Source organism: Gobius niger (assembly GCF_951799975.1).
Source record: "Gobius niger genome assembly, chromosome: 6".
Lineage (NCBI taxonomy): Eukaryota > Metazoa > Chordata > Actinopteri > Gobiiformes > Gobiidae > Gobius > Gobius niger.
In genome coordinates, this window is record NC_136857.1 from 29162276 (window position 1) to 29232840 (window position 70565).

At 42.8% G+C, this 70565-nt stretch overlaps 3 protein-coding genes and 1 pseudogene across 4 annotated transcripts in view; 1 reads left to right on the forward strand and 3 right to left on the reverse strand.

Moving 5' to 3' along the window:
• Positions 1 to 1524: 1524 nt before the first annotated feature.
• On the reverse strand, positions 1525 to 11418 carry ndufa4l2a (NDUFA4 mitochondrial complex associated like 2a). Its single transcript, XM_079558123.1, has 4 exons — positions 11239 to 11418; positions 3980 to 4065; positions 1899 to 1959; positions 1525 to 1760 (listed from the first exon to the last, which is right to left on the reverse strand). The coding sequence occupies exons 1-4, from the start codon at positions 11281 to 11283 to the stop codon at positions 1704 to 1706; spliced, it is 249 nt and encodes an 82-aa protein (XP_079414249.1). The 5' UTR covers positions 11284 to 11418; the 3' UTR covers positions 1525 to 1703.
• An 11144-nt stretch (positions 11419 to 22562) lies between these two features.
• actr5 (actin related protein 5) lies at positions 22563 to 33607 on the reverse strand. Its single transcript, XM_079558768.1, has 9 exons — positions 33187 to 33607; positions 30874 to 31112; positions 30582 to 30751; positions 30178 to 30395; positions 28447 to 28581; positions 24874 to 24978; positions 24033 to 24172; positions 23757 to 23889; positions 22563 to 22927 (listed from the first exon to the last, which is right to left on the reverse strand). The coding sequence occupies exons 1-9, from the start codon at positions 33601 to 33603 to the stop codon at positions 22634 to 22636; spliced, it is 1851 nt and encodes a 616-aa protein (XP_079414894.1). The 5' UTR covers positions 33604 to 33607; the 3' UTR covers positions 22563 to 22633.
• A 12243-nt stretch (positions 33608 to 45850) lies between these two features.
• LOC306964087 (vesicular inhibitory amino acid transporter-like) lies at positions 45851 to 53078 on the forward strand. Its single transcript, XM_079557948.1, has 2 exons — positions 45851 to 46637; positions 51191 to 53078. The coding sequence occupies exons 1-2, from the start codon at positions 46251 to 46253 to the stop codon at positions 52376 to 52378; spliced, it is 1575 nt and encodes a 524-aa protein (XP_079414074.1). The 5' UTR covers positions 45851 to 46250; the 3' UTR covers positions 52379 to 53078.
• Positions 53079 to 61878: 8800 nt separating this feature from the next.
• The window catches only part of LOC306964860 (myosin heavy chain, fast skeletal muscle-like), a 9634-nt pseudogene continuing 947 nt past the window's right edge, over positions 61879 to 70565 (reverse strand). The window contains exons 5-39 of the transcript XR_013794286.1: positions 70535 to 70565; positions 70364 to 70456; positions 70226 to 70289; positions 69895 to 69993; positions 69701 to 69804; positions 69057 to 69195; positions 68835 to 68953; positions 68604 to 68753; positions 68355 to 68525; positions 67988 to 68291; positions 67831 to 67910; positions 67671 to 67758; positions 67468 to 67585; positions 67263 to 67386; positions 67052 to 67188; positions 66727 to 66982; positions 66397 to 66639; positions 65969 to 66145; positions 65734 to 65879; positions 65571 to 65661; positions 65092 to 65481; positions 64882 to 65008; positions 64692 to 64810; positions 64413 to 64609; positions 64147 to 64330; positions 63902 to 64067; positions 63689 to 63813; positions 63289 to 63597; positions 63011 to 63214; positions 62800 to 62925; positions 62559 to 62729; positions 62386 to 62490; positions 62166 to 62261; positions 61950 to 62081; positions 61879 to 61883 (exon numbers count right to left, since the gene is read on the reverse strand). The exon at positions 70535 to 70565 is cut by the window's right edge and continues 90 nt beyond it. The product of XR_013794286.1 is annotated as a myosin heavy chain, fast skeletal muscle-like (transcript). The remainder of the gene's footprint in view (positions 61884 to 61949; positions 62082 to 62165; positions 62262 to 62385; positions 62491 to 62558; positions 62730 to 62799; positions 62926 to 63010; positions 63215 to 63288; positions 63598 to 63688; positions 63814 to 63901; positions 64068 to 64146; positions 64331 to 64412; positions 64610 to 64691; positions 64811 to 64881; positions 65009 to 65091; positions 65482 to 65570; positions 65662 to 65733; positions 65880 to 65968; positions 66146 to 66396; positions 66640 to 66726; positions 66983 to 67051; positions 67189 to 67262; positions 67387 to 67467; positions 67586 to 67670; positions 67759 to 67830; positions 67911 to 67987; positions 68292 to 68354; positions 68526 to 68603; positions 68754 to 68834; positions 68954 to 69056; positions 69196 to 69700; positions 69805 to 69894; positions 69994 to 70225; positions 70290 to 70363; positions 70457 to 70534) is intronic.

Consider the following 70565-nt stretch of genomic DNA (forward strand, 5'->3'; position numbering starts at 1 on the left):
TTGTCACTTTTATAAAGTTTGGTTTGTGCAGAATCTTAATCCATATTTTTTTATTGAATGTGCGCCTGTCAATCAACAGTGGTTGCGCATGAATCACTGGAGGGTGGGGGTGAGGGGGGTGGGGGGATTGGCGGTGCGGTGGTTTATGGCACATAGCTCCTAATCACTGGTTAGTTAGCACCAGCGGTCCCTATGCTAAAGTGGCAATGGCTAAGTGGCTAAGTTAGCATTGAGGCTCCTTTCCCTAACTCCTTCCTAACTGACAGCCCAATTCGGAGGCTTCTTATCATGGCGGACGCTGAGGCACGGCTGGTTTGGTGTCAGACCTCTTACCAATCTGCTCGTTTCGGAAGGGGCCTTTGCTCCTGACCCAATGTTTTTCATCAGTAACTCACTGGTTGCCATGGAATCTTGTGCTATATATTTACTTGGACAAAACCCTTCCACTAACTCACAGGGAAATAAGGAGACAGGAAGAGCACCGCCTAAATTCAGTCAGAGTCACGTGTCGCTCGCATGAATAGCCTATCCACATGACTTTGTTTACAATGAATCTGCTCAGAGAAGAGGAAACCCTAGCTTATGTTGATCCATTCAATGAAGAACATTCAGGTTCTTATAAGAATAATAAGGAATTTAAAGAATTTTATTAGCTGATAGCAGGTTTGTGTAGAACAATACAAAAACAACAAAAACAACACAGTGTAGTCCTTCTCTAGTTCTCTTATTTACAGATAACCTGGCCAGCCGTATGCCTTTCCCAATCCATTCTGCACTGAGAAAATCAGTCTGTGTACGCTCCTGTAGGCTTCATATCCTCCGGCACATTAAGGCCAGACCAATCACAACGCAGCCAGAGTGGGATTTTGGAATATATTCAAGATGGTGGTAGCACCAGACCAATAATTTGCTTCTATTTGACCAATGGTAAGTAAATAATATCAGTATGACTGGGCAATTAATCACATTTTAATCTAATCTCGATTTTAATAAAGGTTGATCTCAATAATGACATGGCGCGTTTTAATAGACATGATAATAAGCCAATCCGGTCATTCTGGAAAAAAATTCCGGATGTCGCAATGCTGCAGCGCCTGCAAGTCAAGCCCAGGGAAGACTGGGCAAACAGACATTAAGGCATGCGTCATGGGAAGAGGATCTGCCAATCTGGTGTAAAACAGCTGTAAACTCGTGCTAACTCGTCTAATGGATAAAACAGAATCACACAAGGAGCCATCAGAGGACCAGGATACTACATGCAGACAAAAAGTTTACTTACAAAGTTTGAAGAAGAAAAATATTGCTGTAATGTATTTTTGTTTTGTTTTTTTGAGCATTTTTTTTTTCCAAAAAATCGCCCAGCCCTAACCAGTTGTTTCCTCGATTCAGGGTTTTTTCTAAAAGGGTTTTATTGACGCCTCATATTTTTTGTGTAACAGCAGATTGAGAAAGGATTTGACTGCAGTGTCTTCCTGGAGACTATTTCTGTGTAAACAGCCCCTCATTTTAATTAAAGTTTAGTTTGGCTACCGGTACTGTAAGCCAAGTACTACTAAAGTACCGGAGCCAAAAAAAAGAAGGGCATCCATCCCTTGACTGCTTCTCCAAACAAACTGGCTGGTCAGGCTAATCTCTGCTTCAGTTCCGTCACCATCAGGACGTCCCAGAGACAGGACAGATTTACATGTGGACAGTGGACACGTTTAGAAGTCTGGTCCGTCTTTCTTCAGGTTCTTGTAGTCTGTGGTGATGGCGAAAAACTGCACACAATACAGGGGACACCACAAACGTTTAATAGCACATTTCGGAAAGAGATAAATCCAGTTGATAAGTCCCAGTTCACGGTTTGGGCATTTAAATATATTGTATTTCGGTGGGTCTTTTTAATCTTTTCTTACCTTGTACTGATATGTGGGGTCCAACTTATTCCACGGCTCAGGATTCTGAGTTTTGTTCCACCTAAACACAAAACACTTTTGATCTTTCAAGGAGATACATGTAGTAGCTGCAAGTTCACTCTCAGTAAATAATAAGAATAATAAAAAAGGCTTTATAATGAAGAATATATACAGCACAGGTATTTAATACTTTGGACACAATGCTTGAGTATCTGGAAACATTTGGACGTGAATTGATTTAAAATGGGTATATCTCTAAGGGGATGGGTAATTGTGGCTTATAATCCCACTTTTGGGCAGCTCCACTTTATATCTACGTTACAACTTATAACTCTTTCTGTATATTGAAAAGGCAGATGGACTCCTACATATTATCATTACAAATATCAACTTTTTTCACATGAAAAGTTGCATAATGCCCCTTTACAGATGTATTATGCAACTTTTTATGCCAGAAATAAAAAATGTTAAAGTTTGTGTTTGACAATTCAGTGACCCAGTGGATGTATGAGTGGTCAGCATGGCGCCTTTACTTTCCATCCTAGTGGCCTCTAGGACTTAGTTACTGGTAGGTTTAACATACTTGTAATAACACCAGAAACCCTAAAAGCGATTCGTCCTGGAGTGTCCTTGACTAAAATAAAGGTGCCATGCTGACCACTCATAGAGCCATTTGGTCACTAGGCCAAATACGTGTCACAGTTTAAATAGTGCAATCACTGAAACAGATAAAAATTAAAGGGAATTAAACAATTTATTAAAGGCCTATAAGATAAGAAAAAAAATGGGGAATTGAATTAATTCTCTTATGGTGTTCTCTTGCTTCGTTCTCTTGCGCCGCTATCTTGCATCGTTCTCTTGATTCGTTCTCTTGCTGCATTCTCTTACGCTGTTCTCTTGCACTGTTCTCTTGCTGCGTTCTCTTACGCTGTTCTCTTGCTGCGTTCTCTGACGCTGTTCTCTTGCACTGTTCTCTTGCGCTGTTCTCTTGCGTCGTTCTCTTGCGTCGTTCCCTTGCTTCGTTTTCTTGCTTCGTTCTCTTGCTTTGTTCTCTTGCTGCGTTCTCTTGCATTGTTCTCTTGCGTCGTTCCCCTGCTTCGTTCTCTTGCGTCTTTCCCTTGCTTCGTTCTCTTGCGTCGTTCTCTTCCTTCGTTCCCTTGCGTCGTTCTCTTGCTTCGTTCTCTTGCTTTGTTCTCTTGCTTCGTTCCCTTGCGTCGTTTTCTTGCTTTGTTCTTTTACGTCGTTCTCTTGCTTCGTTCTCTTGCGTCGTTCTCTTCTTTCGTTCCCTTGCTTCGTTCTCTTGCTTCGTTCTCTTGCGTCGTTCTCTTCCTTTGTTCCCTTGCGTCGTTCTCTTGCTTCGTTCCCTTGCGTCGTTTTCTTGCTTTGTTCTTTTACGTCGTTTTCTTGCTTTGTTCCCTTGCATCGTTCCATTTCGTTGTTCCCTTGCTTCGTTCTCTTGCTTCGTTCTCTTGCGTCGTTCTCTTCCTTCGTTCCCTTGCGTCGTTCTCTTGCTTCGTTCTCTTGCTTTGTTCTCTTGCTTCGTTCCCTTGCGTCGTTCTCTTGCTTCGTTCTCTTCGTTCTCTAAAACCATGCATAATAGATCCTACTAAAAACAAACTTCAAACCATATGTTTTACATAATTATGTCTCCTTTCATCAAAATAAATGTCCCGTTTTTCCCTTGAAACGTCATGAAGGATAGCGTCTCTTTTTGCGCATCATTTCAAAAGTCTTCCACCAATTACTGATAACTTGTTGTGCTTTTTCATCTTTTTATCTCATTAAAACTCATGTTGTCGCAAAGAGGATGGAAGTGTTTGAATTAATCTGAAGTGAACCAGCTCATGAGGCGTTTCAGTGGGAGGTCCATCCTGTGCTCTGTGAACAACACCATCATTTAAATAAAGTGGACAAACGTCAAGCAGATGTCCTGACCGCCCGGGAGCTCGTCTACCTGTGTATTTAGCCCTGATCTGGGCATGAAATGAGTGTTTCTTTGATAATTCATTGTTTTATTGTATTTGAATATAAATGAATAAATAAATACATGAAATTGTAAGAAGTAACGGCGGAGTCCTTACGTCACGTACGGTGCTTTGGCCAATCGGAGCAGGTAGACAAAGGCCCCGCCCATCCCCAGACAGATGAAAAAGACCTGCGGCATCAGCTGCAAACAAGAGGAGCAGAAGATTAACTGTGGGACAATGAAAAGATTTAATTGATTTCCTGTCAGGAAAACAGCAGTGGGAGGGAGGACCAGCATATTTACCTAGGTATTAGATTAAAAGTATAAAGCATAATTGTGCCAAAATAAAGGCCTTAGTTCTGCTTAATTCTATATTCTGTCCACAGCTTTTCATTTGTTGATGAACATTTTGCAAAACCTTATTTGGTTTATCATGACGAAGAAGCGAACTGGGTTGTGGCACAATGTACAAGATCCAAAATATCCAGGATACTGTAGTTGCTCATGTAAACAGGGAAATGAGTGTCCTGCGTCTGGATGCTTGTAAATATTATATCCAAAATATTGTCATAACCAGAATATGTCTAATAACTTGGTTGCTCTTGTGCATGTAAACACACTCAATGCTTTGGAACTTTTTTTCGCAGTAATTGTTTAGCACTGCACTTACGGTTTCACACCGAACACTTTGATCATGTGTATGGCGCCCTCTGGCTTTTGTCCGACACATGAAGCCAATAGAGAGGGAAAGCAATTTGAGCGTTGAGACAATAATCAGATGTAACTTTTGAAAACGCATTTGTCTTGTTTTAGTTCATGAACCCAATGTTGAGAACCTCTTGGCTGCAGACCTCACCTGCACTTTCTTAACAGTTCTCAAAGTTTTTCCCGTGTTGCATCATTTGAAGTGAAGATCTTAAATTTCATCATGCCACCTCACGTATATATGCAGATGAGGAAGTGAGAGGGAGACAGCGGCGCCTGACAAACGGATAATTGGGCATTTCGTCATAAATACTCAGGATGCCAGGTCAAACATGTCACAACAATGCTACTTTTAAGTGATTTGAAATAATAATAGGCGAAGAATTTCAAACCTTTGGCAATGAGGAGTCTATTCGGGTAAGTTCAAGTTTGGTTTGGTTCTTGGTTAAGGCCCCTCATCTGGGACTCCTGCACTATAGCTATTGGTATGGCCTTAGTTCATTCCTCGTCTTGGTTGAGTCATACCCCACAACTGTAGTATATCCAGAACTGTATGTACAATATAGGTTCAGCGGCTTTGGTACTTCGCCTTGGAGGTGACAATCGGTTTATTGAAACTGACGTATCACTATCACAACTGATCCCCATGGTAACGCAGGACAGGCAGCGACATATTGGAGGATAACAGATGGACACAGACAGCAGTGTCTCTTTCCCCACACCCCCTCGTATGCAAGGGGGCGTGGCCTAGCTGAGGAAGTATGTTTTTGGAATTCACCATTTTTATTGATTTTCTGGCAGACTAAACAAAATAAGCCGAATGCCCATCTCGACAGCGCATGCGTGGGTCAATCAGGCTCCTAATTTCGGCTACGAAACAAACCACTCCGCCATTGAAATGTGTGAGCGAGTCCAGCGGAGCGTGAACACTGAAGTATTTTGATCCATAACCATGAATTATAAGGCTTACGGGCATTTGTTTAAAGACTATATGTCTCAAGTGACATTTCTTGCAAATATTTATGTTGTCAATATCTTGAAAGCGAGGGAAAAGTCAGGACGGCGGCTCCGTAGGCAGGAGCGGACCATAGCGGACAGGGGGACGACCTGGGATATGACCGATACAGACACCGCCACTTTTTTAATATAGTGGGTACATTTCCGTCTGTCAAATTAGCGATCGATTATCCATGCTGTTCACCATCAGATCACTCGTAAAAAATACAAATAAAGTGAATTCAGATGGCCTAGCCTGTATGTGTACATGGATCTCTCTGGTCACAATAATAATAAAAAAAAGATTTCCTTTACCGTCCACCTCCTTATTGACAAAAAAAAAAAAAGAACTCTACGTGTTTATTTCTCATTACATTTTAAATGTCCTGAATATCGGCGACATGAGGCCGCAGTTTCAGACCCTGCACTTTGTCCAACAGTTGCTTTCGAGGGTCAGAAATGTTTTACTCACATAGTTATTCCAACTATGTGAACAAGGACTGGTCGTCACTTTGACAGCAGTTCTACATATGAACGGCCGTTCAGTTCTTTCAGTTTCTGTCTATCTCCGTACGCAGCCGAGGTTGTAAAAATAGACTTCATGCTAATATCGTAACAAGCTCCACGGTGACGACAAAAGCACTTTACATCATCAACTTTCCAGCGGTTAAAACGCTCCAAATCAGAGCTTTCTTCGTTGCTTTACGCCAACTACTGTTTGGTAGCCGAAATAAATTCCATTACCCATAATGTAACGGGCGACCCGAGATGGGCATTCGGCTTATTGTGGATGTTTCTTCATGGCAGATTGTCCAACTGAAGCAAAAAACGGCATCGTAGCTAATGTTGGCATGTAGCGTGAAGCTAGCGATAGAGGGATGGCTTTTGTTACCTATTTTGAGGATCCTCTCTTTCCTCCCATCATTCACTGCAAATAACACGCACATAGCACGCAACTTCATAATCATATCACTGGTTTTAAGAACAACCAACCCCTGTACTAGAGCTTTACTCCACCCACATTCAATATTTGAAAAGTGCACCTATGTCATAGATATATTATGAATAGACCGTCATTCCTGACTCCTCCCCATTTACCACAATGACCACGTTCGAGGGGGAAATCATGGCTGATTTACTAGCCGGCTGCATATATGGTTTGACCCCAAAAAAATTGCTACAAAAGGTTTTTTAATGGTTTTCTGTAGTATCAGGTGTGCTTATTAACATACTAAAAGTCTACCAAAATCTGACCACTGGAAAGGTCTAATTTTCAAGATGGCGTCCAAGAGGGTGGCGAGATCCTTAAAATGCCCATTACTCCTTTATTATTCATCCTAGACAAGTCATTTTGGTGTCTAACCCCATGTTTTGGGTGTCTAGCAATCCAATGGGCTTGTTCAAATTGTAGTCACATGATCACATAATTATGATATACAAATCGTGGACAAAGACTCTATATATTAACATTAGCGAGTTGTCATGGCAACGGCACACATTTTCAATGCAACTTTTGCTTCCCAGAGGCTTAGAGGGGCATGGATGGGCTCGTTTTAAAGCCCCAACCCTCCTCTTCCCAACGCAATAAAAGGTACGTCATTTACTCGCGGAGATATTCACTAAAGTCTGCGAGGAAAGCGACCACGTCGGCCCTGCATGGTAGATCTGGAAGGTCAAAACCCTTCCAGGTCCACCATGTCAGGGCCGACGTGGCCTCTCTGTTATCTTAGCATTTTATCAGTTAGCATATTTAAATTATAGTGAAAGGATTACAATTACAAAGTGATTACAAATCTTAATTATTTTTGAAGAAATACCTTTGATGTGCACCAGATTTACAAATAGTCCTTGTCACACTGTTCCTCCCATAAAGGTGGATTATGTGGATTGGCACAATTTTCCACTTGACATGGTCCACAAGCAGGTGTGCATGGTAGTCCATATCCTCTGCAACCACACCGTGGTGTTCGGCAGGTAGTTGTGCATAAATATCCCTGACATGGTGGACCTGGAAGGGTTTTAACCTTCCAGATCTACCATGTCAGGGCCGACGTGGTCGCTCACCTCGCAGACTTTAGTGAATATCTCTGCGAGTAAATGACGTACCTTTTATTGCGTTGGGAAGAGGAGGGTTGGGGCTTTAAAACGAGCCCATCCATGCCCCTCTAAGCCTCTGGGAAGCAAAAGTTGCATTGAAAATGTGTGCCGTTGCCATGACAACTCGCTAATGTTAATATATAGAGTCTTTGTCCACGATTTGTATATCATAATTATGTGATCATGTGACTACAATTTGAACAAGCCCATTGGATTCCTAGACACCCAAAACATGGGGTTAGACACCAAAATGACTTGTCTAGCATGAATAATAAAGGAGTAATGGGCATTTTAAGGATCTCGCCACCCTCTTGGACGCCATCTTGAAAATTAGACCTTTCCAGTGGTCAGATTTTGGTAGACTTTTAGTATGTTAATAAGCACACTTGATACTACAGAAAACCATTGAAAAACCTTTTGTAGCAATTTTTTTGGGGTTAGGTGTTTTTTTTTCATATATGCAGCCGCCTATACAGACTCCACCCGAGGTCTGACGAAGCATGTTCCTAAAAAGGGCATAAGGGCGGGATCTTCACTGTAGACTCCGCCCTTGTGTGACGTGTAGCTCGCGCAGCTCCAATGCTGACAGTCCGAACCTCATTAAGTACGAGATTTCTAAAAAAAAATCTTCCTCTATCGCATTATCACGGGAGGAATATCTAGCTGTAGAAAGTTTAAGAAAATTAGAAACCAGGCTTTAAAGTTGTTTTTAACGTGTCTAAAGTGCAATGCTTTCCAATGGGAGACTAGTGGCTTTATGGTCAAAATAATGACCATGACATTTATGCAGTTTATCAGCTCAAGGAGAGAATCACTCCTGCACCGCCAAGTCAAGAGCTGATCAGATCAATATCTCACAGTTCTTCATCCTACAAGAATCTCCAGAGCCAAATAGAACTAAAAATTAAACTAAAATCACTCATCGATTAATTGTCTACTGTCTGTGTATGATCATGATTCTACAACAGATTTGATTTTTGTAAGAGAGAAACATGAATCCACATTATCCAATATGTCGGCAGGTGGCGTTTTTGCCACTTGACTCGCAAAAAAAAAAAAAAAAAAAAAGTTTTCCATTCAGATTCTCACAGGACTAGACTGTTTGTTATTTTATGTCTGTTCCCAGTCCTCATCCTTGATTATGTTAATTTCCAGTTCCCCTTTTCCCCTGGTGTATTCTCTACCTTCCTCGTGTAGCTTGTTTTGTTATCACTTAACTGTTCTTTTGATGACTAAAATGACAAATGGTGGAGCCTGTAAATAGATCAACTAATGATGTTTATTCAAGTACTGACGCAATAGTAGATGAGGGTATTTATAGTAAATCATATTTTAGTTGGAGCTGCTGAAAGGATACAGACTCCACATTAACGTTGATGTGACCCTGTTTGTGCTTTGGGTGACACGTAGGGATTTAGCTTTGCCCTGAATCAGACGTACAGTACTTTAGCCCTGCTTTCTTGCCTCATTTAATGACTAAACTTTTATCATTGTGTTCTTTGCCAATTAACTGCACAATATGTTTCGTGAAGACTGAATATGCATCGCTCATCCATCTGCGTGTGTCCATCTGCTTCGTTAAAAGTTTGGTTTGCCTGATAACTTTACACTTACGTTTTTTCAGACTTACTTTTATTTAAAGTACATATGACACGTTGGGCACGATTTTCACTAAAACATCGTTAACATGATAATATTCATTAAGATTAAGATTTATCTTACTTATTGGACACTGACAGGAAGTGACATAGATAGAGGCAAACAATTTTAAACTGTTGCCGTGCCGACTATGTTATGTCAATGGAAAATGAGACAAACTGCTCTGTCACACCCTGTCATTAGCTTAAAAATTCAAATAAAAACATTTCTTCATTAAAATTGCTACTTCACAGAAACAAAATTATAATTATTACTGCGTAATGTTGTTCATCTAAATAAGTCATATTTTCAAAAGCTTTAAACCCTGTCAAAGGCACTTCAACCAGAATGAAAGTCCCTCCTTCACGGATCTCAGCAACTAATCAGAGTCTAGTAATCCTCCAGCATTGACCAATGAGACGAGCTTTTCCTGTGAACCAGCCTGTCAGGTCCAATCAGGAGGAGGGGGCGGGGCTTGATTTTATACTTTTGAAAATTCTGTTCCTGCTCTCCTCATTTTGCAAACTGAGAAGGGGGTTTCTGTTTTAAGAGGGGAGGGATTTTTGTTTACTTTCACTCTACTTCACTCTTGCAAACTTACAGACTATCACTTTAAAGCTACTATACAGAGTTTAAAAATGTTAAAATTATGCATTTTCCTCCCCCTACATGTTCCAGCCATGTCTTAATCTGTAGAATAAGCTCAGACCTGTTCACCACAACTGCCCCTAAATTCCAGCACTGTTGTTCAAAAAGGTGTTACTTTGGGTCCGAAGTGCCGTCATGCACGAGCTTAATAAAGAAACTGCAGTTACGTGTAAGACCTGAGGTGGCAGTAGTGAGTATAAAATGACCAACTTGCATCTAGCCCCTTTAAGTATTCAAAGTCGTTTGAATAAGTGTGTTAAGTGTTGACTAACTGAAGCTTCAAAAACACCATAAGCTCCTCCCACACCGCTGTTCTTGCTCCCCTTCACTGCGCAGCTGTTTCAATAAAGAGAATGGAAACAATCTGTGTTTTTTCTTTCTGAAAGGATTAAAGGAACAGGCCACAGTTTTTCCATACTGAGGTATGTTCTTGCCTGAGCTTAGATGAGTTGTGCGCTCAGTTACACATAAAGACCAAAGATGTTGTTAGCATTTAGCCTCTCCCAATGTATTCCTATAGCTCCAAACGGGGTGAAGTTAGAAGTGACCAAGCTCTTCCACAGGCACAAAGACCAGACAGGTACGTATCCACTCGTCTAAGCTCAGGTAAGAACATATCTCAGTATGGAAGAACGTCCTGCTCCTTTAAGTTTAGCAACAAGAAATAGAGGTGTTTACAAAGTGAAGATACTTTTCAAATTGTCCAAATCATATATTTTGCATTGTGTTGTGAAAAAACGTACCTATACTATTTATATATATCACAAAAAAAATCATGATTATTATTCTAGGCACTCATAAGCTCACTCCTATAGAGCAGAATGTATATAGCTCAAATCAATAAATAAACAACATTCTCTTCTATAATCCAGCGGCCCTATTGTAACATGGCATTATGCAAAAAGATGATTTAGCACAATACCCTTTGCACCCTATTTTTATTCAGTTTTGGAACAAAGTTTGTCTTTTCTCCCTCGAGTATATATTGCAAACTCAGACTCTAATTTGTGTGGTAAATTCATGAACTTGCAGGCTAGTTATTGTCAGTATATCTGTGACCGTGACCCTGAAAGCTGTGAAACGTGCGTCACTTTCTCACTCCCTCTTAAATTATTCGTAAACAAACAAACAAACAAACAAACAAAAAAAACAGGTCATGGGTCTTTAAAAGAGGAGTTTTGTGAGCTAAGTTCTAATAAAGAGATCAGTGTGCAATGTTAAAGCAAACTCGTCCTATCAAATGGGAAAAGCTATAGTAGATCTTGGTGATATGAAATGTGGTTTACTCACACCCGGGTGCTTCTTGGCTTTCTCCACGGCGCTCCTGAAAAGCATGGTTCCTCTGTGTGCGTGGTCTTTGTTGTGGGTCTGTCCGATATTTGCCGAGCTCTGGTTGTTGTGATGAGGGTGACACTAGAGCCTTTGGATGTGCAGACCACTGAGCAGACCTGTTGAACACTGGGGATAGAGCGGAGGGGAGGGGCTACAAAACAAATCCACCACAGTCCAAGTCTGGAAGGGGGGGGCAGAATCTATGTCGAGAAAAAACATAAATATACCGACGTTCTGATCTGATTTTGATCTGAACAGCTTTTAAGAACCAAACAGAATCAAAACATGAACATTTAATGAGGAAGAAAAATCATCATTGAGGTCCCAGGGAGAGGTCCAGGGCTGCTGCATGTTTAGTTTAACTCCGTCGAGACCAAACAGGGAAGTGGAAACACAAACACTCTGTCCACAACGAACAGCACTGCAAATGATTGTCACAGCATCGTCAAGAGCGTTGCCTGAGGTACTTCAAAAAAGATATACCATGATGTGTGGAAGATCTGGGGATTCATGTTTGATACGTCAGGGGTAGGTTTTACATAAGTTCTGTGAACTTCAACCTACTCCTTTTGAGTGCGCAAATGCTCTCCTTTATCCAAACATCTGTTGTACAATAATCATATCATGCAATACAAGGACAATCTCTCCTCTGCCAAATCCGCCTACTACTCTGGTTTAATTTACTCCAATCAACATAACTCTAAAACTCTCTTCTCTCTCCTCACCAATATCACAAAACCCCCTGACTCTCTCCCCCACTACATGCAATCCACTGACTTCTGTAACTCACTCATGTCCTTCTTTGTCTCCAAGATCTCCAATATCCATCAACGCCTGATCTCATGTGGAGCTGCAGTCTCTGGAGTGGACTCCTCAGCCCCCTACTCTTCTCTTACATCTACATTTTCCAGCTTCATCCTCCCCTCCGTTCAAGCCATTTCCGATCCTCAAATCCAAACCCTCAACCTGCCCGCTTGACCCCCTCCCAACAGCTCTTGTTAAATCTTGCCTCCCTTCACTTGCCCCCTTTATCACCAATATCATCCATTTCAAACCTTCCCTTCATCTCTAAAATACTTGAAAAATCTGTTGCCGCTCAACTCCATAACCATCTCATCACTAACAATATCTACGAGAAGTTTCAATCCGGTTTCCGTCCCCGACACAGCACTGAAACAGCGCTTCTCCAAATCACTAACGACCTCCTCATAGCTTCTGACTCCGGTTTCCTCTCCATCCTTATCCTCCTTGACCTCACTGCAGCTTTTGACACCATTTCTCATTCCACCCTCCTTGACAGACTCTCTTCCATTGGCATAACCCACACTCCCCTTGCTTGGTTCACTTCCTATCTCTCTGGCCGCACACAGTTCATTCAACTCAAGTCCCACAGGTCCTACACTTTCCCTGTCTCTGCTGGTGTGCCCCAGGGCTCTGTCCTGGGGCCCCTCCTCTTCATTATCTACATTCTCCCACTTGATCACATCTTTCGTAAACACAACATCCATTTCCACTGCTATGCGTAGGACACCCAGCTCTACCTCTCTACCAAACCATCTTCATCTCTTCCTCCATCCTCCCTTGCCCTCTGTCTACAAGAAATGCATTCGTGGTTCTCCTCCAACTTCCTCAAACTGAACAGCTCCAAAACAGAAGTCCTTCTCGTAGGCACCTCCTCCACTCTCTCCAAATCTAACAGTTTTCCTATTCCCTTCAACAACTCATCTGTCCTACCCTCCGCTCAGGTTAAGAGTCTGGGTGTCATCCTCGACAGTACACTCTCCTTCCAGTCTCACATCAATAACATCACTCGGTCTGCATATTTCCACCTACGCAACATCTCTCGTCTCTGCCCCTCTCTCACCCCCCACACCACCGTCATCCTCGTCCACAGCCTCATCAACTCCCACATTGATTACTGCAACTCTCTTCTGTTCGGTCTTCCCATCAAATCCCTCCAGTCCCACCGGCCAAACTCATCACCATGGGGCACAGAGCATTCAGACACTCTGCTCCCCAGCTCTTGAACTCTCTCCCCTCTGACCTCCGTACCATAGACTCTCTGCCACTCTTCAAATCCAAACTCAAAACTCACCTGTTCAGACAGTCCTACACCACCTAGCTACGCGCTCACCTTCTCAATCATCTGTATTCTGTTTTATTTTGTTGCTCTTGTGCGTGTCCATTGTACAGTGTCCTTGGGTGTTCTGAAAGGCGCTTTTAAATAAAATGTATTATTATGTTGGCTTTACCTTGTTTGCTGCTCAAATAAACTAATGAACAAACTAACTAACTACAGGCATGAACTGTGTACGGATCATAGATATAATATAATAAAGATGAGCGGGTCCCATTCAGCTCCATTCATTGAAAAAGGTTCCCGAGTCCTGTGTGAATCTTAATGGCCGCTCTATCTCCTCCTACGCAGTATGTTCCTTTAAAGGGCAAAAAGGTGGGAAGCCCTGCACTCACGGGGTGGGCGGAGCCTCCACAGAGCTCCAGAGCTTGATTGACAGGTTCTGGAGCCAGTCAATGCACTGAAAATGCTTCCAAATTTCTGGCTGATGAACAAAAACTAGCGTGATTAAAATTATTTCACCTACCCCAGTGTGGTCACATGGGTCAAAGCAATTTTTAGAAAAAGAACAACTCTTTGTCTTTGTCATTTGTACGGAGAAAAGCTCAGCTTCATTTGCTATGTAAACAGTCTGTCAGAAACTGCACCCGGTTTTCAACAAAAAGAACGTCTGTAAAGGAGATCTGTGCATTGAATTGGTAATAATAAACATACAACATACTGAACTTGATCTAGATTAATTGTGTAGCTTTCCTCAACCACAGCGGCGAGTTTGTTGATTAACATTGGAAGGACCGATGCTGCCAAAAGCTAGACGTGTTGTTTGGGAGGCGAGGTCTTCATCGTGGTTTTCCTCTTTGGCTTCACCACCAGTGCTGTGTTGTCCTTTTCACCGATGAAGCGAACCACCACTGGATGTATTATGCAAAATCATCTTTACATTGTTCCTTTGTCAACTGACCATGACATTTATCTTGACCTTGACCTTTTTTTTTTACTTTTCATGGTTGGAAAAGATTTGTCCACAGGTTTTGGCTATTTTCTTTGTAAATTATAGGCTAGCTATTTTACATGTGTCTGATATGGGGGAAACCTGTTTTTAGGTTTTTCACTGCTGATTGAACCGTCTCCATAGTTACACATTCATTCCATCCAGAAAACATATCAGTATTTTTTTTATCATGAGACATCATAGGGGCATGTGTCAGCATAGGGGGCCAAAAAAGTGAATTTCTGTTCACACACATAAATTTTAAGTTTGAAAATGTGAAATATCAACGCTGTGGTGCCCAAAATGCAGTATTAGAAGCCCACAATTCTGTTCACTTCAAGTACGTTGTCAGGTGGTCCACTACAAACACTTCAAATGACTTTTTCTTCCCCCCAAACCTTAAATAAACCACTAATCCCTCTGCACAAATACCTCTCTGGGATCGAAAACGTCCCTGTAATCATGAGTTTGAGGGCAGCGCTCCAAAAGCACAATAATTGTCCCTGTTTTCCGTCAGTTAATCACTGACCGCTGGCTGCTGTCCACGAAGCAGACTTTATCTCCGCACAATCGCCGCCTGTGTGCAGGGACTGGGCCGCTCACAGGATCAACAAAGGGACAGGAATTGGTAATAAGTGTGGCCTGTATTACTGTTATTCTCGATTGACAGGACACTAAATCACTGACTGAACTTCTCGAAAATAGGATTCTTTTGTCAAAACCTTGAACACAAACTCTGCCCTCTCTTTGTCAGAGCACGGCATGGCGAGCAAGGCATTGATTTTTGTCGTCCTTCGAAACGTTTTCAGATCGAAGAGCACTGGACAAGGTTGCCAGGTATCAGCGACCAAACCCGCTCAAAAGGATCCGAAAATAGATTTTTTTTAAAACAGCAAAAAAGAAAATTTTTTATACTTATTTTACCAGTTTACCATGTCATTGCACCGGATTTGAGGTTCCGTCATTCAAAAAAGTCCCTTCTACTGACGAATAAGCCAAATAGCAAGCAAGGCCACCCTGGTGTACGGGGCTGCGTCAAAAGGGCCTATCTCACCGGAACATCTCCGTAACTCGGACTAATTGCGCACTTACAAAGGGCCATCTCACTGGCCTGGAGACTATTTAGAGACTCGTTGGGGACCCTGGAAATAAGGCGAGCCTCCAGGTACTATAGTCTCGGTGAAAACAAACAGGTTCGATTTCAGCGGAGTCTCCACATGGTCTCCAAGAGGTCTCAAACAGGTGTGGCAACATTGCAAACATTATTAGTTGTGAGACGTTTCTCTGACGTCCCTGCAATGTCTCCAAAGCCTGTCAGAGACTTGAAAACGTCTCAGCTGAAATCAAACCTCTTGGTTTACCCCAATGTAGTGGAGTGGACTGCAGGTTCTACTGGGCAGAGCCCACACTTAAATATTTTACCATTTTTACTTCTCATTACCAACCACATAGTTATGTAAACTTAAATTTAACCTGCAGAAAAAGGCAACACAGATTCGTAAAATTGGCAGGACAGAGGCATTCATTTACAAAAGTAGGATCTTTATTAGTTACATGTTTTGTTAAAATTGTCCATTGTTTCCTTTGTCCAAGGGTTGTCCAATAAGTTAAGGTTATAGTTCATGACGGGCTCTCACGTGAATGAGCACGTTCCTTTCAGTGTCCATATTAAAACAGCACATCACAGTCTACAACATAAAAAAGCGGACGACCCTGGCGATACAGGCGTAGAAGAAGAGGAGGTGTGTAACGCTGACAGGACCCTAAGAATGGGAAATCTACATTTGATCAGATACAGATGTGTGGGCAGATGTAGCTATGAGGCCATTGACCTACCAGGGCGACGATGCATGGCACTCCCCAAACGACCCGTACTGAGACCCGAACATGTTTCTTGTCCAGCTATGCAGTAGCCCTTGGCCGGAGCGCCAGCATGCTAAAAACACAATAGCATCGTGGCATAAGGGCTAGTGAGCCTATAGTCTGCATGAATATAAACTGGTCAACACGCTTACCAGCGAGACAGTTGTGTGTACATCTAGTTGCTGGTTTGACGCCTAAAATCGCCTCCTGAACGACTATAAACAACTCGCAACTTCACCAACTTTCATGCTGTGCCCCACAACAGCAGCAGCGTGTGACGTCAGAGGGAGGAGAGGTCATGCCAGGTGCATAACCCCCCGTATTTATAGTGCGCGCCGCACACGCGATCTTATTGGCTTAACATAAGGGCAATATAGGCTACCCCACCACACCAAGACTATGGAGACTCGCCTTATCTCCAGGGTACGTTTTGGGGACATCTCTGTGACCAGCGGCACTTCAAGTCTGTCACTAGTCTCCAACTAGTCTCCAGGCTGGTGAACCAGCCTGGGAACCAGACTCATCACTGCACCAGCAAGTGAGTCTATTCCATATAAATTCCGTCAATTCCATTTCCCACAGTGGTGGGAAATGGAAACAGGAAGCGGGGTCAACCAATCAGGGAAGGGCGTCTGCCGTCGATGTGGTGTTATTCACACAGGATTATGAATCACAAAACTCAACTACTGTCGATGTGTTTTTGGTCGTTTACCGCCGATTGGAGACTCGCTCTTTCTCTCTCTCATGCCCCGTTCGTAGATTGGTATTGAGGAGACTTCCACGTCCTGTGAGTGACGCTGCTCGCGAACAATACGTGAGGCAAATAAACAAATCTGATTGCACGGGATCGTTTTGACTCCAACGGAGGCGGGGTGTCCAGACTGATCCCCCTCTATATTTTTTCATAGCCTATAGAGAGGAATCATTCTGGAATCATTCTGAAATAGGCCCTAAAGCACCCGTTTCAGCTCCTGCTCTGGGATAAGTACTTTCCGGACACACCAGGAACATGACAGATGAAAGGCAGTACAGGCATCACTACATTTGGCTATTCATAACCAACAATCCATTCCACTCACTCATTTTAAAGCCATTTAGTCTCACCTTTGTAATGTGCTTTATCATGATGGTAAAACAACAATATAACTGGTCATTCAAAAGAAGAAAAGGGCTGAAGAAATTGTACTTCTACATGTAGTCTGAAGACACAATACCTTTGACTTTTAGTTGAGTGATACTGTGCTATTGATGAAGATATAATATATTTCTTCTGAATAAAACTAAATGTCATGTTTCATGAAGTCAGTATCGACATTTCCTGTACCCACAGCGGCCCTGTGACCGGGCCGGCCCTCCGTGTTTGCCTAAAACTAAGAAAAGGCCTGTTGGCTTCATTTCCAAACAAATGGAGTTGTTTTAGGGCTTAAATAAGACGTGCCCTGGAAGACATCTGACATCAGCCCTGAGTTCCCATCGCCGCTGGTCATGTTCCAAAGGCTGTTTGTGGATTTTGGAAAAAGACGCGGATCCCAAAACAGTCGCGAGTCATTTGGTCGTAAAGCAAATGAAGTTAAGAAGCGTTATTCTTGTGCTGGTGAGCTTCGTCTGTCATCACAGCTGACCGGCATTCACGTAGGCAAGGGTCGAACGGATACAATAATAGAGCAGACGGAATTACAAATGTCCACTTCTTTGGTTAAAGCGAACACTAATAATTGCAGCTAAAAATAAATGAGAACATTTTTGTAACTAATATGTTAAAAGAACAAAATCCTACATTTAAAACTGTCTTGATCCATAGTGCGAATTCTCTCTCATCAAATCACTGTGCAGCGTCTCTATTCCCCAAGCCCCCCTTAACCGTCCCATGGAAAACTTGATTTACCTGTAAATGGTCTGTGGTGCATCATCATCACATGACACTTCTGAGGAAGGCGGCAGAAGCAGCCGAAACAAGGTATGTCAAGGTATGAAATAGATCGGTCTGGCTACAAGAGCATATCGTAAAGATCATTGCCCCATGTCCTTTAGCGCACATTTACTACAAATAATAATAGTCACAAGATGATTGTAGGATATTGAAAATGGAAAAGTGTTTAACATAATGATGAATTGGACATAGCAGAGGCTTGTGAATTTTGGTCAAAGTAATGACACTAAACAATCAAATAAAACTATTTCAAATGTTGTTTTTGCTTGATATTCTTTTTGTTATTCGTTTGTTTTTACAATGGAGGTCCGGGTTGTTCGCATGGTCATTTTGGGGGTCCCGACCTGAAAAGTTTGGGAACCATTATCTGTTTTCGTTCTTTAAGATGTTAAATAGTTGCAACGCTCACAAAGGACTAATGTCTGTCTACTGATAGAAAGTCAAAACCTTTTTCATATCTCTACTACAAAGAAATATAATGAGTATAGCACTTTCAAACTTTCGCCTTTCAGTGCACCGCTGTCTTATAACAACAAAGAAATAATAATAATTGTGTGTCCAGCATTGGCCAGTATTTAAATGTTCAGTGAACTGTTTCCCAAAGGCAGAAGGCTTTTGTTAGCGGGACAATAGACTGATTACACAAACAGTCCATTCGCAGGAGTGTGGAAAGAAGCTCGACCAGGTTCAAAGCACAGGTTTAAAAATACCCTCCACTGGCACGGTATAGGACCACTTCACCTGCTCAGTTACTAAAGCAGACATCTCTGTCTCAACGTCCCCTCAGACCATTGCGAGACTGGTCATTTCCTCTGATAGTGTTCAGGGGCGGACTGGCCATTTGTTCATTCTGGAAGATCACAGAAGGGCCACTGGCTCTTGGGCCACCAGTCTAAATTTTCTCCTTAACCTCTTCAACCCCCACCTTAACCGAGCTTTACCCAAGTCTAAGAGTTTAAAAGCAAAGCATCAAAATAGCAACGAGTGAGCCAGAAAAGCAACAAAAATGTGACAAAAAAGTGACAAAGACGTGACGAAAACATGACAACAAAGCAATGAAATAAGCAACGAAAAAACTGACAAAAAACTGACGAAAACACAACAAAAACATGATGCAAAAATGTAACAAAAGGGTACAATCACTTTTGGTGGTCTTAGCTTTCAAATGAGGTGTTATGCTGTTGCTTTCCAGTGGAGAAGCTTACAGATTTGGGTAAAACCGAACTGGAGGAAATGCACTCGGTTCAGACAGGAGGTAAGAGGTTCACATATGTCTTTGTGGAAGTGCTGCATTTACGCTAATTTGGGCCAGGCTGGTCCGAGTCCAGGGCCCTTTTTCAGTCCCAGTCCGTCCCTGATAGTGTTACTAAATAGATCTATAGATTTCAAACATTCACCTAGAGTTTGGCAATATGAGAACTATATATATTTTTATAGGTCAATTAGAATTAAATAAAAATAAAAATCTATTTGCTAAATGCCAGAAGAATGAGAGATAGAATATTCTACATGTTTTTGCTATACTTTTTTACAAAACCAAAAGTTTATAAAAGTTTAAAGTGCTCTCAGGCTTGCAAGATTGACCCTTTTTTCCTCTAAATGTGACCATGCATTATGGCAAAAAAAAATAATACTTTTAACTCCCAAAGTGAAATTTGTTTTTTAATTTGCAAATTCCAAACTGGCTTTTTGATGTTTCTTTTGGAGTAAGGGCTTCTTCCTGGCAGAGTTCCCTCTCAGCCCATGGACTTGTTTCACTCTGGATAATTAGAAACTCTTACCAGGTTCAGCATCTTCACCAGGTCTTTTGCATTTGTTCTTGGGTTGATCTTCACGTTTCAGACACAGCACGTTCATCTCTGGGACACAGAACCCGCCTTCTTTCTGATCTGTATGATGACTGGTCATTTCCATCATTGTTTTAACCAATGAACCTGGACCTTCAAGTGTCTTGAAATTGCACTCAAGGATGAACCAAACTTGAGCGTCCAAGGACATCACATCGTCATCTGGGCTTTAACAAATTGTGCAAAGGTATAGTAATCTTAGCTTATGTAAACATTGTGGAAAAAGTAATAACAAATTGTGTAGATGATTCTATCTCTCAGTCTTCTGGACTTGACAAATAGAAATATTTTTTTTAAATTCTAAATGACCCAAGAAAAATATACGTCAATTCTGGTTTCATGTCGGATAGTGAGAAAAAAACGCAAAGGTGTCATTTTATGTAGGGTATGTAAACATATACACTTACTGTAGATAAATATAATAATTTACAAGATAATATCCAAATTACAGTTTGGAAGATAATTTACAATATTCTCGAATGTCAAGAAATGTGGAAGATATGGGCTAGAAATTAGGAAAAGGGGGGAATAGGGTAATTGGAACAAAAAGGAAATACTGTAAGTGGGCAAAGCACTGGGAAAAAATAGTGATAAAAATGTGGAAAATGGGCAAAAAGTTGAAATAATAGAGAAAAAATTGGGAAAACTGTAAAATTGGGGAAAAGGGGAAATTTGAAAATATGAATCATCAGAGAAGATATAGAAGGGAAAGAATTATGAAAATAAGGCAAAAAAAATTAGAAACATTTGAAAAAATGGCCAAAAACAATGGCTTTTTGGTAGTCTGTTCAGGACGATTATCTTATCCAATTAAGCCAAAAATATGACAACCATGGTAAAAAGTTATTTCCGATTGTCATAACAAGCAGAAAACAATTCAATCTTGGGACCTCCAGCCCAGTGCCTCGACCCCTCCCTTTGATGTGGTGCACATGTGTTTTAAATGGACCCACTCGGTGCCTTGAGTGTGTCTAATTGGACAGTAGCCAGTCACTCTCAGTAATGACCTGGTCTGCTCCTACAGTGTGTCTGCAGAGGCCCCAGCAGCACTGTGGGTTTACTAAATAATGGTGAGCCTCATTGTTCCGAGCAGCAGCCTGACATCTGCGAAGAGGAGGGAATGACGAAGATTGTTTACTCAAAGCCAAAAAGTGTAGGATTCCAGGGTAAAGTAGCGAGGTTAACTATCGATATACAGCATGGAATTAATACTTGTACCACAACAATATTAATTCACTTTTTAAAGAGAAGATCACGTTTTTCTTCATGAATGTGAAGTGAATATACATAGAAATGGACAAATTACAGTGGCTAAAGGATAAATGTTCATTAGAATTAAGCAATTGCACAAAAATGTCATTTTAAACTCAACCTTTGGAGGCCCCCCAGGTGTCCCCCAGACCCCACTTTGGAACCACTGATTTAGGGTAATGTTTGTGGACCATGAAGGGCTCACTCATCATGCACTCATTCCAACACTGTTCACAAAGGATGTGGTTTCAGTGAGTGATAAGCATTTAAAATGTTAGCTGATGGGAATAAAACTCAAACAACTTATCTACAGTCTGAGTGCAGTTTTAAAGTCTAGTTCTCCATGTAAACCCACAGAAAAGCCCTAATCCTGTTACCTCAGGCAACTCCATGGAGAGTGATTATGGTGTGTTGGAGTCATCTAGTGGTGTAACACTGGACTGCAACAGAGCAGTGAAAAAAACTGCTGTTTTACCCCTGTACATGAATGATATCAGAATGTGATCCTGCTGGTTTAAAAGCAGCACTGCACCAAGAAGTCTTAACTGTAAACAGGCGCTTGGAAACAATTAATAATGCTATCACTTATAAGATACTTTTTAAAAACCAAAAGAATATAGGCTTCACTCTCCCATTCCTCCTTACTCAGTGGTGGTATATGAGGCCATGGGAAAGACTGCACTCTCCTCCCCCAGTCTGGCCCAAGTCTGGGACCGGTCTGTAGGAGGTCCCAGATATATCTAAACACCTCACGGCTAACTACATTTTCAATACGCTCTTCAGAGTGTACAACGATTTTCCATGTTCACTTCTTATACTTTCAACATAACAATTTACAGTACAAATACTCTATGTACTTAATCAAATACATAAGGAGTTTATTTCGAACTGGACTTATTTTTATATAAATGATGTGTGGTAAACCATTGGAGGGCCCGCAGGAGTCCACGGACCTCACTTTGGGAACCATTGCTTTAAACAACTGAGCCAGTCGCACCAACATGGTAACAATTGATATTACAATTTATGAAATTGAACGTGTATGCGCATATACCACAACATAACTATTCCACACTGCAACTTTTTAAAGCTACACTGTGGAACATTTCATCCAATAATAAATATAATCTGAAAAAATGTTTCACAGTCAAGCTTAAAGCAGCTACTTTCACCTGTACTTTCATTTGAGTAGAAAGTTGTTTAGTGATTTCCCGCCACCTCTTGTAAATGAACCAATATATTGAAAAGAATAATACAAAAAAAAACAAGCTTTTGTTTCTTCTGTATTTTTATATCAAAACATACAAAAAACATATTTACAGTTCCAAATAGAGCAAGACTTTTAACAGACCATAAAAACATTCAATATGAACGATAGCTCCAGCTCTCAGGGTTCAGGAGGTCACCATGGGGACGTCAGACGGAGGGGTCACCGTGGCGACAGATGTTGGTTGCTGTGGTGCTGTTGGGGCGGAGGGCTCAGAGCTGCGGACAGAGGGGGCGGGTTTGACTATCTTCAGTGGGACAAAGAGGTTGGAGGCGCAGTGCTCGCTCAGGTACTCTCCCCCCTTCTCCTCGTAGTCCTGTCTGCTGACCCACCCCTCCCCTCCCGGGGCGGCAGGGTGCTGCAGCGCCCAGTCCCTCGCCCCGTACCAGGCATCCAGAGAGGGCCGCGCCGCCATGCTCACCTGTGAGAGGACAGGGAAGACATACATGGTGGTTTTATAACGAGAAGACCCTGATTTCACTACATCAGGGTTCCCACTATTCACTTGAAACTATTTCCCTGTTTTTTCCAGGACATTTTAAAGGCAAAAAGCCACTCTGAAGCTTTCGCAAGGGAAACTGGGAAGAGAAAAGTCAAGTGAACGAGTGCAATAAATGCTTAATTGTGTTGCTAGGGGTCCCCCAAGGCAGCATTTTAGGTCCCATTTTATATAATAAGTATTACCAGGGTTTGTGCAAATGCCAATATCCAGCTGTATGTATTTTAAAACTACCCAAGAGCTTTTTTCCTCTTGCACGAGAGGAAAACTTGGCAGAGAAAAGCTACATGAATGAGTGCAATAGATGCTTAATGCTTAATAATAAACACCAACACAGTGTAAGGTAATTGATGACAGATTAAATCTGGATGTTGTTGGTGTTCTTTGTTTTCAATGGGGAAATCATAATTATGTTCTATTTTAAAGGAGGGTATTAAGCAAAAATTGATTTTTTTGAGCTTTTATTACAATGTTGTCATCACAAAAATGCCTGGAGTTGTGTTTCGACCCACTCACGCATCTTTGAGTGATGTTTGACTCTTCTTGAGTTTTCCTCATCTATCCATCTCTTGCAAAGCTTAATATTTATTGTTAAGTATAAACACTTCACTACGTCCACCTTTAATGATACATCTGCGCAGCAAAGGCGGGTATGAGGAGGGCGTGTGCGGGGCTTAGGTGTTTCCGCTGTTATATATGAATGTAGCACTTTCTAACCAACAAAGTGGAGGACGGTGATAAAGAAGAGCACCTTGAAGTGTGACTGGAAGGGTCTGATGGCCAGCAGCTCTCTCTCCACTCGCTGCTTCATTCCAGGGTACAGCATGTTCCCTCCAGTCAGGAACACGTTACTCACCAGCGCCTCCTGCTGCTCAGCACTGTACCTGGAAGATATGGGATTTACTGTTTTGTCTCCAATGATAAAAAAAAGACACATTGCCGTTACATAAAGAAAAAAAAACCTTGACTTGACATTGGTTTCTGCAACAAAGTTCACATTCTGCCAACATTGTGAAGCCGAACAGACCTGTCCAGGACGTACTGCAGCGTCTCCATCAGCCCCATCTGGTCCTCTCCGGTGAGGGAGGGCTGGAACACCACCTCGGGGCAGCGCAGGCGCTCCGTGCCCACAAACAACTGGTGGTACTCGGCCAGGTTAAACACAGGCTGCAAAGCAACACCACATTAGACGGAAACAGGACTCTTCAGATAAAGAGATGCTTTCCCTTTTTAAATAAAGGCTAGATTCATATTAATATAATTTACATTGCTTTTGACTGCAGCAGGTAAAAACTTGAAGCTCACACAACACTCTACACTTTAAAGCTGAGGTAATCAAGTTATTTTCTTGATGCAGAGTAAACTTCTTTTGGCACCATAGATCTACATTGTAAACGCGATAATTGCACCAGAAAAACAGACCCTGTGCGCTGCTGTGTGTCTAAATATAGCACATTTTCCTCCAGCACGAACCAGGAAGTGAGAGGCTAAATCAGCACATTAGCATTAGCGGCCCGCCCTGTTCACGCCTCAACTCTCTCTCACTATGAACAAACTCGTATAATTCAAGGGGTCTGTGAGAGCTAGAAACGAGTTTAGGCAATAGCTTTCACAGCTTGGGACGGTTACAGGAATAGTGCAGCTTTAAAGTGCATGTGATAGACTGGACACATTATTCACCAAGATTTTAAATATTACATGTATATTTTTGTTTTATACTTTGTACAGATATTTCTCTGGTTTGACCTTTTTCTGTTTCTGTTCATGTACATGTATAAGACTTTTCCATGTACGCCTAAACGTTTTAGCTTTGGCCTTTCCGCAGTGCACCAGCCGTTCCGCAGTGGTGGGTGTCCTTATGCTAATACCTGGGCCGCATTAGCAGGTTTCTCTGGCAGCGTCTCCTCAGGGAAGTCAGGATCCATCAGCCCCACGCCGTCTCCCTCGTCTATGGGCTGCTCCAGCTCCAGAACCTGGGGAGAGAGCCAGGAGGATGCCCCCGGGCGCACTGTCAGCTGGTCCTCAGCAGACCCGCGCGCTGCGGTGACATGTGCGCATCATTAACAGCCGGAATTTGAATATGTGTTCGGCTCTGGTGGGATCAGGTTGGGCTTTTGCTGCCGTGACTTTTGTGAGAAATCTCGTTAGTGTCGGAAGTCTGAGGAACTTGATGTAACAGACCTCAGGTAACCTTCAGTGCGTGTAGTGATAGTTTGAGCACCACGGTGTTGTGCAACAAAAATAATGAGAATAGCAACAAGCTCCTTTATGTAGATACTTTTCAAATATTCCAGACAGTAAGGAGGTTGTTAAACTTTTCGACCTGGTGATACTTCTTCAGAACAAAGCAACAGTGGGTTTATTCCCATGCAATGAACAAAATCTAATTCCAGCCTTCGAGGCGGAGCTCACGCCCTGTCCTGGGCCCTGGTACTATGATTAACAGTTATCCACCTGAGCATTTATTGTAAGCTTTATTTTCAGCCGTTTGGGAGCCAGATCTTTTGGAACACGCAACAAAAGAGCATCAGAAGAGTGACAAAAAATGTGACGAAAACATGACAAAAAAAGCCACAAAGGAGCAACAAAAGAGGAAAAAAGTGACCAAAACACAAAATGCGACAAAAACCCATCAAAAAAGCTGTGGGAGAAATGTCCAAAAAGTGACGACAACTATGACTAACCTTGAAATGGAAATGAAAAAGGACTGATTTTCACTTTTTTTTCATTGCCGTAACTTCGCTTATAAAGCAGAGGCAGGAAGTACTACTACTTACATTTACTCAAGCAAATTAGCTTCTGCTATAAACACTATGATACATACATCAGACTTATGTTACACTTAGCCTATGTTTTTGTATCTGTCCCTATCAAATAAATCAAATAACTAAGTACATGTACTCAAGTAACTTTTGGAAGAAATTGTAGATGATAGTTACTTTTTCCATTGTGAGTAAATATTTAAGCGGCAAATGCTTCATTTTGATAGACAAAATAGAAGAGGATCGTCTTTTTCTACCATTTTCTTGGAATTTCTTGGGAAATATAACAATTCCCACATGACTTTATGTTTTGTTTCACACAAAATAAATCTGACTTTCTTGCTCACACACAACATTTTCTTGTGCTCTTAAACTTTTACTTGAGTAATAGTTTAAGCCATTATTTTTTATTTATTTCAAAGCAACGTTACAGTTATTTAAGTAAATATTTTGGTTACTGTTCCCACCTCTGTTTAAAAGCTGGTATTACTTTTTATCCATCGACTCGCCGTTTACTTTTGACTCCACAAACCCAGGGTAAGTCTATCCAACCATAAAACCGAGGCCAATTGTTGCCAAATAAAAAGTGACTAATAGTTTATTTAAAACGATGAGAGCTTTGTGCCGACTTGTTTGTGACCGACCTATGACTAATACACAAACACCATCATCATCAGGCTTATTTTTCCAAAGCCTGTGAACCACAACATTTCTGTAAGTATCAAAATAGATCAGTGCAGTGTTTTTGGTGCCTTGCACTCTATGTCTCAACCAGTGGTGAAAGCAGCAACAGGATCGACAGGATCACAATGCTTTTGGAGAATCTGTACAATAAAATGAACTTGGAAAGTGAACTTTTAAGTACACTGCTCACAAAAACTTAGGGCACACTCAAAAAACACAATGTAACTCCAAGTCAGTCAAATTTCTGGGATATCAGACTGTCCAGTTAGGAAGCCACGCTTATTGTGAATCAATTTCACTTGGTGTTGTGGAAATGAAACAGACAACAGGTGGAAATGAGAGGCAATTAGCAAGATCACTCCAAAAGAGGAATGGTTTTGCAGGTGGTGACCACAGACCATTTCCCTGTCTTCATCCTTTGTACCGTATTTTTGGAACACTTTTGCATTTGTCCAGTGTTCTCACCACTAGAGGTATCATGAGGAGCATCTACAACCCACAGAAGCCGCTCAGGGAGTGATGCTCATCCAAAATGGCACGTCCATTCGTGCTGTGGCAAGAAGGTTTGCTGTGTCTCCCAGCGCAGTGTCCAGAGCATGGAGGAGATACCAGGAGACAGGCCAGTACACCAGGAGACCTGGGGGGGGGGGGCGACCGAGGTCAACAACCCAGCAGCAGGACCGCTATCTGCTCACTTGTGCACGGAGAAACAGAAGAAGCACTGCCCGAGCCCTACAAAATGACCTCCAGAGGGCCACAAATGTGCATGTTGGTCCTCAAACGGTCAGAAACCGACTCCATGAGGGTGGTATGAGGGGGTATGAGGGGGGTATGAGGGGGGTATGAGGGCCCGACATCCACAAGTTGGGCCGGTGCTTACTGCCCAACACCGTGCAGCCCGATTGGCATTTGCCCGAGAACACAGCGATTGGCAGATTGGCCAATGGTGCCCTGTGCTCTTCACGGATGAGAGCAGGTTCACCCTGAGCACATGTGACAGACGTGACAGAGTCTGGAGACGCCCTGGAGAACGTTCTGCTGCTGCAACATCATCCAGCATGACCGGTTTGGTGGTGGGTCAGTGATGGTCTGGGGAGGCATTTCATTGGAGGGCCGCACAGCCCTCCATGTGCGAGCCAGAGGTTCCCTGACTGGCAGTGGGCACCGGGATGAGATCCTCAGACCTATTGTAAGACCATATGCTGGTGCTGTGGGCCCTGGGTTCCTTCTGATGCCTGATAATGCCAGGCCACATGTGGCAAGAGTGTGTCAGCAGGTCCTGCATGATGAAGGTATTGATGTTCTGGACTGGCCTGCCCGTTCCCCAGACTTAAATCCAAGAGAGCACATCTGGGACATCATGTCTCGGTCCATCCATCAACGCCACGTCGCACCACAGACTGTCCAGGAGCTGACTGATGCTCTAATCCAGGTCTGGGAGGAGATCCCTCAGGAGGACATCCGTGGTCTCATCAGGAGCATGCCCAGGCGTCGTAGGGAGTGCTTTCAGGCACGTGGAGGCCACACACACGACTGAGGATGATACAGACTCGTTTGGAGGAATTTCTACAGAATTTGGATCAACCAGTGACCTGATTTGTCACTTTGATTTTGACTATAATTTTGGATCCAGACCTCCAGGGGCTGAGAATTTGATTTCCATGTATCATTCTTATGTTATTTTGTTCCCAACACATTGCCCTACACTATGAATAAATTGACGAATTGATTGACATCTAGGATGTGTTTTTTGAGTGTGCCCTAAGTTTTTGTGAGCAGTGTATATGACAGTTTTGCAAAGTCCTTCTGCATGTATGCGGAAAGTTCAGGGGAAAGATCATATTAGAACCCAAAATACTTTACAATTGCAGCTGTATTAAATGAAATGGTTTGATTTTGACATGTTTAAGCCAAGAGTCTGTTATTTCCGTGTGTCGTACAAGTCAAACTTTAATCCTTGCATATTAACCTGAACATTGTGTATCCATGACTGACCTGCAGCCGCTGCCGGCCCTGCTCCACGCACAGCTGCAGCTTGTGGATGTAGGACTGCAGCTCTTGGGCTGAGTCCATGTTGAGCTCCACCAGACTCTTATGGAACTGCTCCAGCAGCCCGTCCTCCAGCAGCTCCTGAGGACAATACGAGGCAGCGTCAGCATTTTCCATGAAACACTAACAAAAGTGTAAAAGGAAAAATATGCTACAAGATCTCATGAGATTAAAACACCACATGATTTTTTGGTCCAGAGAAGGTTAATATTGTGGATATTTTCTTTATTTTACTGTGCAGCATCCATTATACTCATTGTAAACAGCGTATCGTATTTGTATTACACTATGACACTACCAAAATGGAGATCTGTCAGTCCTTACATGTCAGGTTCTTACCAACGCTACTTTAAAAGTGATCCACTCTTAAGACTGAATATATTTCAGGCATGCAAAATTCTGGAAATATTCAATGTGGGAAATATTCCATGAGAATTAAAAGGAATTTATGGGAATTAACGGGAATTAACAGGAAATTAACGCAACTGAAGGCAGACAGATCTCAATAAAAATAAAGCATAAACATTTCATTTGATGGTTTTACAGTGAAATATTGAGTTACCGAAGTATCAACCATAAATATATTTAATTGAAATTTTATGTGAAAGACACAAACTAAGTGACAGACAATCGTGAAGTGAAATTAAATTTATACATTATTTAGATTTTTTTTTTATGAATAAAATCTGAAAAGTGTGATGTGCATAAATACCAGCCCCCCTTTCCTTTTAGTGCAAACAATTGCCTTCAGAAGTTGCCTGATGATTTCTGAATGATCACATGTTGACTAATGACTAAAGAGTCTACCTGTGTTTAATCTAATGTCAGTTCAAATACAGCTGCTCTGTGATGGTCTCAGAGGTCTGTGAACTATGACTGTGACTATTGTGGAGCAGAAGCATCATGAAGTCCAAGAACACACCAGACAGGTCCGGAATAAAGTTGTGGAGAGGTTTAAAGCTGGATTAGGTTCTAAAAAGATTTCCAAAGCTTTGAACATCTCGAAAAGTACAGTTAAATACACCATTCAGGAATGGAAAGAGTCTGGCATCACTGCAAACCTACCAAGACCCGGCCGTCCTCCTAAACTTACTGACCGAACAAGGACAGCACTGACCACAGCTGTTACCAAGAAGCCTATGATGACCCTGGATGAACTGCAGAGAGCTACAGCTCAGGTGAGGGAAACCACCATGTACCTTCTGGCAAACACCAAACGGGACTTTGTATGGTTTTCTTTAAAAAATGCCGTCATCATTTTTGTAATGTCTGACACCAGGGATAGAAGAGCTTTTGGAAATGGACAAACAGACTCATTCCATATAGTAATATATAGTACATATATTCATCATAGTAATTCAGCTGTGCAATATTAGATGATATTGTTTCAGAAGTCTTTAATTTAGGTCTGTTCTAGTGAAAGCAGCTCAGTGTCAGACAGAGTCCACGCCCACCTTTGTATTTGTCACGATCCGAATTAGCTAGTTATCACAGTATGATAAAACAAAATCATTCTATACATCAGAACTCGCAGAATGTAGGTTCAGGAAAGTTACGTTACGTTTTGACCTGACGATATGGTCCTCACAAGTGGACATCACTCAAATGCATGTTTTATGGATCAAAAACATAACTAATAGAACAGTATATGATAGTAGAGAGACATGAAGGCCACACCTGCACGGCCAGCAGCCGGTCCAGCCTCTCCTGGTCCTGCTGGAGTTTCTCCTCTCTGCGGCGGGCGTTGATCTCCTGCAGTCGTCTGAGCTGCTGGGCCTTCCTCTCCTGCCTCTCCTCCACACTCACCACGCCTCCCGGGACTTTACCAGAGAACGGCAGCTGGATCCGGTGGACCTCGCGCTCGTAGAACTCCGGACTGCGCCACTTCTCCAGCTCTGACAGGACAGATAGAGTCAAAAAACAACTGCATATATTCTGTGTAAAAAGAATCTCTGAGTGGCAGATGGGCCTACATTCTGGGCCAACATTTTGAAGTAACGCGACTAATCATAGCCCTACAGCACGAGGCTTCCTGGACTAAAAAACAGATAAACCTATTCCTCTGCTAAGCTCGTGCCCACCTTCGTGATAGTCCACTGCGGTGTAGCTGTGCTCGTGCAGCAGCTCCTCCATGCGGCTCAGGGTGATGGCCGCCACGTGTCCGGGGTATTTGAGCTGGAGCAGACGCTGGAGGTACGTCGCCGCCTGACTCCCCGCCACGTTCACGCGCTTACAGTTCACCGCATCCAGCCTGACACATGGAGAGAACCAGTCATACAAATACAAAACTTAATAGTGTTATAACAGGAGTAGTGCCTGACTTAAAGGGAAGGCTATGACAACGATAATAATAATGAAAGACTTGCTCCCGACCTGCCGTTGATGACTGGCAGTACGTGAGAGCAGTTGTTTCCAGATGACAGCACGATGCCGGTGTGAGGAGCGGCCGTGTTCCTCTGGAGGTTGTGGTGGTTGAAGCTATACAGGCTGTCGATGCCGTAGGAGACAAAGGGGACCCGGTAGCACTCGAACAGCAGCTCGGACATCATCTGCCGGCAGTGCAGAGGGTTACCGGGCGCCTCGGTCAGCACCATTGGGTGGTCCACGCTGCCCTGAGAGAGAAACGCAACCAGGTTATGGCACATGACTAAGGCTGTGTATGTACCATTAAACAATACCAGTTTGATATCAGAAAGAAAGGTTTAGATGTTGCATTAAAGGGACTAGATGCAAGTTAGCCATTTTATGCTCACTACTGCCACCTCAGGTCATACATGTAACTGCAGCTTCTATATCAAGCTCGTGCATGACAGCAATTCGGACCCTAATTAACAAATTTTTGAGTGACAGTGCAGGATTTTAGAGGCAGTTGTGGTGAACAGGTCTGGGCTCATTCTACACCATTGACATTGTTGAAACATGTAGGGGGAGGAAAACACTTAATTTTAACATTTAACTCCGTATAGTCCCTTTAAAGGAAGTGAATGTTTAAAAAGAATTTCCCATTTCCCCCCATGTTTTCCCTATTTTTGCCCCATTGTTTTTTTACACAAATTGTCCCCCATTTTTCCCCCATTTTCCCCAATTTGCAGATCTTCAACACATTGTTGTTTTATTTTCTGGTTCTAGATGACAAATATTTTAGTATAGGTAAAGGTATCGAAAACCACATATCATTAAAGTACCGAATAAATGTAACTGTACCCAGCTCTACATATGACACACTACTGTAGAGGGTTCACTTTCCTAATTTAGCTAAATGCAATGTTGATTGAATATTGACTGTTCTGAAGATTTAAAAGTTACACTTCAAAAATGTGCTTCTGATGAGGGAAGGTTGTAACATGGTGAAAAGCTCAAATGTTCATTATTTCCTCCTTTAAATAAGGGGGGAAATATGAAATAATAATAACCAAATATAGCTCTAATGTGTGTGCCGAGCTGAAAACATGGCATTGCCGGAACAAACTGGTCTTGTGCGCTTTAGTAGGACTGCACAAAATGAGGAGAAAATGCAGAGATTCAAAAACAGTCTTGAATATTCCTCCCACTCCTTTTCGAGTGTATGTACAGTATCATGTGAAAGTATGTTAAAATGTCATAAAAGTTGCACATGTTAACCTCGTATCCCACGCCTTAACCAAATGCTCAGCTTTACCCAAATCTAAAAGCTAACAGCCTAGACATGCCTATCAGTCATGTGACTTTTGGCGTTATGCCGGTCATTTTGAACACCGATCTAGAATTATGCAGTTGCTAACCAGTAGCATGCTAACGTCTTGAGCAGCTTAAACACTCAGACTGAGACTGTTGACATGACAAACTATACAAATCACAGAGAAAGGTTTTCTGTTTCCTCTTTAATGTGATTATTTAGTCTGAGGACTGGAGTGAAGCAGATCTTTAGTAAATCCTACTGTAGCTCGACATAATCGCGCGTCTCTGGGGCCGTGTTTTAACTGTTAAGTTCTTGAGCAATGATTATGAGAACATAAAAATGCCACAGTCAATCAGTTGTCTTTCAATTTCATCCTGAGTAGAGATATTGTTACATGTTGCAGTGCTGCATAATGCTACTTCGGTATTCAAAATGGCCACCGGAACTATGTGTGATGTCACTGGAAACGCATGTATAGGCCAGTGTAACGCTTCTTTTGAAAGCCAAGACATACAAAACTATTTTAAGGGATCTTTTCCTTGTTTTTTCGTCACATTTTATTATCGCTTTTTTGTCACTTTACTGTTATTATTTGGTTGCTTTTTTCCTCACATTTATGTCACTTTTTTGTTGCGTTTTCATCCTTGTTTTATCTCATTTTTGTCGCTATTATGTTGCTAGTTTCTTCAAGAAGCTTTTCGATTTGGGTAAAGCCAAACTGAGGAAAATGTGCTCAGTTTCAGGTGAGGGTTAAGAGGTTGAGTGGTTAATGCGAATAAAGTCATGTGTATATGTAAAGTACTTGAACTCGGAATAAACCAATCAATATTGCAAAACAATATCACTTAACTATTTCTACACAGAACATGCCGTTCATTTAGATTGAATCAGGTTAAAATGTAACCAAACTAGATAAACTAAAACTCTACTCTACAATTTAGTAATCTCAGTCCAGAAGGAACGCCTCTGTGATTTTTTGCGATATGTGAGGGCTTATTGCAATGGCGATATTGTGCATCCTTGCTGACCTCCGAGGCGATGCCCAGGTGGCTGAACACATAGTCGAAGATGAGCTCCTGGATCTCGAAATTGACCACCACGTTGCGGTCGAACTGGCTCTTGAGCAGCCATCGCAGCGGCTCCAGGCTCGGGATGTCGTTGCCGATCTGGGTCTCGCTGCGGGCGGCCCCTCTGCTCCGAGCCGCCACGGACCTGAAGCACAGGCGAGGAGAGTCCAGCCCTGCGCCCGGCGGAGAGGACGCGGTACCGGAGGGCACTGCCCAGCCGGCCCGGGTCTGGAAAGAGCCGTTATCTATGACGATGGGTACCGGGGACTGGCTCAAGCACGGGCCCGGGAGCTCATAGAAGGGGTCTGGAGAGGTTTTAGGGTCGTTGAACGTGAATATCTGGCACACCGGCGGTTTGGCGTGAGCAGGCGCCGCCATTTTGATAGAGTGTCACAACAAAATAGAGCCGACGGGAGTTTAAACAGGCTCGCTTATGGTTCCGCGTTGAAAATCAAGCACATTTTCTCCTGTGTGTACCTAAAACTAAAAGCTTCTTGGAGAAAAAAAAGCGTCAAAATAGGAACAAGGACGAGAATGAAAACAAAGAAAACGTAAAAAAAATATATTACAAAAGAAAAAGCGACAAAACAGCAACAAAGGCGGGACAAAAAATGCTGAAAAAGTGGCATTAACACGGCAGTGTCACAAGGTAAAATATCAACTTAGGCTATATCGGTTTTGTAGGTCTTGGCTTTCAAATGAGGCGTTACTCTGGCCTCAGGCTGTAAGCTCCAGTCAAGAAGCTTTTTAGATTTAGGTAAAGCCGGACGGGAGAGAATATCCACAGTTAGGCTAAGTCAAGACCTTAAAAAATAAAATGGTCGTAGCCTATCTTTTTTTTTTTTTTTAGTAAATTAAGTATACGTGTAATTTTAGTTGAATAATACCATATTTTGTGATACATTTAATATTGTAGTTTAAGAGGAGACTGATGCACTTTGCTCTATGACGTCTTTTGCAGGAGGTTATCTATTATTACTGACCTTCAATGAGTAGCTACCCTTCATACAGATCTTTATTGGCCTTGGCATTTTGTCTGATTGGAGACAGGCGAAGACTTTTGTGTAAAATGCGTTAGAAGCCACAAGATGGCGCTCTGACTTTTCCGTTCTGATCACTTCTGCTATAGCCCATGTAAACTACAGTACACAATGAGAAACGGGAATGGCTACACTGACAAAATGGTCTAATTTTTTCCCCCAGTATTTGACAATGTATGTAGACTATGCAAAATATGTTTCACAAATAAGCCTATGTGTTGTTCTATCCATACATGGATGTTATACAGATTATAGTAAGTAGCCTATGGTTAAAGGAACAGGCCACCGTTTTTACATATTGCGATATGTCTGTGTAAGCTCTCAGTCGTACCGGAGTTGTCCATCTTCAATGAAGGTGTTTGAGTCGTCTTCTGTACTCAGTGGTTGGAGTCGTGAACGTTTCGCCTCTCATCCAAAAGGCTTTGTCAGCGAACTGAGGTTCCGTTCAGCCGGCAGCCTCGATAAAGACATATTGCGATATGTTCTTACCTTAGCTTAGACGAGTTGATGCGTAACTGTCTGGTATATGTAGGGCGTAAAAACATAGGAGCACAGTAACTTTACTTTACCGTGCGGACGTTGAAGTTTTCCTATGTTATTACGTCTCACAATATAGTTCCTCTTTTTATCCGCTTAGAAAATCAATATGTTTCATTTTGTGTAACTAGACTTGGATCGTGTAAAGGCTAACTTAACTGTATTTAAATTTAAACGTGGAAGAGCTTGGTAGCTTCTAACTTCACCCAGGTTTCGGGCTATACCTTTGCTGGGAGAGGCTAAAGGCTAACAACATTTGGGTGACTGAGCGCACGCATAAAGACCAGACAGGTACACATCAACTCGTCTAAGCTAAGGTAAGAACATATCTCAGTATGGAAAAACGGTGGCCTGTTCCTTTAAGGAATGTATGGGTTCAGGTTTAGTTCATTTAACATATCTAAAGGGGGAAATTCTATCCTGAAGTCTACTTACTTTTTTTTAATAGGCCTTCCTATATATTTTTTTTTTCAAATCCACCCAGGTTTCTGGACTGCATTACCTAAAACTGGGAGTTGCGCATTGTTTGAGCATTGTTTTTAAATCAGATGGTTCAGAGAAGTGAATATGTGATTTACTTTCAAAGGCCAAGTTTACGAAACAACGGACTATTGTACCATACAGACACAATACTAGTTCCGTGACAGTGTGACCACTTAGCAGGCCTTTATGGTGGAGTGCTGCAGAGCTCTGTCAGAGTGACCATCGGGTTCTTGGTCTCCTCCCTAACCAAGGCCCTGTTTGGGCGTGCGGCCAGCTCTAGGAAGAGTCCTGGTGGTTCTGAACTTCTTCCAATTACAAATGATGAAGGTCACTGTGCTCTTCGGGACATTCAATGCTGCAACCATTTTTACTGTACCTTTTCCCAGATCTGCGCCTCGATACAGACCTGTCCGTGAGGTCTACAGACAGTTCCTTTGACTTCAGGGCTTGGTTTCTGCTCTGACATGCATCAGTCAGATGAACTAATAGGTCCTGGGGTTCAATTCCCACCTGGATGGGGCCTTTCGGTGTGGAGTTTGCACTTCCTCCCCGTGTCTTATAGGTTTCCTCCGGGTACTCCAGTTTCCCCTACCACAAAAAAACAGAATGGACAGAATGAATGTGTGAGTGGTTGGTGGTTGAAGGGACTGGTCACCAGTCAGTTTATGTTAATCTCATACATGGCCATGAGCTCCAGGTCATGACCGCAAGGGCAAGATCCCGGATGTACGCAGTCAACACGACTTTCCTGTGGAGTGGAGACCAGATGTGTTTCTCCACTTTGAGAGGTGTCAGCTTGTGTGGCATTTGTTTCAGAGGCTCTTCTGCACTTCACTGAAAGAAGTGTTCACTTTTTTAATTGAAGTCACTGAGGACAAGTCTGAATTTAAGAGATTTTAAGCATTAAGAAGTATTTTTGTTGGGGTTGTATTACTTTTACTCCACTACATTTGAATGATAAATATAATACTTTCTACTCCAATATTCTAAAAAAAAAAAAAGGCTTTGAAATAAAAAGTTTAGTCGGCTGTATGTTTTTCCCAATTATGCACTCTCCAGAACAATAGGGGGCAGTGTGCAGATGTACTGCTAACGTAACTGACTCTCATGACAGAAGGAAGCTTTGTCCCCGTCGTGTTGCTGTACAGGGGCTGAAGCATGATCATAAGGGTCTCTCATCTCTAGTTGGAAACTAGTTGGAGACTCAAGTTGCCGCTGGTCACAAGACGTCTCGTTGAAAACGAACATGTTCGATTTCAGTGGCGATGGTTTCCATGAGAATACTATTTGTTGTCCTCAACCTGTAAGACGTCCCTACAATGTCTCCAAGACCTGTCAGATACTAAGGAGATCTCTGAGAGATTCCATACAACTCTTAGATCCCCTTGGTATCTGACAACTCTCTGAGACATTGCAGGGACGTCATAGAAACGTCTTACAGGTTGAGGACAACATTGCCACAACTGCTTGAGACTGTATAGACCTTTCAGAGACCACGTGGAGACTGAAATTGAATCTGTTTGTTTTCACCGAGACCTCCCCTTATCTCTAGTGGACGTCTTGTGACCAGCGGCAGCTTGAGTCTCCAACGAGTTTCCACTAGGCCGATAAGAGACTCATTGTATGCACGCATTCCAAGTCACGGAGATGCTGTGGAGAGGTTGCAGAGACCTTATAGAGACTGCCAGTAGCAGCAGTCTCCGCAACGTCTCTGCAACTCTATTTCTATTTTCTAAAGCCAACACTTTCAACAGTACTTTCACTCAAGCGAAACATTTTACGGAGACCTATATGAGAGTTTTATTTGAGCAATACTTTTTGACTGTCACTGCTCATCATGTGTACATTGTTCCCTGTAGTGACCTCTCGTGTGTGTGTGTGGGTGGGCACGGGCGCAGAGGGAGGGGTCAGTGAGTGAGTGCTGATGGTGTGTCATGGCCGTCACAGTTCACTGCTCCGGCACAAAGACCGGAGTGACTTCCTCCTCCTCTTGCTCCTGCTGATGATGGTAATAAACAGATCTGGGTCAGCGCTGCCCCTCCGCAAACTCCCTCTCTCTCTCTCTCTCACACACACACACACACACACACACACACTCGCGCACGTTCTTGATGCTTATTGTTGTTTGCTCCCGGGGGTAAGACGTGACACTGTGCCGTTTCCAAGCACAGTGCTTCTCTCTCCTCTCCTCTCCTCCCTCTCCCTTGTGCTTGTGGTGCTTGTCAAACAGTCAGAGATGATGATAGCTAATAGGCTACAAGCGCTTTGGGACTGCCCCCCCCCCCCCCCCCCCCCCCCCCCCCCCCACCACCACCACAACCACCACCACGAAGCAACGCTCAGTCAGACTCCATTTTGTGAACAGACTGCGAGACCTAGAAAGAGGAGAGGAGAATGTACAAGGGCTGCACAATGTAGCGGCAAACTGTGGAGACCAGAGCAAAGGCGTCTTCCATCTGACTGACACTTTGTCCCTCCCGCAGACTATACTATAACAAAAACATATAACTTTGGAATTTGGACGGTCAATAATGAATCCTGCAAAGACAGGAGAGAGTGGCTCTGTTAATGCTGCCAAACACAATTGAAATATTTCTATAATGCAGATCACGTTTGATGCATCACCCGAACTCAGATGCAGACAAAAGCAAGCGAACTACTCAAAGGCTGGTGGATGGTGTTTATCAGCATTGGTGGTGATTTGTGTCACAAAGCAATGTTTTTAATGTTTTTAAGTCTATCAGATTGAGTAACATTTTGGTTTAATTTGGTTGTCTGTGAAAGGCGCTTATAACTTTTGGGAATCCACTTGAGCTTTTCCCCCTGTTCTGTCTGGGCAGAGTGTGACTTTACAAGGTTTATTGTTTATTAATGGATCCCCGTTAGTCTTTACCTGAGTGGACTCTTCTTCCTGGGATCCATGAAAATGCTACATTTAAAATATGACAACAGTTCATCATTACAAACTCAAGTAGATCAAATTTGAATTCCATTCCTGAGCACCATAAGGACATGTTAATACAATGCTTCAATACACCTGAACTGAATTATTTCTACATTTTATCCCATGATTTAGGGGGAACAGCTTCTGAACACCACTGCTGTTAAAGAATAAGGGAGCTTATTCCACACCTCTGTACAGAACAGTTCTCTTCAGAACATTTGTCCTTGGCAGTGGAGGTGTAAAATGACACCGTGAGGCCTGTCGAGTGTTTAAACTAAGTGCAAACATTTTTTGCAGAACAATATAAGACTGCAGGCCGCTCTTTCCTCTGCTTTAAACCAGGACAGCCTATCATGCATGGCCCTGATACTGGACCATGGGCATCGCAGTGCTACACGAACTACTCTGTTCTGGATTTTACAAGGTCCTTTTTAGAAGCACTTGACCAGATAACGGAGCAATAATCAAGATGTGAAAGTGCAAGTGACTGAAGAACCAACTTGGTAACTGGAATAGATCAAAAATATGCACATCTTCTTATATTAGAGATGGCTCTACTCATTTTGCAACAGTGTTTTTAATATGTGGAGACCAAGATAAGGTTGAATCAACAGTGACTCCCAATAATGTGGCTTCAGTGACCTGCTGAATATCAGTGCCATGTATGGTGAGACTTAAGGTGTGCACTTGTTTGATCGATCTTATTGAGCCTATCACACATTTAGTTTTAAAGCATTGATTTTAAGCTTATTTTCAGTAGCCCAGTTAGAAATTAAGGAGGTGGAGAATGTTGTTCAACAAAGTAAAGAAAACACTTCAAAAACATGTGAACTGGAATCAGTCCTATTGCTATTCATAATTCTGAGGTGCAGATTGTTTAGAAATGTAAATTCTTGGGTGTGACTCTTTCTCATGACTTGAATTGGAGCTCTAATACCATTCGTATATTGCTGAGAGAGTGAGACAGCGCCTCTTCTTTTCACACAAGCTTCGAGAATTTGCTCAAAAATACTAATATTCATTTAAACTTTTACTGTTGCGTAATTGAGCGTCTCCAGACCAGTTGTATTACTGTGGTTTGGTAATCTCACTCTGAAAGAGAAGAAGACTTTGAACAAAGTGGTTTGCTCAGTCAGCAGGACCATTGGCTGCACTTTGCCGCTCCGGGAGCCACACATAAAGCTTGACTCTTAAAACTTGCCAATGAAGCCTTTCTGAAATGCTTCCATCTGGGAAAGGGTCTCGCTCTCTCAAATGTTCTACTGATCACCAGTTTAACAGTTTCTTTTTGCCGTGATCACTTTAAAACAAGGCACTTTCATTTTTGTATTGATTTTTTATTGTATGTTTACCCTTAAGGTTTTATTATGTGGCATGTGTTTGTTTTTATGTTGTGTAATGTCATTTTATGTGCTGACAGTGCACTTTGAGCTCCTTGCACTTTTTTTTTCCAATGTGTTTTTTATATGGCAAATGAAGCTTATGCGCAAATTCAACATGGAAGATTTACCAGCTGCATTCATTCATCACCTCATCACCGGCAGCTCTCTCCAATCATCCAATAACGGACCTCGCTCAAGCCGCACCTTCATGACAGCCAATCACCGCAGCTGCTCATCCCCTCACCAGCCACTTATCGCTCAGGATCCCCTTTTTAAGCTCCCTGGTCAATCACTCAGCCGTTTCCCAGCCGTGCTACGACCCTCCTCCACCCTTTTCTCCGCCTGGCTTCTCCTCGGCTCTGCTCGTTGTCAAGTGGCCAACACAGGTCTCTTCACCACCACCAGGCTCCAAGCTCCGGGGAAGATCCTGGCCATCGTTCATCAATGCCATGCATTCCATATGGTTCGTTCAGTCTTCCACCGGGGTCTGAGCCCCAATAATGATTCATGTTCAGTATTAAAACACTCATACCACCATTCTACTTCTGTGAGTCTTTTCAGGTTGAAATGGCTTATGAACTGAATCTGAAACTGAATCTGACAAGTTTTGCTTTTGGGATTAGATTCATATTAAAGGATCTGTATCATGCTATTTTAGCCAACCCAAAGCAAACTATAGGCATTTATATTATATATTGTACCCCTACCACTACGGAGTACTATTTTTTGTGAGAAATATAAGTACTTTCTGGGGGTATTTTGCAAACCCGGAAGACACAACCCTTCGATTAAGTTAACTCCGCCCCTTCTCTCCGAACTAATCAGCACATACATTATTAACAATAAAAGAAATATAAACATCACATCAATAAGTGAAGTTACTTCACAATGCAGTTATAAGGAGTTGACATCTGCATTGACAGGATTTAGGAGGATTGCTTAGAACTGTGAGAATGAAGCCAAAAACACTCTGGGGGTGTTTTTGATAAGGAATTAACAAAACAACATCCAAAAAGCTCCAAAATGTTGATTTTGCATGATAAAGGACCTTTAAGCCTACCCAACATGACAGTAATAAGATCTGAGAATAGACTATGAAGTTCTAAACTGGTACAAGAATCACATACATTTCAGAACTTACACAGTTAGCCTGTTTCAGACATGATAATACTTCATGGAGACAACATACTGTTTTTTTGAAAGCATGTGTCCTATAAATGAAGCCTTTGTGCTTCTTGGTAAATTGTAGCCATTTTGTGTTTAGGAATGTGGGCTGTGTGCTGGTTGTTTTGGTGTCTCTTCCTCCCCTCACTGCTCCATCCCGCGGCAGTATGGGGGTGCAGTATAGGGTGTATAGGGGGTCGGGCATTGTGGGCTGCGGTCAGAGCCTTGGGGGGCGTCTGGGTTGGTTACAGTGTCTTGACTTGACACTGGAAGATTGCCGTGTCCTACATTTTGGAGCACGGCTCCGTGAGCAAATATCAGGACAATTGAAACACATATTGTTGATCTCATTTGAATGTGTGCCTTACTGCATGCACACATATTATTATTATTATTATGAAAAAAAAAACAATTTACAGTTGTTGATATTTCACAAACATGGCATATCTGTTCTCCCAGGGTTGGAATCATTTCATTATTGGTTTTACTGAACACAATTGTAACATTTATTTATTCATAACAAACCTTAAAGGAACAGGCCACCGTTTTCCATACTGAGATACGTTCTTACCTGAGCTTAGACGAGTTGATACGTACCTGTCTGGTCTGTGTGCGTGCCCTCAGTCACACAAAACGACCAAAGATGTTGTTAGCATTTGGCCTCTCCCAGCATGTTCCTATGGCTCCAAACGGGGGTGAAGTTGGAAGCGACCACGCTCTTCCACGGGCCCGCATATCACAAAACATATCACGGTATGAAAAAATGGTGGCCTGTTCCTTCAAAGAACATTTTAGATTTGGGTAAAGACAAAATTTGCTCAGTTCAGGTAGGAGTTAAAAATATGCAAAGTAGGAGTCATTCATGTTAAGATTATTTATTCCATGTTGGCTCTTGAGACAATTATCTAAGTAGAAAGCACGAGTCCCGCACTGGGTTGCCAGTTCACACGGCTAAAACCAGTTTGGAAGTGAACATAAAAGGACTCCCTTCCACTTCTACATGCCCGCACAAGCAAGTGTATAAATAATCTACTTGTTGAGCGAGATTCACAGCTCATAAAAGACCGTGTATCTTTCACGCAAATAAAATGTTTCATCACGCTCAATTTAAACCATATGTGAGATTTATGCTCTTTTGCCTCGCGCTCAATTTTTGTGCCTCTTGATCCTGATCTGGATCGCGGTCTGAACAGCTGTTGGGCACAGGCTGCGGGTCTGTCAAGTGGAAAAGGCGCAGCTCGTGGCGCAGTGGAACGGCTGGTGTAGACATGCGGCAGGTCCAGCACCAGCACCAGCACCACGGACAGCTCCTTCCTTTGATTTTGACGTCAATGATCACAAAATAAACTATTGTTAACCAAAATAATTGTGTGTAGCGAACATTGTTTGTCAATCTGTTTAGTAAATTGTACAGGTCTTTTTTTTGTTTTTTTTTAGAATAGCTATAGCACGGAAATCCAACACCTTAGTTAGCAGACCGGGGCTCAGGCTGCTCCTTTCGCCGCCTCCTTAACGCATCTCACTGTGGAGCACCTCGCGCTAATCCAGCTCTGCCTCCGCGCGCAGTAATCTGCAGTGACACGCGCGCGGACACGTCATGGTTTTGTGCAGCGCGCGGCAGGAAAGGGAAAACGCGACAGCGCGAGACGTGTCTCATTTATGAGCTTACATTTTAGCTGAACGTTGCAGTTTAGCCTATTTCATTTTATAACTAGCTTGTTTTGTTTAGCCCATTTATTTTTATATTTACATTATTGGTATTAGCATTTGGTTTGGAACAAAAAAATGTGTGGAGATTTTAAGATTAGCCACATACAGTATGTTTCACTGTTAGTTTCACCTTTCCCCGGTTCAGGTGGGGGTTAAGGGGTCAAGAAATAGCGAGTGCATTTTTTCGTTATATAAAAAAAAAAAGGTTAAAAATACAATCACAAAATTGTGCTGCATGTGTATTTATGACAAATGCATGTCGTGATGTGATGAGCAACAGAAAAAAGGATCGCGCTGCAGTGGTTTAAAATTAGCCCCAGCTCGAGGACATAAAAAAAAAAGGAAAAAAAAGTTGCGCATATTTTCACGCTCGGCCTGCGCTCTCTCCAGCTGCTGTGTGCGCGCGTGCTGCCGGGTTTGTTGTGTGCGTGTGCGTGTGCGCGTGGTGGTGGTGGAGGACGACTACAGGGAGGTGGTGGTGATGGCACGCGCCCGGACGGAGGCTCCTCGAGGCTGCTGGATACACACACACCCCTCCTTCCTCCCCCCCCACCCGGGCTCGTGCAAATGTCACCCGCACGCGCACATCCGATGAGTGGCACGCGATGCCCACGCACAGTCCGGTCAGAGGAGCGGATGCAATGGTGTGTTGGGAGCATGGAGCTAGCATTTTAACATTAGCAACGAAGCAAAATAAACACAGTCTTGCATTTTAGGCCGAGCCACTTAACGTTCATGTGATTTCGATTTCGATTTTTAAAAAAAATAATAAAAAACTACTAGGTCGCCTATTTTGTTTAGCAAGTAGGCTACATCATATCAACCTCTTAACCCCCACCTGAACCGAGCACATTTTCTGTAGTTCATCAAAAAGCTTCTTGAAAAAAAAAAGTCAAAATAGCAACAAAAAACGTAAATGTGGATGAAAACGCAAAAAAAAAGTGTCACAAACGCTCAATAAAACAGGTGTCAAAAACGCAAAAAAACAGGCAACAAAAACACAAGAAACCGGTGACAAAAATGCAAAAAAAACAGGCCACAAAAACGCAAGAGGCGACAAAAACACAAGAAACCGGTGACAAAAATACAAAAAAACAGGCAACAAAAACAGGACAAAACAATTAACAAAAACAAAACAGACAACAAAAACAGGCAACAAACACAACAACAAAAAGTGATAGCAAGGCAAAAAAACAACAACCTTAGACCAGTTGTGTTGGCCTTAGCTTTCAAATGAGGCAATGCTTTGGTCTACGGGCTGTAAACGTCAGTGGAGAAGCTTGAAGATTCATTTGGGTAAAGCCGAACTGGAAACAAAGTGCTCGGTTGGGGCGGGGGTTAAGAGATTAATTTAGCCTATACGGCCTGCTAGCTAGTCTATTACTAAAATAGGGTCACCTAGTTTATATCAGAAATCCCAGACACGGTACATCTTTGTCAATCCCATAGTGCACATTTTTCCACGGATCCGTCAGCTCGGTTGCCGTGGAGACCGTTTTGGGTGTAAAGAACTACAAAGGAAAGGATTAATTCAGCGTTTAACGTGTGCGCGAGCCGAGCACAGAGCGTCACGTGCAGCGGTGAGTATGTGTGTGTGTGACAGAGAGAGCGCGTGCAGGAGAGAGATAGGCACGAGCTCATTCCCTTCACAACGGACCCTGAACGGAGCGCGCGTGACGGGGGGTAATCTCTGATAGTCGCCATGGAGACCGTAATTGGACGGGGTTTGGAGGAAAGGAAAAGGGTTTATCCCACACCAAGGGGCGGGGACGGGAAATGGGGGGACGTGTTTTTAGTTTTGACAAATTACTTACTGTGAATGTAGGCTTTTCTTTATTTATGTTCTGCTTCACTCGCCGTAGAGGCTAACAGAATTGCTTAATATTGTTATAAAGCAGTACTAAGTAACTTGTTTACCTTGATAAATCCGTTTCGTAGTCCCTCTGGGGGTAATACAAGTGTTACTGGGATGATTGGGGGGGTCTTTCATCTCCCCCTGGTGTCTCTGGCCAGAAAACCACATTTTCAACTTGACTGCCACCGGACCGGAGCCACCAATACACACTAATGGAATGACAAAGAAGAAGCTAACTGGCTAACGGGCAAAGCTAACTGTGAGCTAGCGCCACTTAAACAGTATTTACAGCCAAGTTTGAGTGGAAAAAAATGATCTCCATTGTGTAAATGGATGTACAATATCCCTCTCTCCCTGTGTCTTTTCTGTCAGCGTAGTATTTACTCTCATGGACAATTAATGAGTAAAAACTTGCTACGACACCTGCAGTTGCGCTTATGGCCTCTAGGGGTGCGAGTTACTTAGTTTAACAACCTTTTTTTTAGGGAGGGGGCTAGCAACTAATTTCTCAGGCCACTTATAGCTGTAGGCTAACTGATAGCATTGGCATCGACATGTGAAGCAGAAGAAAACGAATAAACTTAAACACAATAAACATGTAGCCTTGGCTATGTAGGAAGGCTCGAACACAATAGGATACAAAAAAAATAAAATAAATGAATCTTTGTTTGGCTAATAATATTTTAAAGCAAGCAATGTAAATAAAAAAGGTAGGCCTATTTGTAGGACACACGTACACTACAAGTACATTTATATTTATATTTTACATTTATGTTTTTATGTTGTGCTGTCTCTGAAGTAAACAGTGCTCGAGTCCTGACCAGAACCAGGAAATACGACCACATTAGTCCAGTGCTCCGGTCTCTACACTGGCTTCCAGAGAATCGTTACTCAGAGAATGGAATTTAAAACATTTAGCCTATAATTTTTTATGAGTTGAATCGATTTAGTTGTTGTATTGTTGTTGTTTTTTATTGTTGTTTTTTTTATTTAATGTGTTCATATGTTCTTGGTGTTACTGTGAGGCACATTGAGTTGCCTTGTGCATTAAGTGCGCAATATAAATAAATGTTCTTTGCCTTGCCATAGCATGCTAATGCTTGCATCAACGTATTATTTTTGCTAATAAAGCAACCTTTGACCTTCGGGCACATGCTAGCCAATAATATAGCGTTAAAGCGCACGCCTTAATGTTTATAGCCCATTGAAACATCAAACCAAATAACCTCCTAGGCTGCATGTTTTTTTGTTTTTGTTTTTTAAAGAAATGATAAAACGTGAAGGCCTTCTTCCATTTGCTTTTTAAAGGCCGATAGTCCTGTCTGCTCCAACAACCTCGCAGAGCCGTGATTTCTGAAGCGTCACTTTGACCACAGGAGACAACAGTTGACAGCGTTGACATATCCGAGGCGTTTGCGCAGGTGAGGCCTTTGCTCTCTCTGTCTGCGACACGTGCCCTCCCCTTCTTCCACTCGTCGGGAGCGCGCGGACCCCTCTCCTCCGGGCGCGTGCACGTGCCTCCTCCCGCGCTCCTGTCGCTGATGCAGAAATTCCATCGCTCGCGCTGTCATCGACGGGAAAATAACGATCGGTGGATAAATATGGACTATTCTCATTTTTAGCGACGAATGAATGGATTGTGGATATTTCTTCTAACTTGATTCCCTGCGATTCAGGCTGCTGGAGCGATTTGGGGGTTAACATGGAAGAGGCCAGCAATAGAAGCGGATGAGACTTGGATTTTTCTTTTTTCCTGGAGAGGCCTTGCGAGGCGTTTCAACGACGATAACGAGCAAGGGGGCAGCGATGACTTCTGTTTAGGGATCTTTCAACCCAAAAAAAACCCGACACATTTCTACGCTTTTATCACTACTTCCATTCGCTGTAGCTCTCATCGGAGGAGGGGAAAAATGGCTCACTTAATCCGCCACAAAATCTCCAACAAAATCACCAACACGGTCCACACGGTGTCCAACAAGTCGCAGGCCAAGGTCAGCGGAGTGTTCGCCCGCTTGGGGTTCCAGGCGGCCACGGACGAGGAGGGACTGGGCTTCGCCGAGTGCGACGACCTGGACTATGACTACCGGCAGGGCATGCAGATGGACGTGATGCAGCGGGAGGACTCGGGGCAGGGGGGGCACATGGAGGACGGCGGAGAGGACGGGGACGGGGACAGCCACTACCAGCGCGACGGCACCGGGCCCAGGGGCACGCTCAAGACCAGCCTGTCCCTGGAGGAGGCCAAGCCCAAAATCACGTCGTGGGACGCGGGCTGGAACGTCACCAATGCCATCCAGGTGCCAAAGGGCGATCACGGGGGAGGGTTGCATTATAGAAAATAAAGACAGGGGCGTCAGCGGTGTTGAATCGTGCGTTAAATCCGTGCGTAATTGGCGTGTGTATAGGTCTAAAACACCAGCGAAAAGCGATTTAAGGAAGAGGAATTTGCAAGGCATACAAGGAAATAAGCATTGACATCGTGACATTACGTTTACATCGTGCGTAAATGTGCGTAATATAGTTCCATTTACGCGCGTTTATTATTCCACCCACTGAATTCCTTTTCCCCCCCTGTTATATGTTACTATGCAACGTTCTTATGGTCTCGGATTACTTTCCATTTCCCATTGCCAATCATATAGGCCTTTTCATCCTGCAAAGTCCTATCCGAACACGTTGACTTTCAAGAACCGCGGCCTGTATGCGGTCCTGAACCTCGCTGTCCGCGCTGTCTCGGCCTGTGTCTCGGCCTTGACGCTAATACCCTCCGCTGTGGAGTCAGCGGGTCACGTGGCACCAACAGCTCACCTGTCACAGCGCGCACGAGCCTTCGCTGTGCGGGCCCGAGGCTTTGACAAGAGTCACCTTCACTTTTACGCAGCACGAGGATCTTCACGTCACCCTATGGTGCTTGAAGTATTTTTATTCCAAGGCGCAAGATATCGTCCATTTGGGAGCATTTTCCCGAGAAATGTTAGTTATAAATGCATGAGGCCTAAGAGGAAAGGCTTAAGTGTGCGTAAACCATGGCACATTTGCACATATCCGTTCTTGCCAGTATTTAGACAGTATGTAGTTTATCATTTATCATTATCGAAAACCAGGGATATTATGTTGGTAAATTGCAAATCTGAAAGTCCAAAGTGTGCATAAAAAACATGCGTCAATCCAGCTGGAAATATACTATAATATATACTAATATAATAATATATTACTAATATATATACTATATTAGTATATATATATATATATATACTAATATATTACTGTCTGTAAATAATAAGTTCCATTTTTCTGAACGAACTCTATCCTTCAAACGCAGAGCCATTGGCAGCAGCACTTCAATGGAATTGGCCTGTTAAACTCTTAACACCCGCCTGAACCGAGAGCATTTTCTCCAGTTCAGCTTTACCCACATCCTATAGGCCAATGCAACGTCTCATTTGAAAGCTAAGACCTACAAAACGCATCGAAATTGATATTTTCCCTCGAGTTGTCGTCGCATTTTTGTTGGGTTTTCATCACATTTTTGCCACATTTTCCTCGCTTTTTGTCACTTTTTTTGGTTGCTCTTTTGTGGCTTTTTAGTCACTTTTTCATCAATTTTTTTTTTTTTTACGTTTTTGTCGCTCTTTTGTGGCATTTTCATACTCGTTTTCGTCTCATTTTTGTTGCTATTTTGACACATGGGTTAATGTGCTCGGGTCAGGTGGGGGTTAAGAGGTTTAAATGGGCTCTCATTAACGAGTAAATGTTGGGACATTCATTGAGAACAGCTCATATAATACTGCTCTTTTTCATAAAACCCGCTATTGCTTCTACTATCTAGGCTATAAGTACTAACTACACGGTCTTTGAATGTGCGGCCAATCTCACAACAATTTCAATTACTGGTCCTTTTCACGCTTTAATTGGAAATCTTAAGCCGACGCATTAAAAATGTATGTATTCAAATCTTTTTATCGCGGCGCCACAGAGCCAGGCCGCAGCGCCGATAGCCCCGGGCCCAAACGTGCGCACACAATCCCCTCCAATCGATATTTGTATTTAATCTGGTCAAACGCCTGCTACATTTTCGCTAAGATCTTCTTGGATGCGGCCGGGTGCGTAGTTCAGTGTCGGGAGCACGCACGCACGCACGCGAGGCCTCGCTGCGTCAATAAAATGGCGAGAGAAGAGAAGGAGACAGGCCTCACAGAGCGGAGCGGGGAGAGATAGGACAGAGCGAGGGGATGCACAGCGTTTGTCACCATTTTGCGGGGAAATAGAAGTGGATCTGACGTCGTTGCGTAATAAGGGTGCGAGCCAAGGAGGGAAGGAAGATAAGGTGATAAGGAAACAATCTAGGTATTAACGGGAAATGGAGGATGGGCACGTGGAGGAGAGAGCCCACATCCCTGTCAGACAAAAGGCAAAAAATAGAATGAGACGTTGCAGTGGGAGATAGCTGTAAACGGCCCCCCCTACCATAACCGAACACATTTTACGCCTCATTTGAAAGCTAAGACCTACGAAAGTGATCTAAGCTCTTTCCTCGTTATTGTTGATTTTTTTTTTAACATGTTTTGGTCACATTTTGTGGCTTCATCACAGTTACATTACACTAAAAAATGAAATGCGGCCAAAACGTATGGAGGAAAAAAAGCAATGAATAGCCTACGTGACAAAAATGCAACGAATACGCATCAAAACAACAAAAGTGTGACAAAAATTTGGCAAAACATGACAAAACGCAACAAAAACGACTAAAGCAAAAAATAGGGAAAAGCTTAGATGGTAAATGGTGCTCAAGTCAAGAACCTTTTAGATTCGGGTAAAGCTGAACTGGCGAAAAAGTGCTCAGTTAAAGTGAGGGTTAAGCGGTTAATATAAGGATCTACCACAATTCTCAAGATATCCCAGAAACGACTTGAAGCCATAATCCTGGAAATCATTGTTTTAAATGTGATTTTTTTTTCTTTCTTCCACTCGATTATTATTTTTTCTTTCATCATGTGTAAATAGAAATCGTCCATTAGAGAACACACAATCATGAGGTCCTGATCTGAACCTCGGAAGAAAATGCTGCACTGGCGCAAACATTTGGCTTCCTGGATTGTCTAATGCAGTGGTTCCCAAACTGGGAGGCGCCTGGGATTAAAGGGGGGTCCTCGGAGCCTAGTCAAGTCAGAGGGTCCGATGAGAAAAATGTATTATTTGAGCAAATCAAATGGTAGCAGATCATTATATATGACTGAGGAACAAGTGCAGAAAACACTATGTTTGTGTATTAAGTGCAGGTTTTAATGCTTTTGTAAATATGACTTATTTAGATAACATTTGTTGTAAGTAAATATCATTTTATTTCATTGAAGCAGCAATTTGAATGTAGAAATGTGACTTAACAGGGTCGGCACAGCAACAGTTTAAAATTGTTGTCCTCTATCTATGTCACTTCCTGTCAGTGTCATAAAAAATGGTCAAACTGAAGAAAACTGGGTAAGATGTTTAGCAAAATCTTAAAACAAACTGCATTTGTGTTTTTTATGTTCCACATTGTTTTACTGGATACTTTTGTACGTCTTTGCCGGTGTGTTTTGTGGGATTTCTTTTTACTTCAGAGAGTCCATAATGGTCCTGAAGAAAGCAGCTTTTCAAAAGTAAACAAACAGCTAGCTTATTGGTTAAACCCATTGAAACCCTACACATTTCTTCTTCTGAGACACTGAAGAGGCACTCAGAGCCCCCACATCTGCAGCACAGAGGAGGCATCACAAGAGGAGCTACAGGAAACAAAAAAGGGACAAATGCGGAGGTATCTGGGCGAGACTCACAGCTAAGCCACACATGCCTTCTGTTGTTCTGGCTAATGGATGAACAACTGAAGAATAAAATAGATTAACTGCTAAGCTCTTCACAGAAGATGGAGAAAGATTTTTGTTGAGCAGAGGGAGCTGCTCAGGAGGCAGAGGAATAAGGTGGTGGAGCGGACCAGTGCAGGACACCACGCTCTGAAACAGGGACAAACCAAGGAGGCGGTGCACCGTTTCAGAGGATCAGAGGAGACTGAAAGCAGCCAGGTTTCCTCCGGGTGCTACGGTTTCCCCGACCTCCTAAAACATGCTGGTCAGGTTGGCCCACTGTGGCGGCGCGGCTCAGTCGCAGCGGCCCAGCACAAACACCTGAACACTATTTCATTGTACGCTTGTACAATGATAAATAAAGTACTTACTTACTTACGTAAATATAATCGTGTTAACTATATGCGTTAGCAAAAAAATTGTCTATTGTGTAATATGCACTGTAAATACTTATTGGGCATTATTCCTATGTTATGTATTTGTGGGAGCCTCGTTTTTGGATGGGGAGGGACATGGCTTGACTCCAACAGGCACAAGGGAGGCTTCAAGGGGATAAAGGTGGGTAACGGTTTTGGTCTGGTTCCTGAAGGATTCAGGATTTTGTTGGAGGCCAGAGATTGGACCAACGGGGGAGGAACGTGCTTCTCTATGGTCCTTAGGGCAGGGAGCTGACATTGCTTTAATACTGGGACCAGGACTCCCCTTTAAAGAGATTCTTTATCTCAGTGGGACTTTTCTGGCTAAATAGAGGTCAAAGAAAATAAAAAAAGGTCACGTAAAGCACTTTCGAAGGGACAATTTATTATACACTCCATTGTTGGTGGTGGTAAGCTGTATATACCAGCATCACACACCACTCACCCAGGCAAAACCAGGCCTAACCCTGCTTAGCTTCTGGGATCTGGCAAGACCAGATGTTCCCAAGGTGGTTTGAGTTAAACCCACTTGTTGGGGTTCCACACCCCAGAGTCAGCAGGGCACAATGTAACTCTTTTCTCCTCTGTCTCCAGGGCATGTTCGTGCTGGGCTTGCCTTACGCCATCCTCCACGGTGGCTATCTGGGCCTTTTCCTCATCATCTTCGCAGCCGTCGTCTGCTGCTACACGGGCAAGATCCTGATCGCCTGCCTGTACGAGGACAACGAGGACGGCATCAAGGTGCGCGTGCGGGACTCTTACGTTGACATCGCCAACGCCTGCTGCGCTCCCCGCTTCCCTGCGCTGGGCGGACACGTCGTCAACGTGGCCCAGATCATCGAGCTGGTCATGACCTGCATCCTCTACGTGGTGGTCAGCGGTAACCTCATGTACAACAGCTTCCCGGGGTTCCCCATCTCCCAGAAGGCCTGGTCGGTCGTGGCCACTGCTGCTCTCCTCCCGTGCGCCTTCCTCAAGAACCTCAAAGCCGTCTCCAAGTTGAGCTTCCTCTGCACCCTGGCCCACTTCGTTATCAACATCCTGGTCATCGCCTACTGCCTGTCCCGCGCCAGAGAATGGGCCTGGGAGAAGGTCAAGTTCTACATTGACGTCAAGAAGTTCCCCATCTCCATTGGTATCATCGTCTTCAGCTACACCTCGCAAATCTTCCTGCCGTCGCTGGAGGGGAACATGCAGAAACCGAGCGAGTTCCACTGCATGATGGACTGGACGCACATCGCCGCCTGCGTCTTGAAGGGCCTGTTCGCACTGGTGGCATACCTCACCTGGGCCGACACCACCAAGGAGGTCATCACGGACAATCTACCATACTCCATCCGTGCCGTGGTCAATCTCTTCCTGGTGGCCAAGGCGCTGCTGTCGTACCCGCTGCCGTTCTTCGCTGCCGTGGAGGTTATGGAGAAATCGCTCTTCCAGGAAGGCGGCCGGTCCGTGTTCCCGGACTGCTACGGCCCCAACGGGCAGCTCAAGACCTGGGGACTCGGGCTGCGGGTGACCCTGGTGGTCTTCACGCTGCTCATGGCCGTGTTTGTCCCACACTTTGCCCTCTTGATGGGGCTGACGGGGAGTTTGACCGGCGCGGGCCTGGCCTTCCTCCTCCCCAGCCTCTTCCACCTCAAGCTGCAGTGGCGGAACCTGCAGTGGCACCACGTGTTCTTCGACGTGGCCATCTTTTTCGTGGGCGGCATCTGCGCCATCTCCGGACTCATCCACTCCATCGAGGGGCTGATCGAGGCGTTCACGTACGATCTTCCGGACTGAGGGACGAAGATGCAAGACTGTATACGTGCGCCAATCGGATCAAATCATCAAGAGATAATATTTGTGTGAGCTGTACATCTTTTTATTTTGCCTTCGTGATCATGTGCAATAACGGACTCTTTGAAAAAAAAAAAAAAATCATAGTCAAGTAACGTAGTACAAAGTATTTCATTCGGGGGAAAAACATAATGCATGAGGCGGTGGCTTTGTGCGCGGAGTGTACAGTGTGTGTAGTGTTTTATCTGGAGAATGGAGTCTGTGAAAAACTGAATATCAAAACTGTGGATGTCAAAGCGGATCTCACTGGTTAAACAGCTGCCCGAGTTACAGGTGATCTGTGGCGCAGGGGTTAGGCTGCTGCACGGGACGGCATGGCAGCGTGATGGAGAAAAATGAGCAAAGTAACCAAACTGTAGGAAAATTTATCTATGCACTAAGATTACATGACAAGTATGCTGGCGGGTGTTGATCCTCCTACCTTCTTCCTAGGGGCCAGTGTGACCCATCATCTCAAGCTCTGCGTTATACTAGCCAGAGATGGGGGAGAAACTTGGAATATGCTATAGTTTGAAAAGCTGGAGGTAGGACTTGGCGATATGACGATAATGACCCAATCATGATCTGGTCCCTGTGACGATCTGCCAGTTCTTGAGAGATCATCATATTGAGGTTCAAGGGAGTAATTTATTTTAAACAGCGCTATTCACCTTATTCCGCCCCGCCCACTTTCCACTTTTGCCACTTTTTGCTTTGTCTCGACACTTCCGGTCGAACGTGAAGCCCGTTCATTCAAACGGAGAACGAGGGAAAATATTCTTGTTTAGTCAATTGATTTGTGTAAAATGGCCAATGTTCATTTGCAAGTCAACTCTGCACCGTTTCTCAGAGCGGTCGAAAAATGGCTTTGTTTTCGTGTAGTAACTGATTTTACTACTGTTGACAGATTGGAGAAAAGGGGCGGGCACAATTAATGGCGGCGCCCACGCGAACCTCCGGAATAAGGTGAATACAGACGGCATCTCGTCATAGAAGGGGGTGTGGCCTCACAGTTTTTCACTCTTTTTAGCCATTTTCTGGCGGAATATAAACTGATTTATCACATACAAATAAAGTCAAGCCTAAATCAGGTCCATATGGATATTTATTCATAGCAGATTGTTCAGTAGAAGCAAAAAAACGGCAGTCATAGCAAGTGCTAGCTTAGGATTAGCACGGTGCTAACATGTAGCATCATGTTAGCATTCTCCGTTTTTTTTTTTATGTATTTATGGGCTGTTGAACCACTTTGCTCCTCCCCATGTCTTTTTATCTTTATTCAGTAGAAAACTATATTCATAATTCAGCATTTGTTAAAGTAGTTTTTTAATAATAAGAGAAAGTTTAGATTTTTCTCAAAATTGTTTAACTGTTTATAAAAATGACCATATATGGGCAGTTCCAGAGATGCCGTCTGTATCTATGCTCAAATATACGTTCCCCTCGTCACTTCTGCTATTGGTCAGTCAAGCTGGGTAGCAGGCCGCTTTAACCAATCGTAAAAAAGTGTAGTGACCTCTTAAAAACAATATGACGAGACGCGATCATAACAAAATCATAACAACGGCTCAAGGGAAACTGCAATATTATTTTATGGCATATCGCCCAATCCTAAATGAAAAGTAGGAAGGAAGCTACGCAGGAAAATACCAATCGGTATGTGGCCAAAGATTAAGTAATGCATTGTGCGTGGGAAAATAGTGTGTTTCTTTCGCTCAAGCTTCATTATCTCACAGTTAGTGGATGGTTGTTTCTAAGGCAGTATGAGCGCCATATTAAAGTGAGGGCTTGTGTAAGAGGAAGTTAGATGGACGTGCCGCCCCGTGTCTGCAGCGTGAGCCCTGTGCACCTGTCTAAATTGTTTCTTTTTGTGTTACATCTTGGTCCTGTTTGGTTTCTGTGTTTCAAGTGTTGCAAACTTCGGATGAACTTTTGCAGTGATGAAAGTGGGTCCTTCTTGTGTTTTACGATGAAAAAAAAAAAGCTTGTCTGATAATATACTCCTCCTCTTCAAGTTGTTCAATGTGATTTCAATGGATCTTATCATGGTGTGTGAGAAAAAAAACGACTGTTTGTTGAATTAAGAGATAAATAAATCAAATATTTTATGGCCGGTCAGTTAACTGTTTTCTTGAAGCTTCAACAACTTTTTCAGACAAGTTAGGCTAAATCTACTTTTTGAGCTTTAAATCAAGTTAGCCAAACTGTATTTATTTTACTGAAAAGTTTTGCCTGGTTTTCCTTGACCCGTGTGACCTTTTTTGTGATGGTTCTTATTGATCTGACGTGACAACTACTATTGATTATAGAAGGAGCTACCTCAGGGTCTTGTTCTCGGTGATGGAGTGTGAGATTGACAGACGGATCCGTGCGGCGTTGGCAGTGATGCGGTCGCTCTTCACCGACTGTTGTGGTGAAGAGGGAGCTGAGTTGAAAGACAAAGCTCTTGACTTGCAGGTCAATCTTCGTTTCTACCCTCACCTATGGTCATGGGATCTGGGTAATGAATGAGAGGACAGGATGGCGGACACAGGCGGCCAAAATGAGTTTCCTTTGCAGGGCGGCTGGACGGATTCTCAGATCAGGTGAGGAGCTCAGTCACATGGGAGGAGCTCGGAGTAGAGTCGCTGCTCCTTCACGTTATAAGCAGCCAGCTGAGGTGGCCAGCTGTTCCGGATGCCTCCTGGTCGCCTCGTGAAGACCCAGGACACGCTGGAGGGACCATCTCTCTGGGTTGGGAACACCCCTGAACAGCTGAAGGAAGTGTGCATGAAGAGGGAACAAAGAACTTTCCTAATTCCTCAGATTAAAATTTGTAAACATACAATTTTCAGCGATCAAGTACTTTCAACAACAAAAGTTCACGAGTCAATAAAAAACTTTAAAATTAGAAAGTTTTTTTTTTTTTTATCACAAAAGTCTGTTTTGACACTAAACTGAAGGGCATAGCCAAATGTATCCCCCAACTTGCATACAAAATAGCTTAAGTAGGGACGTACCTTTAGCATAGGAGATGCTAATACAGATGCTAGTATGATGGCTGGCCCATAAAAAAGTTCAAGCAAGACCCAGCAGGTGGCAGCCCTCATCTTTGCTTGCCAACAACACTACAGAAGAAGTTCATTAGCTCCTCAGTGAAGGTCATTTGGGCACTGAAATGATCAAGGTCAGTGTGAAACACCGCAAACTCCGTACAACGATTTCAATAAAGGTTGCATTCGAAGAAGGTAGGTAGAAAATATGCACTTTTCAGAATCAGGAACCATTGTGTTTAAACTTCAGTCAATCAGTAGAAATAAGTGTAATCGTAGTTTGAGTACTTGTAGCTTAATTACAGTAATGTTACAATAATTTATCTTATTCAATTAAATGAAAAGTCAGACCAATATTGATTTACAATTGAGTGGTGACATAACAGGACACACAAAACATAAAATGATATGAAACTTGGAATATTTATTAAGAATTGATTAAAAAAAAAAAAAAAAGATCAAACAAATAATTGTTGAAATAAATTAAAGGGGGGGTATTATGCAAAATCGACTTTTTCAAGCTTTACATCATGTTATTATGTCATTCCCTCATTAAAAACATGCCTGAAGTGTTGCCTTGGCACATTCACGTATTTTTTATATAGAATAGGTCCTCAACCAAACCCATTCTTTGATTACCAACTGAAAAAATAAAATTTTCTGTGTCGAGGTGGTCGCTAGGAGCTTATTTTCATAGAGTTCCTCATATTTAGGGCGATAATGCATATCAAAAGTGATATCTATGTATTTTAAAATTGTACTGATTCTCCTGAGCACTTTCTTCCTCCATCGTTTCAAGACTTATCAGATTGGAGGATTCTACTTGTTAGTGTCCCGCTGTGCTCATCCGCTGCCAGATATTAGACGTTCTCAGTGAAAATAACACTTGCCTTGTTTTATTTCAGTGCGTCACTTTGCAGCAGGAGTGATTCAGGACAAACTGGATGAGGTCACGATTCCGGCAGTGGAGGGGGAGATTGCGGGAATTCACTACACTCTGTCTGGGTAAGAGAGCGTAAACACCGCACACAGAAAATACAGCCATTATAAAACATTACTCAAGCAGAAGTAACATCAGCTGCATGCCCCGGCTTCACCGAGTGTGGCGAGGGGGTGCAGGGGCGCGTCATGGGAGGAAGTATGCAAGATTGGAGCGAGATCGTTGAAATTGCTCTAAACCCGTTGCACTTATAAATCACTTTGGGTCGAAAAAGAAGAAATGGTAGCACTTTGCTACCATTTCCACTTTGCAGTAATAGGGTGGGACTAGCATGGCACCTAAAACTGTAATGGCACGTAAATGTGTTAAGTGCATGAGAAAAGGACTAAACCTATAGCCCTGACCCGGGATAAAGACGTTATTTCTTGGTACCAACGTTGTCATTATCCCCTGTTATTCCTGTAGTTACATTACAGGTGAAACTTGGAAAATTAGAATAATTAAGTTAAAAAGTGCATTCATTCTGTAATTCAACTTAAACTGTGAAACTATAGACTCATTACATGCAAAGTGAATATGTATAGCCATTATTTGTTATCATTTTGTTTATTATGTCTCAATGTGTCCCAAAACTAAACATCTCAGAGAGTTAGAATATTTTTGTTTTGTTATGTATTTGTAAGAGGCATCCAATCACTGAGCCATCTTTTTTATTTATTTTACAGTGCCGCCTGGTGGTCAGTACATGTAACAACATGAACAACATCATAATAAATCATGATTTAATTTAACCTTACTTATTTTCTTTTTTTTCTGTTTTAGAGAACTGTCTAACACATAGGTGGCACAATGTGCTTCTCCTCAACTAGCCGACAGTGGTGCAGATGGGGGTCGTGTCATGATTGGAAGGGCGGAGGTTCAAATCCCAGCTCCTGCAGGTACAGACTGTCGACCAGTGTCCTTGGGCAAGACACAGGACCTGTCTGTGTGCGGACTCAGTGACTCAGTGTGGGACTGGGCCTCTCATCTGGGATTCTTGTGAGTTGAATCCCAGATGGTGCTTTTCCCGATTTACATTACTGTGCTTTGAGTATTCCCTGCAGTGTCTGGCCTTAAAACATAAATCTCTATTCTAAAAGCGTTGTTCAAGAACCAAAATACAGAAGTACTTTAGGCTAGTCTAAATAAGAGGTCAGATGATGCTTCAAGATATGGAAAAGAAGAAGTCTATTTGTGTTAGTCATTGATTTCACTTCATTATTTTGTTGTACAAGCTTGCATTGAGAATCTCAAAGGTCAATTGTGGGTTTAAGTTTGGGTTTATTATAATATTGTTCTGCGTATAAAAGGATTGTATTGTTAAATTGTGTGTTAGTATTTTCATCTTGTGAAATGTTTTTAACATGTAAATAATAATCCAATAGCTGCTTGTTTTCTGCCTGTTATTGAACTTAGTGAACCTGGTGTGTACAGTCATGACGGAGGGACATTTAACATGGCCGTGTTCGACCTGTTCCTGCGCTCGGTGCTGACGGTGAACAGAGACTCCGGTGGACGTCTCTCCCTCTTCTCTGTCTCCTGTGAGGCCGACATCGGAAGTGTGGACATGCAGTTCTACGGAGGAGCCAGGTACTGAGCCATCACAAGTGAGACTGTTCATATTGCAAACTAGGTTCAGTCTTAGGATCTGGCAATTCTAAACGTGAGGCCCACCCTGCTTTCTGACTGGATAATCATGTCAAGAACCAAAAACAAGAAATGGAAACATAAACAGCTTTTACATTGTGTAAATCCTTTTGTAATTGTGAATAAATCAACAAAACAAACCAGTTGTTGATTTGTTTACCTCATATCTTGGGAAATGGGTCATGTCCATGAAGTCTAGTCAAGGACAGCTACTAGTGCCCAAAGTACAGTACACAGGTAATAAAAGTGAAAATCGCAAATCATAGAAACAAAGATGAAATTTAAAAGAACAAGGTTCTGCTCAGCTTGTGCTGAACACTCTTCATACAAATGAGTTTTAATTAAGACTCGAAGGTGTTCAAAGACTGGGCTGACCTAGTTTAAGGAAAGAGCATTCTTGAGTGTAGGAGCCTCTACAGCAAAAGCCCGGTGTCCTTTGGTCTTCAGCTGAGACAGTAAAGATGGTTTGCAGACCTCATTGTTGTGCCTGGGACATGGACAGCTCTGAGAGGTAGTGTTAGCCCTAAGGTGCAGATCATCTGTGCAACAGTGAAGAGGCATGTGTCTTTGACTCAACAAGCAGCATATATAAGAGAACAATTAGGGGCGCATTACAGATCCCTGAGGCACTCCCCAGCTGAGAAGGGCCACTCCAGAATGATGGAATTAACAGGCGTGCACAGTAACTGTAAATGTACTTCTTGGTGTCACACAGTATCTTTTACTTGAGTGATATTATTTTGAAGCAGCAGTTCTCTAGCTACAGTAAATGATTTGGCTGCTCTTCTCACTGTGAGATAATGTGGTAGTAACAAAAGCTTCATGGGACATGAAAAAGGTAGGCAAAATAAGCATTAACTTCAGCCTATACCTTTTCGGTCATTTTGTATGTTGTGAAGAAGTGAATGTAAATCTTTTGTCCATAATTTTGTCCGAGTAAACTGAAACTGAAAATAGAGTCATAATGTTTAATTCAATAAAACTTTCATTTATTTTTCCTATATCTTATGTTAAAAATGATGCATTTTAATATAATTTTTAGCATGTGTTCTTTTGAAATAGCAGAACTTTCATATTCAAAAAATGTTTTGTCCTATTGCATCAACACTGTTTTACACTCAGTTACTTAATATTCGAGCAGTTTGCAGCTTGAGCAGTTATTTGGGTCACTACTTTTGTCTTCTAGGTGAGTAAAACATTTTCAGTGGCTGGTTCAGTATTTTACGGAGCACATTAAGGAGTGAGAACAATCCAATGCAAAACAAAATAATCAACAAAACAAAAACACATATGGAGATTTTACTGTTTCAAAAACATTTGTCTTTATGTAAATAGTGTGCAATACAAAATTCTCTCTTGACGCATGAGCCTCTGTTTTACACACAGCAGTTAGACACAGTCCTGCCATCTCAGAGATTTGTGCATAACTTGGATTTTTCTGACCCAACTTTTTAACTTCTAGGCTGGTTGATGTCATTAAAACCATGAATCGCCAGTAGGTGCTGTTAAGCTGTGGTGGCAGCCTGGCCGTAGCCATCCGTAAACTCTGGTCAATTATAATTTCCCTACATGTGCGTCTGGGCTTGATCTCAGTGGCTGCGCTACATCGGTTGATTTTCTACCTACCATTCAGCGAGCGGGGGAGGCGGGTGTTGTAGGTGACGTCAAGCATTTCCGCCGATTTGCGGGTTGTAGTTTGACATTGACAGCGGATATGAAAGAAATGGAAGCTCTTCAATCCATCCTGGCTCGGCTGCCTAATATCAAGAAATTAAATGTATAGACCTTTAGAGGAGCAGGTATCCACACTGACCATGAACGTCCTGTCTGTAAGGTAGGAAGTAAACCATTTGTGTACAGCACCGGAGAGGCCGATTTGTTTTAAGCGAGTTAAAAGAATAGTGTGGTCGACTGTATCGAAGGCAGCGCTCAGATCCAGGAGAACCAACACTGTCAACTTTTTAGAATTATCATTTAATCTAAAATCGTTTAAAATCTTTAAAAGGGCCGTCTCGATGCTGTGGTTTACCCTAAAGCCGGACTGGAATTTTTCAAAAAAAAAAAAAAAATCTAAAATTTGGTAAGTTGGATATCGGTCTAAAATTGTTAAAATCATTAAAATCTAAATTGCTCTTCTTCAACAGGGGCCTCACCACCGCCCCTTTAAAGGCAGCAGGGAAGACCCCCGTCTGAAGAGAGCAATTCATGATGGTTAAAAGCTCGTCTCTAAAAGATCCATAAAATGTTTTTAAAAAACGGGGTTGGGACCGGGTCTAAAAGACATATGGTGGGCCTCACTGAGGAGAAAACTTCATCAAGCATCTCAGCATTAACCAGGACAAAACTGTCCAGTGTTTCCTCTGGAATAAATAGACAATCAGATCTATTTAGAACCGCGTTACTTTGGGTAGATAAAATGTTACATCTGACAGTGTCTATCTTTCCTCTGAAGTGGTCTGCAAATGCCTCGCAAAGGGAATCTGAGGGAGTTTCACGGAAAGCTTTCATGGTGAAGAAGGTTGTCAATGGTTGAAAAAAGAACTTTTGTTTTATTTTTATTGTCTGATATGATTTTGGTGAAGTATGAATTTCTTGAGTTTCTAGTTTTATTGTATGTTTTCAACTGTTCGGCGTAAATGTATTAATTGATTGATTCCACTGTACCATTGTGCCTAGTCAGCCAACATAATAAAACTCTTCGGCAAGACGGCCTCTGTGTTTTTGCATGCCCAGTTGCCCACATCAAAATTAACAGCGTGAAGTTTAGGGAGTTGACCCCGGGAGCAGAACTACCCGGCCCTGGAGAAGACGGATCTCCCCTGTGTCTCCCAACCAAGGTTAGGGGACAAAAGCAAGAACGGTAAACAACCTCTTAACCCACACCTACACCAATCTGGCTTCATCCACATACAAAAGCTTCAACAAAAAAGCATCAGAATAGATATGAAGGTTTTGTAGGTCTTCACTTTCAAATGAGGCATTAGGCTGTTGCTGTCCAGTCAATAACCTTTTAGATTAGGGTAAAGCTGAACTGGGAAAAATGCCTCAGATAGTGGGGGGTAAGAGGTTAAGATGGCTCTTGTCTGCAGGGAAAGACTTTGGGGCCGCTCTGACCTCAAATCGGGGATATTCCAAATGTTGGATTGTTCTCCTGGTGTGTAGTGAGCCCCGAGGACAAACCAGTAGCAGCCTGAGCCATGTTTTTTTTTTTACTCTTAAGTCACGTTTTGCGAGATTTCCTGTCAACCTGAGAATGTTGGTGAGTGAAATGGGTTCGTGTGTGATACACCTCACACCAAAATGACCAAAACTATTCGACCTGTGATTTTTATCACCAGGTTTCTCAGGTTTGGAAAATCTGCCCACAATTTAAAAAATCTTCCAATGTGTTGCATCGTGACCTTTCTCTCTCTTTTTGTTTTACGCTGAAGTAACGCACTGGGTTAAAAAAAAGACTGGAGGCCACTGAATGGTAAAGCAATCGAGCAGAAAAAGTTGATCAGCTTTTTTGTTCCAGAATCTCAGTGTCACGATTTTGTGTGTTTCTGAAGGCTAGCACTGGGACATGTTCCTGTGAGCTGAGTCTGGTGTTAAGTCTTTGTGTTTAGGAGTTTTCCTTCAAAATGCTAGATGTTTTTGATGATTATTGCATGGTTGTTCTCTTATCAGATTAAGTACAGAAAACAAAGATGATTTTATTTTGGCTTTATTGAAAAAAGTAAAACTTTACAAAAAGCTGCTCAAGTGGTCATATTTTATGAACATTTAACAGCTTCATTTAGAAGTTGACGGTTTACTCAGCAGAATCACCCTGAAGAAAGAGTGCATTCAGTTATTTTTTATTTCACCATATAGACATTTTTTTGGAAATCCTTACCTTTCCGGCATCACGGCTCTTGCTTCTGAGCTTGTTGACCTGGGACTCGGCGATATCAGCACGCTCCTGAGCTTCTTCAAGTTCATGCTGAACCTTCCTGAGCTTGGACATGTGAGTGTTGGCTTGTTCCTCCTGAAAATGTTATATGTTGATTTGTAAACATCCATAAACAACATACCATATTGAATGTAATAATGTATATTTTTTGTAACTCACAGCCTCCTCAGATTGTCTCTTGTATGCCTTGACTTTGAGCTGCAGTTTGTCCACCAGATCCTGGAGTCTGGTCATGTTCTTCTTGTCCTCCTCAGTCTATGAAAACATACGTAGGAAAGGTGGTGATATACAATTCGTATTTTACGTATTGCGTATTGTAATTTAAATAGGATGAGGATAAGCGGGAGAAAACAGCTTTACATTTTCTGTGAGAACTTACCTGGTAGGTCAGCTCCTTGACTCTACGCTCATATTTACGGACTCCTTTAACAGCATCAGCTCCACGCCTCTGCTCACCTTCAACTTCTGACTCAAGCTCACGCACCTTTTAATAAGAAGTGCTATGATTATCATGTTTGTTCATGCAATTCTTTTTTCATATTTCACACTCACCCTGGTCTCCAGTTTCTGGAGTTGCTTCTTGCCTCCCTTCATGGCCAGGTTCTCAGCCTCATCCAGACGGTGCTGCAGGTCCTTGACAGTGACCTCCAGGTTCTTCTTCATCCTCTCCAGATGAGAGCTGGTGTCTTGCTCCTTCTTCAGCTCCTCAGCCATCATGGCGGCCTGAAATATTGTCATTGTAAGTTAATTCTGTCATAAACAGTGTTCTCTGGTGTTGGACATGTGAGCTCACATCAGTGATGGCCTTTTTGGCTTTCTCTTCAGCATTTCTTGCTTCCTGAACTGAGTCATCCACTTCACCCTGAACCTGGACCAGATCAGACTCCAGCTTCTTCTTGGTGTTCATAAGACTGGTGTTCTGTTAGAAAAAAAATAAAGTAGTTGGTGTTTTTACATTTATATTGCACCATACTTTTTTATCACAGTAATTGTTCTTTCCAAACCTGAGAGTGAAGCAGTCCAACACGCTCGCTAGCATCCACCAGCTCTTGCTCAGCCACTTTGCGTGCTCTCTCTGTCTGCTCCAGAGCAGCTCTCAGCTCCTCAATCTCGGCCATCATCAGGCCATTTCTGCGCTCCACCATGGCGGCCTGCTCCTTCATGTCTTCTTGTCCTCTGACGGCATCATCAAGGTGCAGTTGGGCATCCTGGCCACAGAGAAACATTGTATGAAAATGTTCTCCAACATAATCTTTAATAGATCTTGTCTCTGTTTTCTGACCTTGAGCTGGCCCTGGACGTTCCTGAGCTGTTTCAGGGCTTCAGCGGCCTGTCTGTTGGCATGGCTCAACTGAATCTCCATCTCGTTCAGGTCTCCCTCCATCTTCTTCTTGATTCTCAGAGCATCATTCCTGCTCCTGACCTCAGAATCCAGAGAGCTCTGCATGGAGTCAATGATCCTCTGGCTGTTCCTCTTGATCTGCTCCATCTCCTCGTCCTTCTCTGACAGCTTTCTGTCAACCTCCCCCTTGACCTGGTTCAACTCCAGCTGGACACGAAGAATCTTGGCTTCTTCATGTTCCAGTGTGCCCTAGAAATGCCATTGTACTTGTATTATCATTCAGTCCTGTATGAAAATAACATTTACAATCGCTATATAACATATTTCTCTAATGATCTACCTCAGCTTCCTCAAGGGCAGTCTGGATTTCAGATTTTTCAGTTTCTACTGTCTTCTTGGACTTCTCCAGCTCATGAATGCTCTTTCCAGTCTCTCCGATCTGCTCAGTCAAGTCAGAGATCTCCTCTAAATAGGAAACAAGCATCAGCCTTGCTTACTGTGCAGCTACAATGATTGTATAGCGTTGTATATCTCAAAATGTTAGTGTACATACGCTGCAAGTTCTTGTTCTCTCTCTTCATGGTCTCCAGTTGATCCAAGGCCTCCTCATAAGAGTTCTTCATCTTAAAAAGTTCAGTGCTCAGAGACCGAGACTCTTTCTGGGCTCCCTCCAGTTCAGCTTGGCCCTCCTCAAACTTCTGCTTCCACTCAGAGAGGACCTGGAAATATTCGATTTGAGTTTACATGAATGAGAGAGAACATCCATCTTGTTTTTGAGTGTTTTAATTCATTTTTTACTTTGTCAAAGTTCCTCTGCTTCTTGTCCAGATTGGCAGCCAGAGCATTAGCTCTCTCCACATCAATCATAAGGTCTTCCACCTCACCCTGCAGCCTCTGTTTGGTCTTCTCCAAAGATGCACACTTAGAGTTCACAGCCTCAATGGATTCCTCAGCCTCCTGCAGGCGCTGGGCCAGTTTTTTCCTGTGATGAAGGAAATAGAGACACAAATAGAATTAAGACAACTATCATCTTAGAGTTCTACCAACAGAATCATTCTACTTACTTGGACTCCTCCAGCTCCTCAGTGCGCTGAATGGCGTCAGTCTCATATTTAGATCTCCACTGAGCCACCTCACTGTTGGCCTTGGACATTCCTCTCTGGAGCTCAGCCTTGGCCTCCTGCTCTTCCTCAAACTGCTCCCTGAGCAGATCACAGTCATGACGGGCAGACTGGACTCCATGAGCCAGGGCATTCTTGGCCTGTAGGCAATAATAATCAGTGTGTAGCCATCATTTGAAGACATCTTTGAGTTTACTGGCTAAGTGATAAGATTGTTCATACCTTGACTTCTTCCTCAACGTGTCTCTTCAGCTCTTCAATCTGCTGAGTGAAAGCCTGCTTGCCTCTGGTCAGCTGAGAAACAAGAGCTTCCTTCTCCTCAATTTGACGAGAGAACTCACCTGTAATTGCAGCGTCATTTAGTTCATCTGACGGGATTCAAAACTAAAGCATGTTCAGTTTAGGACCATACCATTCTCTGTCTGGAGCCTGGCCCTCTGTGCACTTGAGTCATTCAGCTGGCGGACATTCTCATCGTTTTTGGCCTTGAGCTCACTCAACTGGTCCTCAAGAGTTCTGCACATTTTCTCCAGATTGCCCTGTCAGGATACAATATTTTTAAGTTTTATTATAGTGACAGAGGAAACTTGAGAGATGATGTCATTCTGAAGAGCATATTTACCTTAGCCTTGGCCACACCCTCCATGTTGCTGGAGAGGTCATCAATTTCCATTTTGAACTCGCTCTTCTCCTTCTCCAGCTTCTGCTTGACACGCTGGAGGTTGTCGATCTGCTCTCCCAGCTCAGCAACACTGTCGGCCTGCTTCTTGCGCAGAGCTGAAGCCGTGGCCTCATGCTGCAGAGTGGATTCTTCAAGATCACGACGCAGCTTCTGGAACTCAGCCTCACGTTTCTTGTTCAACTCAATCTGAGCAGCTGTGGCTCCACCAGCTTCCTCAAGTCGTTCACTGATCTCCTCGAGTTCTCTGGAGAGGTCTGCTCTCTGCTTCTCCACCTTTGCACGAGCTGCTCTCTCAGACTCGATCTCCTCCTCCAGCTCCTCAATACGAGCCTACATTTCATCACAGACGATTGATAGGATCAACACTTTTCCTCGTTTGAACCAAAATACTGTCAATCTGAAGCGGCACCACTTATTACCTGAAGCTCTTTGATCTTCTTCTGAAGCTGGGCACCAAGAGACTGCTCATCCTCAATCTTGCTGAGCAGCTGGCTGGTCTCAAAGTCCTTCCTAAAAAAAAGTACAACTTTCTCATGTTTGTGCTATTAAACTAAAGACCAGTTGATGAAATGTGATAAATACTTTTTGATCTTCTCATCAGATTGCTGCTTGTCATTTTCCAGGTCCATGATGGATTCCTGGGCCAGTTTCAGGTCTCCCTCCAGCTTCCTTTTGGCTCTCTCAAGGTCCATGCGGAGCTTCTTCTCTTGCTCCAGAGAACCCTCAAGCTATCAAACATTGTAATATTTTAATGATTGAGATAATACCATAATAGTTTTGACTGTGCAATATATAAGGTAAACTTTGAAAGCCTTACATCATCGACTTGCTGTTCCAGCTTGGTCTTGGCCTTGGTCAGAGTGTTGACTTTGTCTTCCTCTGCTTGGAGGTCATCCAGAGTTTGCTGGTGGGACTCTTGGAGGGCTTTCTTCTCTTTGGTCAGCTTGGCAATAGCCTCATCTTGAGATGCCATCTCCTCTGTAAGATTTTTAACCTGGAGCAGCATTGACATATTGTCACTTTTTGAAACAATTTACTGTAAGAGCATTTCATAATCATGTCATAATTCCTCAATTAAACCTGCTTTGTTTACATCTACTGAATGTACATGGCAGCTGTATCATTTGTTTGTTCATTTCAGTGTTTTTTTTTTAAATATATATATAATTTAGTTCATTCAAAAGTTACATTAATATATTTACAACAAAACTGCCAAGCCAATGCCGTTTGAGATAAAAGGAGCACCTTGTTCTCAGTGGCATGTTTCTCTTTCTCCACTTTAGCCAAGGTGAGCTCCAAGTCATCGATGTCTTTCTTCAGCTCAGAGCACTCATCCTCCAGCTTCCTCTTCTTTGCAGTCAGCTCAGCATTGATTTCCTCCTCATCCTCCAGTCTCTCAGTTGTCTCTTTGAGTTTGGCTTCAAGTTGGATTTTGCTTTTAATGAGCCCCTCACACCTCTCCTCTGCATCAGAGAGGTTTTCACCCTCCTATATAAGATAGACATGCATAAAGGTGAACATGTTAGGATCTCACAGAGGTTTTCTATCAAATGACTTGTTTCATTTCTTGCTGACCGATGCCACTTGGAGCTGCAGATCATTCTTCTCCTGCAAGAGGGAAACCATTTTCTCCTCCAGCTCCTTCTTCTTAGCCAGAGCAGCTGCCAGGTCAGTCTTCATCTTTTCATAGTTCTCCTTCATTTGCTGGAGCTCCTTCTCAGTCTCAGCGCTCTGCAGGAGAGGCTTGATCTTGAAATACAGCTTCAGCCATGGCCAGTTTTTGACATTCATGAAGGAGCGAATATTGTACTGGATGGTGTAGAGAGATTCTCTGTAAGCAGAAAAGAATTGATCAATACTTCATTGACATTATGAATTCTTTAGTGGAATTTATCTGTACCTTCTCTCCATCATCTTGACAAACACCTTCCTCATAACATAGCCTCTGCAGAGAGCCTGAGTCATGGTCACCAGCGAAGCCAGTTTTTCATCTCTCATCTCCTCCAGCTGACCCAGTAGACCAGCTTTGAAGAACACCTATTACAACATTGAGCAATGAAACATTAGTAAAGAATGATAAATCACAATAACATTCTAAACTGAATATAGACCTTGGTGTGTCCAAACATGTACTGAGTGTGGTCCACATCAATGGAGCCAAGAAGCTTCTCTGCAGCTTTCTTGTTGTCAATGAACTGTCCCTCAGGGATGACACTGGCATTCAATACTTTGTATCTGAGAAAGGTGTCATTTTAGTCTCATTGTTTCTTTTTTTTTTGCTTGAAACCTTTTCAATTTGAAATGTGTAAAAAGTACCTCTGCTTGAAGTCACCGTAGAGGACTCTGCTGGGGAAACCCTTTCTGCAGATTCTGATGCCCTCCAGCACACCATTACACCTCAGCTGGTGGATGACCAGGAAGTTCTCCATAAGACCTGAAGTTGAATATATAACACTTTTATTATTAAAATGAGGTTCACACAAATCCACTATCACCCCTTTTATAAAAGGGATACTCGCCTGGGGTTTTAGTTTCATTGGGAATCAAGCAACGCACAAAGTGAGGGTGAGTGCTCCTCAGGTTGGTCATCAGCTTGCCCAAGTTCTCCTGAAGATCATAATGTAATGAATTATGACACATTTCCTTTATGTGATATCACATCAAAGATCAAAAACATACTCTGAAGAGGGCAGACACAGTCTGGAAGGAACCACCCTTCTTCTTGCCACCCTTCTTTCCACCAGCAGCAGCAGCCTCAGCTAAAACAAAAAAAATAAAGATTCTTATTTCATAATCTGTGTAACATCATGTTCCATTTAGTAAAAGATGCACTTACCCTCTCCTCCATGGGTGGCATACAGGAGAACCAAGAGCTTGTTTGCAGACTTCTGGTAGAGCTGAATGACTGATTCGTTCAGAGGGTCCTTGTTCTTGTCCAGCCAGCCAGTGACATTGTAGTCGACTGTGCCAGCGTAGTGGACCAGGGAGAAGTGAGCCTCAGCCTTGCCTTTGCCTGGTTTAGGTTTCTCAAAGGCTTTGTTCTTGCCCAGATGCTGGTCATGCAGCTTGTTCTTGAATGTTGTATCAGAGGCCTTGGGGAACATGCACTCCTCCTCAAGGATGGCGAAGATTCCCATTGGCTGTCAAGAATTATCATGTGTTAGCAAAATGCAAACTTTTATGCTACAAATGTTTCCGATTACCTTCTCAATAAGCTCAATGCAGGCGGCCAAGTCCATACCGAAGTCAATGAACTCCCACTGAATGCCCTCTTTCTTGTACTCCTCTTGCTCCAGGACAAACATGGTGTGGTTGAAAAACTGTTGCAGTTTCTCGTTGGTGAAGTTGATGCAGAGCTGCTCCAAGCTGTTGAACTACAAATCAAAGGTAAACTACTATTTAGCCTCACAGAAATAGTGAGTACACCTGTTTCATAATAGTGATAAACCTACATCAAAGATCTCAAATCCAGCAATATCCAGCACTCCAATGTAGAAGTTTCTTGGTTGCTTAGTGTCCAACATCTCATTGATACGGATAACCATCCACAAGAACATTTTCTCATAGACAGACTTGCACAGAGCACTGACAGCATTGTTGACCTTGACATAAGAAGAACATAATAAATCACAAACGTAGAGAATGTAGTGCTATTATATTTGTGTATTTCAGTAATACTTTACCTGTGGGACGGTTTGACCTTTGGTCACCATCTCATTTCCGACTTTGACTCTTGGGTAGCACAAGGCTTTGAGCATATCCGCCGAGTTCATACCAAAGAGGTAGGCGATCTTGTCAGACACTAAATAAGGTTAAATAAATGAGGTTAAATATTGGTAAAACGGGTTTAAACATATATTCTAACCTTTCAATAATAACTGTCAAATGGATCTTATTGTAATTACCCTCAGTGCCGTCAGGCTCAGCCTGCTCCTCGCGCTGCTTCTGCTTGAATTTCAAACTGCCGTGATGCATCACAGCACCAGTCAGCTTGTAGATGTTAATCTTCTCCTCAGCATTGAAGCCCAAGATATCAATGGCAGTCTGAACAAAGATTGATGAACATTTACATCTTCTTTAAAGTTGTAAACTGTATGCACAAGAAAACAAAAACTGTGGAATGTGTATGGAAAATGACTCTGATTAAAGCCTACTGCACAGCTCTCTGCACTGCCCCATGGTGGTGCTGCTACACTAAAGCTAAACTCCATAAGCTGTGACTAACATACAACAATCCTCTCAGGATTCTGTTGAATATCTCTCACTGAACAAGTGCCAGTCTGCTGTTTCTGCAGAATAATGTGACCACAAAAGAAATGTTGCATATAAAGTTATGATGAGACTCATGGACTCACAAAAGGAAATGATAACTGTTCTAATAAGCCCTGACCAGAGCAGTATCAGGCCCAGCTCGGTGCTTTGGAGACACTGGAGAAACTGCTTATACGGACTATCGTGTGGTATACTCTGTTTTACATGTTTTTACAAGTCTGAGACAAAGATTGATTAATTGATTGATTGTCATGTTGAGTTGTCTTTTCTCCTTTACATCAGTTGCAATGAACTCCTCCACATCATCGATGCTCTTGACAGTGATTTCACCCTGGCTGATCATCGGGTAGTCATAAGGGTTGGTGGTGATCAAAAGGGCCTCTGACATACAAATGTTGACAAATGCAGTTCAGGTACAGTGTTTTAGACAGTACCTGTACTAAACATGTGGCATTATGTGATATGACATACCCAGCAGATGAGGCTGGTGGCCTGTCATGAGCTGGTAGAAGATGTGGTAGCTCCTCTCAGCCGACAGCTGGAAGGTCACACGGGACTTCTCCAGCAGGTCTGTGCGGAGAAACATTACAATAAACTAACCATTTGAGTTAGAATCCCCATTAAAGGTGTCTGTTTTTGTTGTCTGTAATACAGTAAAAGTTCTATAGCAAAAACAGATGAATGTCCTTAAAAACATCTAAGGAGGCTTTTATTTCTCTTTGTACAGGAGTGTTTTTAATGATTTTAGTGCAATAAAAAAAATGCTCTTTCTTGAACACACATTTCCTCGTTTTAAACTTACATGTTTCAATATCAGCTGAAGCGAGCTTGCCAGTGGTGCCAAAATGAATCCTGATGAATTTACCCTGAATTTGAAAGAAATGTTCATGAACTCCCGTGGTTTGAAGTTTACTTGAGTCTGACATGTGTATATACTCACGAAACGAGAGGAGTTGTCATTCCTCACAGTTTTGGCATTACCGTAGGCCTCCAGCAGGGGGTTGGCAGCGACAATCTGATCCTCAAGAGATCCCTGAAAGGGAGAGGTTTGGGTGCAACATTAGCCCCTCATAACTGATGTATTCATCTGTCTGTATTTGACGGGATTTACCTGCATTTTGCTGCCAGAACCAGGTGGAGGT

Excerpts from the sequence above, each read along its gene's own strand:
- ndufa4l2a (XM_079558123.1), bottom strand. The coding sequence starts at position 11,283 with ATGCTTTTCAGGAGCGCCGTGGAGAAAGCCAAGAAGCACCCGGGT. Across the intron at positions 4,066-11,238 it reads AAGCCAAGAAGCACCCGGGT|CTGATGCCGCAGGTCTTTTT; the intron begins GTGAGTAAACCA and ends TCTTGTTTGCAG. Across the intron at positions 1,960-3,979 it reads GCCAAAGCACCGTACGTGAC|GTGGAACAAAACTCAGAATC; the intron begins GTAAGGACTCCG and ends TTTTGTGTTTAG.
- actr5 (XM_079558768.1), bottom strand. The coding sequence starts at position 33,603 with ATGGCGGCGCCTGCTCACGCCAAACCGCCGGTGTGCCAGATATTCACG. Across the intron at positions 31,113-33,186 it reads ACCTGGGCATCGCCTCGGAG|GGCAGCGTGGACCACCCAAT; the intron begins GTCAGCAAGGAT and ends TTTCTCTCTCAG. Across the intron at positions 22,928-23,756 it reads CCTTCCAGTCACACTTCAAG|GTGAGCATGGCGGCGCGGCC; the intron begins GTGCTCTTCTTT and ends GTCCTCTCACAG.
- LOC306964087 (XM_079557948.1), top strand. The coding sequence starts at position 46,251 with ATGGCTCACTTAATCCGCCACAAAATCTCCAACAAAATCACCAACACG. Across the intron at positions 46,638-51,190 it reads ACGTCACCAATGCCATCCAG|GGCATGTTCGTGCTGGGCTT; the intron begins GTGCCAAAGGGC and ends CTCTGTCTCCAG.